Below are 60,948 nucleotides of genomic sequence, written 5' to 3'. Positions count from 1 at the left end.
AAGGAGCAGAAGGTGGGTGTAGTGGTCAGGGTTATCCTGAGAAATAAGACCAAAAGAATCTGTGTGTATGTATGTTCACCCCCTGTCCCACTGTACAAACACGCGTGCCAGCTAGCAGAGCCAGAGTTTCCGTTCAAGTCCAAAGGCAGGAAAACACCAATGTCCCAGCTAACGGTTGTCAGCAGAGGGCCTCTATCTCTGACTCACGGGAGAGTCAGTCCTTTAGTTCTATGCAGGCTGTCAGCTGACTGGATGAAGCCCGCCCCATTAGAGAGAGCCATCGGCTTTACATGGCTGATGGGTTTAAATGGTAACCATCACAATGGTTTGGATGAGAACCCCTTCCATGGGGGCCTGTGGTTGAGAAGGAAAAAGCCCGGGGACGAAGACCCAGGACTGCATCAATCATCCATTCATTCTTCTTGGTGGTTGAAAGTGAATGTTAGCAGTGATTCTGCCTGTTGTGTTCACTAAGATGCCCACATAGCTGGCGCACAGTAGGTGTTCAATCAGTGCATGACTGCAGCTCAAAGTGACCCTGACGTTTCATTTCTTCTCTGCCTGCTCCCCATACTTGGTGATGCTTCCCCCACAGGCAACAGAAAAACTTCAGCCACCCTCCACGGATCACATAGCCGAGAGCCAGCCGCCCCCTGCACTCCCTCAGCTGTCAAAGTCTCTGGGAAAGAGCTTTCTCCCTGCTGTCCCTTCAGCCTCTAAGATGAAACCCAGCCTCAGTTTTCACGCAGGTATGCGATCGAAAAAGGACAAGAGCAAGTTGGGTTTTTTCTGCATCTCCGCCCCTCCTCTCAGACGTTTGGAAGGTGTTATCATTGTCTGCTCCTTGGCGTGAGTGAGTTTCAGGTTTTCTTAGGCAGCAGGTCAGCCACAGTCACCGGCTCTTTGAAAAGGTGTGTGCCCAGTTTTGCTGCTGGCCTGCCTGAAGTCCCAGGAGTCTGAGGCAAGGACTCAGTTGTGCACATTTGGCTGATTGCCTTAACTCGGTCTGCACCCCGGGCCCCCGTGGGTTCTCTCAGTGCCGGTTTGAGTCCCACCTTCCACGGTGGTTGTTGCTACAAAAATAATAAGTACTCATCATGAAAACTTTGGAATATAGATGACATCATAAACAAAGGAGAAAGCACTCATAAACCCCACCGCCCAGGAAGGGCCTCTGTAAGATGCCGTCCTCATGGGGTACACAGGGGCATGAACGCATGTCCCCTATTACGGGATGTGGGGATTGTGTTCGGTTTATCGCAGTGTGGGGACAGATTGGTGGATGACATCCCTCCTCAGAGGGGCCACCAACTGTCATTGACCTACCATCAGAGGAGCACGGAAGTCGAGGTCAAGGGTTTAGAAAAGAACACGGCAGCCAGATCCGATGGAACCACAACTTGGCATCAATGGCCTGGATTCTGTCTTTAAGGAATTTTTCATTTAATCTTCCTAGTAAGTTGCTTTTGTTATATTTGCAAAATTCTCAGTCCCATATAGACTGAGAAGCAGATAAGGAAGCTAGTCCTCACCGTGGTTGACGGAGAGCACTGGCCTGTATCGCTGCATAACAAGAGCTCACACTTACTGAGCACAGCCTATGTTCTAGGCACTGTATGGAGTCAGCCTGTTTGTCCTCACTGTGATTTCACCAGGAGAGGAACAGTTATCCCCGTGACACTGATGAGGAATCCGAGGTGCAGAGAGGTGGCAGAGATACTGGGGTTCCGATCTGGTGGCTCATTTAGTTAGGGTCCCAGTCCGGTGGGCCCTGCATCCACACCTTGGTGGATATCACATCTGGGGGTGCGGAGACGAGCCGCAGCCCAGGCGCATCTGAGGGAGGAAGGAGCTGCTGAGTCCCACAGGCCAGTGGACGCCAGGGAGGAGCAGGCGTGTCGCTCCATTTACCATCCTCAACATCCCTGCGTACGAATCGGCGCCCATTTCACAGGATGATAAGCACGGAGCCGAGAGGAGGGAGCTCCCAGGTCACACGCTCACCTATGGGGCCCCCCACCTGCTCGGACTCCCACCCTGGGTCAAGCGTGAGGCAGGTCTTTCCTAACCAACCTAAAACGCTTCTGAAAAGATGTCCAATTCCTCTATGTGAGGAACTCTTTCCACCCTGATTAAGAGCAACTGAATTAACATCTAGAGCAGCTTAGAATTTTGATTACTGAAGCAGAAATTGCAGATGGGCAGTTCTTGGGCCAACTCCAGACCAGAGCTGGGAGGACCCTGGCTGACCAGCGAGCACATGGTGAGATAATGTGAAGAATCAGATTGCTTGTTAAAACGCAGAAGCTGGGCTTTCCTTACAAGAGGGAGATCTGGAGTCAAGGGCTCCCTCGCGCCTTCAGCAAGGGGGCCGCGGTGTGTGTCCCCAGCCAAGGGACTGCAGATTGAGCTTTTTTTTTTTGTTCATGTATCTGCAGGCTCTGTGGGCACAGGGAGGACAGTTGGTCTCAATCACTGCTTTGTGCCCGATAATTACAACAGTTTCTCAATAAATAGCAGCAACATGGACAGATGAATGAATGAGTGAGTGGGGGTACCCGTGAGCAGAGACCTGGGGAAGTGGGCACCTGACTCGATCCTAGGAGAGATCCCTTATCCCCCCACCGTACCTTCCTTGCTTCTTTCCTGTTTGATGATGACGTCCGTTCAGTGAACCCAGAGAATCCTCTCACAGCCAAGTCAAGGTCAGCTAAGAGCAAGGAGGGAACAGGAAAAAGAAGGCAGAGTGTGGTTGAGAAGAATAGGGAGGAGCCGCAAGCTAGAGGGGAAAATTCCAGAAAGTCTGGTGCTCAGGAGCTCATGGAAAACACAAGCCCTGCCAGAGCTGTGGGAGAAAACCAGAAGTCTGGAGCTCAGGAGCTCATGGAAAACACAAGCCCTCCCAGAGCTGTGGGAGAAAACCAGAAGTCTGGAGCTCAGGAGCTCATGGAAAACACAAGCCCTCCCAGAGCTGTGGGAGAAAACCGTGAGGTAACTTCAGCGAACAGCCAGCGCATATGAGTCTGAATACAGCGCGCCAGACGCCCTTGTTTAGTTTATTCCCAGGATTCACCGGGTGGCCCTGAAAATAATGGCCTTCTCTCCCCTCCGGCTCACTGTTTAGATGGGAACACACTGCACGTGCCGGAGGCCAGCGTCACGTCTCCCAGCGCCACCTGGCAGGGCAGCCCAGGCCCGAGCAGGGCGCCCCTCCTGCCCCGGGACATCCGAGGTCAGTGCTCTCATCTGTCAGAGCGTGGGTACCTCAGACATGGCCGCTCATCACACCCCCTCTCACTGGTGGGGCTGTGGCATCACTGCGCCTGAACTTCAGCTGTGACCTAACCTGGCAACACACACAGCACTAAGCCGTGAGGGCTGGGACGCTAAGACATTTATACCCAAGACGTGAGCGCTCGCCTCATCCCCTCGCCTGAGGAGGTGGAGGCCATAGCGCACGTGTGCCTCAGGCGTAACCGATGCCACAGGCAGCGGACCCTCACCTGAAGAGGGTGTGACAGCACGCACGTGTCCCTCGCACGAGACAGCTCGCCGCTCACCCCACCCTGAGGAGGCTGAGACGAGCGCGCGCACGCACCTGAGCTGCTTCGCCTGAGGCTGAGACGAGCGCGCGCACGCACGTCAGCTTCTTCGCCTGAGGAGGCTGAGACGAGCGCGCGCACGCACCTCAGCTTCGCCTGAGGAGGCTGAGACGAGCGCGCGCACGCACCTCAGCTTCGCCTGAGGAGGCTGAGACGAGCGCGCGCACGCACGTCAGCTTCTTCGCCTGAGGAGGCTGAGACGAGCGCGCGCACGCACCTGAGCTGCTTCGCCTGAGGCTGAGACGAGCGCGCGCACGCACCTCAGCTTCTTCGCCTGAGGAGGCTGAGACGAGCGCGCGCACGCACCTCAGCTTCGCCTGAGGAGGCTGAGACGAGCGCGCGCACGCACGTCAGCTTCTTCGCCTGAGGAGGCTGAGACGAGCGCGCGCACGCACGTCAGCTTCTTCGCCGGAGGAGGCTGTGCGCGCGCGCCGTGTGCCTCAGGGGTGATCGGTCTCCGTGTCTACCTCAGTCCTGGCCCACACTATACGCCCCCTGGCCAGTGGCGCGGTGACGTCGGTACACGAGCACCTCCAACGTGGCAGTTCCCTGACCTCCCTCAGCTGAACTGGCGTGACAGCACGCACGTGTGCCTCACGTGACCGGTAACACGCACCTTCAACGCGGGAGGCCGTGAAAGCAGCGCCCCTGTCTCCTAGGCGTGACCAGCCGCCTGGTCTCCTGGCTCGAGGAGGCTGTGGCAGTGCGCACGTGCGCCCAAGGTGTGAGTGGCCACACACCGCCCGTCGCCAGGAGAGCAGCGGCAGTGCGCGTGAGCACCTCCGCCGTGACGGTTCAGACGCGCCCCCTCAGCTGAGCTGGTGTGACGCCCCGCACCCACCCGTCACACACGACGGATGTGACAGGCCCCTTCGCCTGTGAAGGCTGTGACGACAGTGAGTGTCCACAGAGGTGGCCACGTGCTAAACGTCCTCTCACCCGAGGAGGCTGTGACAGAGTACAGTTGTAGCTCAGATGTGGCTGGTGGCACCGGGCCCATCACTTAAGGAGGCCGTGACAGCGTGTATGTGTCCCTCAGAAGTGACCAGGCACCACGGGTCTCATTTCAGAAGGGCTTCGTGGGAACCTCGGGTGTGACTGATAGCGAAACTTTCTTCGCCCGAGGAAGCTCAGAGCATCGCGCGTGACTCAGGCACGGCCAGTCGCCGGCTGCCCTCAGCCCCTCACCTGAGCAGGCTGTAACGGGATTTCCCGAGCAGCTCACCTTGATGAATCACGGTGTGTCTCCTGTTTAAGGAGGCTGTGAACAGCATGCACGTTTACCTCAGACAGATGAATATAAAAGGTCATTTCACCTGAGGAGGCTATGACGGCATGCCCACCTTTCCTCAGACCTGACCGATATAAAGGGCTTTTCACCTGAGGAGGCTGTGAGGACAGCGCAGATAATCCTCAAGTGTGCCCGGTCACATGCCTCCCCGCTTGAGGAGGCTGTGAACAGCATGCACGTTTACCCCAGAATTGACGGATTTAAAAATGCTGAGACTGTTACGGCACGGCCCATAATTCTCAGGCATGACTGGTCACTGTGACTGTCCTCACACGAGGAGGCCGTTACGGCGTTGCACGCGCAGTTAGCATGTGATGAGTCGCCAGTGTCTCCTCACTTAAGGGGGTCGTGGCAGCATGCACGCTTTCCCTCAGACCTGACTGATACAGAAAGCTTTTCACCTCAGGAGGCTGTGAGAGCGAGCAGCGCACGTATCTCAGATGTGCCCAGGCACCACGCGTCTCCTCACCTGAGGAGCCTGACAGTATGGACATCTAGGTCACACAAGAGCCACACCAGAGTTCCCCTCAGCAGAGGAGGCTATTAATGAGTGGGGCTGTTCCTCAGACAGGACCAGTCACCCCATGTCCTCCTCACCTGAGGAGGGTGAGAGAACACACTCATTAACCTGACAAGCGACTCATGTACAAATGTTCCTCACCTGCTAAGGCTGTGGCAGCATTGCATGTAGCTCCCGTGTGACACGACTGAGCAACGTCACTTCACATCATGAAATTACGAGTCTAGTATAATGTTGCATGTTCTGTGTGTCACCCATAAAACACAAGGCGCACACCCGTCCCTGCGCTGGTGGCGCTCCACTTCTTCCGCCCCTCCTTCCTGTATTGCTTTCCCTTTTTATCTTGAGCAAGAACAGCCATGGGTCGGGTATCTGATCAATCCCAGTGATGGCTAAAGTCACATTAGCACTCACATCCATGTCATCCTTGGCCAGCTGGTGAGGCTGTGTGACCTGAATCCTTTCTGGGAACAGGAAACTCCCTCTGACATCCTGGCACTGTTTCCTCACCACTGACCCAACACACACCGCATTGTCTGTAAGGATGTGTATAAATCAGCATTCAGCTTAAAGGCCACCAGGAGCTGCTGGGCCTATGCAGGATGTTCTTCCTTATGGCTAACCCTGGTCCCGCTCACTGTACCTTTATGTTAATGATTCAGAAAAGATTAACAACCTCTCATTTTATGCCCTTTTTTTTAAGTGTTCTGGGGGAAATGGTGTCAAAGGTATTTACTGGCCACAAACCTGGAGCCAAAAGCTCCCAGACCAGAGCAGGCTGAGTAACAGCCAGTTGTTCACAGTGGATTTAAACGCTTCTTTAAATGTGAGGGATGGGAAATAGTTCCCAAGGACTCCCTTGTCCTAACGGCGTGAGTTCACCATAGTGGAGAATTTGGCTGAAGAGGCTCTAGGGACAGGCCTGGGTTATGGGAGGAGCAGAGGCCAGGACAGACTCGGAAACAAGGCCCCAGGTCCGGGAGGTGAGGTCCACAGGGCCCAGAGGTTGTCAGGGGTGTGGGCAGGGCTGGCGGGGGAGAGGAGTCCACACGGGTCTCGAGCTGAGTCTGGCAAGAGGCCGGGGCCGGGGCGGGGGCCGGCTAGCCGCCCGAGCTGGGCTCCGACTCTGCTCCACGGTCTTCCCACTCCCGACCTTCGTTTCGGGGCCGGCATGTTTACGTGTTTTGGAGCACGTTGTTTCTGCCTGGAGTTTCAAATATAAGATGACCACAGTCTCTTGACAATATTGAGAGGTAGAATCTTGCTTGTTACTGCCATTCCTATTCCTTTTCATTTAGAATCAGAACAAAATTGTATTTCAAGTAAAAAAAATAATGAAGTCTTCCCCCCTTCCCCCACCCAGGGTCTACGGACAGCAGAGGCCGACATCATAGCCCACTGCCTCCCAGCCAACCCTGCAAGCGCCAGGGCGGCAGCGCCAAGAGGCCAAGAAGACCAAAGTAAAGATGGCGGCAGGCAGAGCAGGTGGAGAGAATGTCTTGGGTCCCGGGGTAACTCTGCCCCGAAGCTGGACTTGAGAGCCGGGGACTCTGCCAGGGACGCTTCAGGGGCAGCCTGCCCCATGTACACTTCCTGCAGCCCTGGGCCTAGGTCTGATGGCTGCCTCACCAACCACCTTCAGAAGAGGGCTGTCTAGGGAGCATCAGATCCCTTCCCAGAGACCTCAAGCCTTTTGGGGCCATTCCCACTCATGGCTGCTCTTCCCTGGGTCACCCCACTCTGTGGCTCCTGCTCTGGGAGCACCTTCTGTAGGGGCTGGGACACTAGGGTCTCATCCCCAGGTCAGTGACTTCTTACCTGAATAGCTCCTGGCAAGAGGCAGGAAAGAATGTGTCTCCAACACCCATGTACTAGCTGAGGTTCCCCAGAGAAAGAGAACCAAAGGGGAGTGTGCATGTCTATCTGTGAGGGTGTAAGTGTGCGGGTATGGGAGTCTACACAAAACAGGGAGGGAAAGAGAGAGAGAGATTTACTGGAAGAAACTGGCTCATGTGGTCGTGGAAGCCCGCAAGTCTGCAAGGTGGCTGGAGACCCGGGGTTTGGGGGGGGGGGATAGTCGATGCTTCAGCCTGGAGTGTGAAGGGCATCTGGAGCTGAGTTCCCTCTTCAGAGGTTCCCTCCTGGAACCTCAGTGTTTTTAATCTGTCTGCCTTCAACTGACTGGACAAGGCCCACCCACATTATGAAGGCTCATCTGCTTTACTCAAAGTCTGCTTACCAATTTAAAAGTGAATCTCATCTAAAAAATACCTCCCTTGCGATACTGAGATTGGCATTTGACCAGACATCTGGATTCCGTGGGCCAGGCCGGTTTGACGCACAATTAACCGTCTTGCCCCACAGGCCCTGGCCAGCCTCCAGAGTGATGCTGGTCCCTGCAGTCATGGGCTCCCAGGGACACAGGAATGCGCCCCCACTCCCACGGCCTGCCCATCTCCCACCATGCTCTCTGGTGCCTCTCGACACCCCAACAATGCAGAGAGGAAAGCACTGCTAACTCTTGGGGAACAAGACAGAATTGTCAGGGTGCATGAAACCAGCCACGTAAACTGGAAATCCAAAAGCTGAGGTTCCATTTGCTTTAGGATTGCATAAGCATCAATCATTCTTCTCATCAAGACAGGAGGAAAAAAAAAAAAAGACGGAACAGCACCCGGTGTGAGCTGGATCACTCCTTCCAGGGACCCCCTGTTTGGAGTCCTGGGGGTTGACCACGCCCCCTGGTGGCAGGAGTCGGTGTGGGTCGGGCATGTGGGGCCTGGAGGTGGAGGTGATGTCATGGTCTCAGGGCCCCAGTGGGAGGCGGGCCATCTTTGCCCTTGTGTGTGCCTGGCATGTGCTGGGCACCCCCCAAGTGTTGTGCAAATGGCACACAGCGTGCCGTGGCCTGCCGCCTCCCCGTAACGCCTGCCATCAAGGAAGACGTGCTAGGGGCTTCCTCAAAGCCATGCTTTCCTGTCTGGAGGGGTGTTGGAGTGTGTGGAGGTGGGGAAGTGGGTCCCCTTTATCCTCAGGGGCCCTGCTACCTGCAGACCTGCTGTGTGGGCCCTGGAAACGTCTCGCTTCCCTCGCCTGTGGGGGGAGTGCTGGGGCCACAGTGGGGAGGGACGCCTTCTGCTTTCCTGTCCTGGCCCCAGATTTCCTGGGAAGGGCAAACACTGCTGACTGACCCTTTCATCTGCTCTCTTTCTCCCATGATATTAGAGCCCAACTGCTAACTGGCCACAGCTCCCAACATACTCTGTTTCCCAGCCTCCTTTGCTGGAATATATGGTTCCGTGACTAACTTCTGACCAATGGGATAAAAGCAGAAGTGGCTGCTTCCACAGCTCTTTATCATAAAGGACAATGGGTTTGTCCCTCTTGCCTCTTTTCTTCTTCACTTACTCAATCGTGCTGCCCGGAGATAGAATATGATGGGTGGAACTCTAGCAACCATCTTGGGGGCATGAGGGCCAAGGCCACACCCTACAGAGGATGGGGGAGGAAGCCAGAAGGAGCCTGAGTCCTTGGGGAGCAGCGCTATCCCCCAGTGTTGTTCCAGACTTAACCTGAGAGAGAAAGAAACACTGTGGTTGGTGCCTCTCGTTCCAAGTGACACACGAGGGGAAGCTCAGGCAGCTGGCAAGTCGTGACTAGAGGAGATCCTGGTGCTTTTGTGGAGCGACAGTGGGGTTTAGGGATGGGAGCGTGGTGGTAGAGGCCTGGGGTTTGGGTACCGCCCCTAATTTGTCCCTGGGGTGGTATGAGAGGACAGCAGAAACTTCCTGTCTTTCAACACCCTGTCTTGTTGGCCAAGAAAGAGAGCTGGTGGATCTCGGGGGCGGGGTGGGGGGGTGGGGTGGTCTTCACCGTGAGGCTGTGGAGTGGCCCATGCATTAGAAGCTGCAACTGTGTCTCTCCTAAATTACCAACACATGCAAACCTGGGCTCACCATACACGCATTTTGGAACTGTTAATCCTCTTGACCAAACTTGAGGCATCAAGCTGCCCTTCAACGGCCCCACGCGGAGCCACCGCCTCCCTCAGCCAGTGCATGGGGGGGTGCCTGGGTGGGCATCCTGCTTGGTGTGGCCACCCTGCTCTGCACCGGGGGCTGTGGCCCAGGCTGCAGCTCCAGAGTCCCTGGTATTGCTCTTGGAGTTTCAGGGTTTTTTCACCTGTACATCAGGGATGTGGTTGAGACTAAGCCCTGCAAGGTAGCAGAGCTGCGCTCCGTGCTTGCCTTACACATAGGACCAAGTCAGGGAGGCTCAACATTACACTTGAGAACCTCTCACGTCATTACACGGCGCCACACTGATTTTGTTGGAAAGGCTGGCCCTTTGAGAGAATGCAGCAAGCGTGACTCGGGAAGGTGGCAGGGGGGATGCACTGTTCCAGCAACTTGAAGACAACCAGCAGGGAGGGGCTGGCGCTTGGACCGAGGTTGTGGGAGGACTCTGAATTGCCCCCACCTGCCTGTGGCTTGGACCCTGTCCTGGGACCTCTCCAGCGTGCAGGCATCGCGTACGAGGTACAGACTGAAAGTGCAAACGAGATGGTCACACTGGGAACATCCTATGATTATTACAGTGGTTGTTCTGAGGCTTCGTTGCAGGAGGGGAGGGACGGACAGGAAGAAGCGCCGTTCCGCAAACAGGAGTGGATTAGTGGGGTTTCCTGGGGAGGAGAGGCAGGAAGTCTGTGTGGGCGACCCCAGCTCAGGGAGCAAGCTCCTCAGCCCGGAGGCGAGCAGGCAGGGGGAGGCCTCTTGCTAAGAGCATCTTGTTGGTGACAGAGGCCACCAGGTGGCAGGAGGTTTGACATCTCACAGGCTCCTTCCAGAGAACAGGCCATCCTAGTTCCACAAGGAGGCGTGTCCTTTCTGATATCGCAGAGATCATCCGAGCTCAGCCAGTGGCCTTCTTCCCAGGGGTCTCCGACCTTCTTTTCTGTATGCCCGGGGTGGCCCTGAGCATGTGGATTTGGGGACCTGGGTTTTGCTCTTGTAGCTTCTCAAGCCAGACCAGTGTCCCCTCTTCCTTCCCTTTGTGGGTCCCTGCTGCCCCCGGAATGAAATGTCACCTCCGTGGCATCTGACCTCTCCTGGTCACTCCAGTGGCCAGGAGGGGTAAGGCAGAAGGCGGCAGAGAGGGTTGCCAGGATTAAGGTGTAGAGGGAGGTGCACGGACCGGGCTGGGCGGACCCCTGGGGTGACAGCACCCACTTACAACACTTCCAACGCTCACATCTCCAGCCTGCTCCCCTTTCCCTGAGTCCTGGGTGCAAACACGCAGCCGCCACTCTGCACACAGAAAGCCAAGTTCACAAAGTTTGTTCCCCAAACTGCTCTCCTCTGCAAGCAGCGGCGCCATCGCCCGCTCAAATGCCAACCTGGAAATCAGGCATCCCCGCGACCCCTTTCTCCCCTTCTCCTGCCATCAGCCCACCCTCTCCGTTCTGTCCACCTGCTCTTAAATCTCTCTCGGTCGTCCTCCTCCTCCCACCATCATCCACTCGGGACCACCGCAGGGCTTTCTAGCTGCTCTCCCAGCAGAAACGCTGCCAGGGGCCAGCACTGGGCACACACCATCTCTCCCTTCACATGTAACCACCATAGCAGGCAGGGGCCATGATGTCAAGCCTCATGCAGACAAGGAAGCAAGCTCAGAGAGACTGGGAGACCGGCCATGGGCACACCACTGCTTTGTCATCGCCTCAGCGTCCAGCGGGTTCCGACCATACCTGCATTGCTCCACCAGCCACAAGACATCTGAAACAGAAACAGGGCGGTGAGATGGGGGTGGGGCTGAGGGTGCAGGAGCTCAGATCATTCAGGGAGGTTCGTGTGTCCGTTCTCCTGAATTTCCTTGTTACCTGCAAAGACGGTGAGTTGAATCTGCAATTCTAATACCTCTATCCTCCCCGCCTCTACCCTCTTGATGTTCATAAGAATTCAGCATCCAGAAGTAATCAGAATCTCCCAGCTGCTCTAACAGGGGCAGTTGACATTTTCTGGACCAATCCACAGTTACTTCTATCTTCTTTCTGTTGCAACACAGGTTATGAAAGCAGAAATAGTCATGGTATGGACGATATGATTAAAACATGGACACTATGGCAAGCCCAAGGATGAACACTAAATCCTCTGCACAGGAGTCCTGAAGGTGGGTCTCAGCCAACGATGTTGCTGTAGGGAAAGATGATCAGCTGGGGTCAAGCAGCTTGAAGAAGCTCGAGGACCAGAAGACAGGGAGATGAAAGTCTCAATGGACTGGAGCCAGGCATCTCCAGGCCGGAGCTGGTCTGCTCACAGATCCCTCATAGTGGGTGCCCTTCCAGCCAAGAAGGTCACTGGGGTGCAGTAGAGCTCCACCTCTGGAGCCCCAAACGTGGCTCCCCATTCCAGCTCTGCCACTTCGGCAGCTTCTGTCCTCGGCGAGTTTGTCGACTTCCCTGAGCCTCTGCTACCCTATGTGTGAATGAGCAGGTAAATATGTGAAGGTGACTGCTGCTCAGTTCAGTTCAGCTCAGTTCAGTTGCTCAGTTCAGTCACTCAGTCGTGTCTGACTCTTTGCGACCCCATGAATCGCAGCACGCCAGGCCTCCCTGTCCATCACCAACTCCCGGAGTTCACTCAGACTAACGTCCATCGAGTCCGTGATGCCATCCAGCCATCTCATCCTCTGTCGTCCCCTTCTCCTCCTGCCCCCAATCCCTCCCAGCATCAGAGTCTTTTCCAATGAGTCAACTCTTCTCATGAGGTGGCCAAAGTACTGGAGTTTCAGCTTCAGCATCATTCCTTCCAAAGAAATCCCAGGGCCGATCTCCTTCAGAATGGACTGGTTGGATCTCCTGGCAGTCCAAAGGACTCTCAAGAGTCTTCTCCAACACCACAGTTCAGAAGCATCAATTTTCCTGTGCTCAGCCTTCTTCACAGTCCAACTCTCACATCCATACATGACCACTGGAAAAACCATAGCCTTGACTAGACGGACCTTAGTTGGCAAAGTAATGTCTCTGCTTTTTAATATGCTGTCTAGGTTGGTCATAACTTTTCTTCCAAGGAATAAGCGTCTTATAATTTCATGGCTGCAGTCACCATCTGCAGTGATTTTGGAGCCCCCCAAAATAAAGTCTGACACTGTTTCCACTGTTTCCCCATCTATTTCCCATGAAGTGATGGGACCAGATGCCATGATCTTCGTTTTCTGAATGTTGAGCTTTAAGCCAACTTTTTCACTCTCCTCTTTCACTTTCATCAGGAGGCTCTCTAGCTCCTCTTCACTTTCTGCCTGCTCAGTCCTGTCTGACTCCGCAGCCCCGTGGACTGCAGCCGGCCAGGCTCCTCTGTCCGTGGGATTCTCCAGGCAGGAATACTGGAGTGGGCTGCCATGCCCTCCTCCAGGGGATCTTCCTGACCCAGGATGGCACCTGGGTCTCCTGCACTGCAGGCAGATTCTTTACCAGCTGAGCCAAGAGGGAAGCCCAGATGAGGAGGTAACATGTAGCTATTTCAGAGAAGGTGAGTAAAAGTGTGGGCTGCTAATGTAAGAACTGGTTTTTCTTGTAACTGAGGTGAACCTATGGAGGATAAAATCACCCTGGTTACAGGGCACGCTTCTGTGGGACTCAGCGCATTCACTGCGTTGTGCAGCCAGCTCTTCTATCTGGTTTCAACACCTTCCAGTTCCCCAGAAGGGGGCCTGCTCCCATTCTGAATTTGCTCCTCCTCACAACCCATTAGGAAGGAAGGTCCTAATCTCAGCTCCAGGTCCAGTCAGCCGAGACCCTCGCCCTGCTCCTAAGCCTGAGTCCCTCACACCCACCCAGCAACCATGCTGCTCTGCTCACCATCCCAAGAAGCCTTTATCAGTGTGAGATTCTGGTTCCTGGGCCCTGAACATCTACTCAGTTCAAACAGACCTTTACCAACACCCCCTGGGACCAAGCCTGGCTAATTCGTGGGGAAATTCTCTACAATTCACAACAGCTTTATCCTGGCAAAGGCTCTGAGAAGTCTGCCTGTAATTAAACATTTAAAACTGTATCCCATTCCTCTCTGACCAGAGACCCTTTAATCTTATCAAAGGGGCACCCAGGCCCTCCCTGCAGGCCCCCATTTCAGGGGATACATTGGGAATCGCTGGCCTTGTGGAAAAACATCAGTTGAGTGCCTCCAAATGCAGGTCCTCTGGATAAACGATTTCATCTCCCTCATGCATCACTTCTTCATAACTAGCAAGATCTTGGCTGCAGGGAAATTACATTTTAAAAGTGTTTTTAATGGAGGTATAATTTATATGTAAGACAAGATGCCTCCTTTCAAGTGTTGAGTTTTGGGAGCGTTAACAAGTGCATTTGGTCAGGTAACCACCTCCAACACTGGATACAGAACAATTCTAACGCCCCCGGCACTTCCTCATGGCCCCTCGCAGCTGCCCCTCTTCTGACCCCAGACTCCACACAGTGCCTGTCGCTTTAACCTTGCCTTTTCAGAGTGTCATCTTAATGGACTCACACCGTAGGCTTCTTTTGCTCAGCACGAAGTACCTGAGGTCGTGCGTGTGTCTGCAGACGTGTTGGTCCTTTTATTGCTGATGTGCATTCCAGCGTGAGGAACTGAGCCCCAGTTTGTCTGTTCACCTGCCCATCAAAGGTATGGGGGTCGTTCCCAGTTTGGGGCAATGATGAGTAAAGCCACAAAAAGACACTCGCATACAGTTTTTGGACAAATATAAGCCTTCATTTTTCTTAGGTAAATACCTAGGAGTGGGGTTTGCTGGGTTGTATGGTAGATTCGTGTTTAAAACCGCCAAACTGGTTTTCAAAGCCGTCGAGCCATTTTGCATTCCCACCAGCAACGCAGGGGAGTTCCAGCTGCTCTGCATCCTGGCCAGCATGCAGTATTGTAACGTTTAAAAATTAGCTTTAATCACTGTAATAGATACATAACAGGAAGTAGCATTTTAAGTCAGCTTACTCTGTAATTTTTGATAAATTCTGGTATGGGCTAAATTTTGTCCCTCTCACCCACTCCAGTACTCTTGCCTGGAAAATCCCATGGGCGGAGGAGCCTGGTGGGCTGCAGTCCATGGGGTCTCGAAGAGTCGGACATGACTGAGCAACTTCACTTTCACTTTTCACTTTCATGCATTGGAGAAGGAAATGGCAACCCACTCCAGTGTTCTTGCCTGGAGAATCCCAGGGACGGGGGAGCCTGGTGGGCTGCCGTCTATGGGGTCGCACAGAGTCGGACACGACTGAAGCAACTTGGCAGCAGCAGCAGCAACAAAGATACCTAAAAGTCCTAACTAACCCCTCGTATCTAGAAGAAGTCTAGTTAAAATTAAGTCATTAGGGTGGCACTAATTCAATGTGACTGTCCTTATTAAAAGGGGAAATTTAAATGCAGAGACTGACACACACAGAGGGAAGTTAATGTGAAGAGACACAGAGAAGACAGCGTCTATAAGGCAAGGAACTCACCCTGTCGACATCTTGATCTCCGACTTCCAGCTTTCAGGCCAAGAGAGATTAAATCTCTGTTTTCTGTGGTGCTTTGTTCTGGCAACCACAGGAAGCTAACACAGATGAGACAGAGGTAACATCTCTAAGTTTTGAACCCTGTTGATAAAATGACCCGTCACCTCCTGACTGACTGCAGGAATGCAACAGAACCAGGTTCTCTGCATCTCCCCGAGTGCTCCCCGCTTGCCTGGCTGGTGCCTGCCTCCTGGAGGAAACCTTCTTCCAGAGAGTAGGATGAAGGGAAATGGAGGGTGTGCAGAGACCCCTGCTTTGAGAGATGAGCTGAGAAGAGGCTAGCTGCAGGAGTAGAAGTCTCAGTCTGGTTTTTGTTTTTCAAACAGGGCAGGCCTGGGCTTTCCTGGTGGCTCAGTGGTAAAGAATCCTCCTGCCAAAGCAGGAGACACCGGTTCCACCTCCGATCTGGGAAGATCCCACATGCCGCCGAGCCACTAAGCCGGTAAGCCACCACTCAGGGGCTTATAGCCCGTGCTCTAGAGTCCAGGGGCCGCAACTACTGAGCCCACCGTGCTGCACCCACTGAAGTCCTCTCCCCTAGAGCCAGGGCTCCACAGCTCAAGAAGCCACCGCAGTGACAAGCCCACGCACGGCATTGAAGAGTTAGCGCCCCCCTCGACCGCGGCCAGGGAAACCCTCACAGCAAGACGATCCGGCACAGCCAAAAATAAACAAACAAATAATATGTAAATAAGAGACCTTCCTGTCTCCTTCACTCCCCCGCCTCCAGGGCCCAGCAGCAGGACCCCCCGGCCGCGTGACTGGATGAGACATGGCTTCATCAGAAGGCAACTCATTCACCGGAGGAACCATGAACTGACCGCAGGGTCTTGGGGACAAACAGTGGAAACGGTTGCACGAAACAGCAATGCACTTACTGCCCCGTGGTACACTAAACATGGTTAGAGGCAATATGTCATGTGCATTTTTACCTCAAAAGAAAACAAAACAGTAAGAACCACGAGGGGAGGCACCTCGCTCAGCACCATACATCTGAGTCTTGTTAGCTCCCTGCAGGACGAAGTCGCGGCCCTACTGATGTACTTGGAGACAATCACAGACAGAGGTTCAGTCCCTTGCTCAAGGCCACACAGGGCCTGGCATAAGCATGCTCTGCAGGCAGTCGCTGCTCGCGAGCCGGCCCCGGAGACAGCAGGTGCGGGCCCGGTGTACCCGAGCGGCTGCAGCTGCGCGCGGGCCTCCAGCGCCCGGCCGCACAGGATTGGCTGCTGGGAAGGGGGCGGGGCTCCCGGCGGCCGGGGGCGGGGTCGCTCCGAGCCGTAAATACTGCGCCACATGGCAGGGGCTGGGGAGGCCCGGGGGCGGTGGGGAAGGCGCAGGCGCATTGCGTGGGGGTGCGACTCGGCCTCCCCGGCCCCTCCGCGGCCGTGACTTCTCGCGAGAGGAGGGGCAGGGGGCGGGGCCGGTGGAGGGGCGGCCTCGAGAGGCGCCGGCGGTCGCGAGGCGTTGGAGGCGCGAGCTGCGGCGCGAGGTGAGGTGATGCGAGGGGACGTGCGGGGCGCGCGAGGTGAGGCGCGCGGCGAGATGAGGGGTGCAGGGTGCGGTGAGGCGAGGGGCGCGGGGCCGGGGCGGCGCCGGCCAACCGGGGCGGGTCCTGCCCCCTCGGCCGCCGGGGCAGGTCCGGCGCAGCCCCGGGCCGAGCCCCCGCGCCGGCGCTGTGTGACCTTGGCCGGGCTCGCAGCGTCTCTGAGCCCCCGTCCTGCGGGCGTGAGGGAGACCTGCACCGGGCGCTGGAGCTCGCGGCCGGGCCGCTCCCGCCGTCGGGGCTGGTCCCCGCCCGTTTTGGCCGCCGGGCATCGAGCCTGCAGGGGGCCGGCGGCGGCGGCGGCCGGGGGGTCTTGGCTTCCCCCTCGGGCTGGTCGGGAGCGTGGAGCGGGAGCAGGCGCTCGGGGCTCCGGCGCGGGGCCGGGCGGCCCGGGCGCACGCGTCCCCCCACCGGCCTCTTGCAGAGGGGCCCCGCCCGGTGCCCCGGGCCGCCCGAGGCCGCGGGCATTCCCCCGTGCCGCTGACCGCCGGCCTGAACTGCAGCCCTGGCCGAGGCGGGCGCGCCCTGGAAGAGCACCACTCAGATGAGCCTTTGCTCCAGAAGCAGCGCGAGGAAGCCATGTATTAGTCGCGAACAGTAGGACTTATATCTTCCACTTGGGCTCGCAGCCACCAAGACATCTCCGGCGAGCCTTTGGCTGGAGCCGAGGTTCCGTCTGGCGCGGAGCACAACAAGCCATAGTGTTCCTGTGATTATTGGATTATTTATTTTATGATTCGACGCCGGAGAGACTCGGGAGACCCAGGATGAATGAGAAAGTGGATTGGGGGAGAGTCGATGCAAGCGCCTCTCTAAGGAGACTGTCCCCTAATGTGTGGGTCCAGGCAGGGGGCAGCTGAGAAACAGCTCAGTTTGTCCTCACCTGCCCCCAAACCAGGACACAGTCTAGCCCTTCTCTGTGAACATCTGGTGTTGGGAATGTGAGACAGGGCTGGTGTCAGGGTGAAAAAGGAGATACTAGGAAGATTTTCTTAAAACTGAAGTATAATTGATGTAGCATTGTGTGAGTTTAAGATGTGCAGAGTGTTGATTTGATACACTTGTATACTGCAACACTGCCACCTCAGTGTCAGCTGACACCTAGGAAATCGTTGCCTGAAGGTAGCACTGCTGAGAATTTAGAGAGTGCCTGCATGGAAATGCATGGGTGTTTCACTTTCGTGCCAGATGGTCTATAAGACTTTGGGCTGGTGTTTTCAAGCCAGCAGTGCTGTTCGCTGTCACTCAATGTGCACCTACTTCATCATCTGAGCAAACAGTGAGCCTCTCCTCCTTTGTAAGCTGCCAAGTAGGGCTAGAAGCTGGTAATATGGTTAGCCTGACTATAATACCCTGTGATTAGTGTTGTCATCTAGGTGTTTACAAAGTGCGAAGAAAGAGGGAGCAGCTAAACTCGTTGTTAGGTGTTGCAGAAGTTTTCCATAGTGGAGGTGACATGAGTTGGGCCTTGAGAGATGAGTGAAGTTTGGGGAGAACATTCCAGGGTGTGTGGAAATGAGGAAGTGAATGGAATGTTTGAGGGGAGGGAGCAGTGCGTCCCTGTGTTGATTGGAGGATGGGGTTTGAGGATTGAAATGCAAGCTAAGGCCAGGAAGAGGTTTCTGATCGAAGGGTCTTGAGTGCTTTGCCAGGGAGCTTGGACTTTATCCTCTTGGTGAGGGGTAGTCAAGGTTTGGGGTGGAATGTGAAAGGTGTGTTTTAGAGAGTAATCCTTGTGAGAACAGAGGAATGGGTCCAGGGTATCAGGAGATGGAGACTGAATTGGGGACAGTTATAGGGGGCGTGGGTCAGAACAGTGGCTGAGAAGGAAGGGCGTCGGCTTGAAAGAAGCAGGAGAGTCCGCAGTGCTACTGCACTCTGGGGGATGTGGTGAGAGGGAAAGGAAAAAGGCGGAAGGAACCAGGATGTCTCACGTGGGTGCTGAGGAGGGCTGGTACCTGAGCCAGGGAATGCTGGAGCAAATGTAGAGAAGGGAGGGGCTAAAATGCATTTGATTTTTAGAAACTTACAGTATTTGTGGGCCATCCTGGGTGAGAAGTACTCTTGGAGAGAAAGAATGTGCCCTGGGAGGGAATCCTGGGGAATGCCAGCAGGAAAGGGGTCGATGGCAGAAGAGGAGCACGTTGGATGGTTGACAGAGGAAATGTAGCTTCCGGTCATCACTGCATAGTCACTAAGGCTAGTGAGTGGCTCTCATCCAGAAAGGTCTCAGGTTGAAGTGCCATTCCTGGATAAGAGAAACAGGATATTGATAATACTGAAACAAATGCTGCTAGTTTGTACTTTTTTTTAACTAACATCTTCAGTTTCCATTTTTAGATTGTTTCTCTTTTTCTTCAGAGAGGAGTGGCTCTTTTCACAGTACTTAGTGGGTCTGTGGCTGCAGCCAGGCTCATTGTTCACCAGTCATTTGCCAGCAGATGTGCTTAATGATAACTGACTCAGTAACTCAGCACTTCCTGTACTTAACCAAGGTGGTGGTTTCTGTCGCTGCTTAGAGACCTGAGTTTCAGAGAGGAATAGGAAACACGGTGCAGTTGAATGGGGGAGAAGGGGTGGACTGCTGCACAGAACACAAGAGAATGAAGTAGATGCAGCCTGCGTGGCTCCCAGAATACTGTCCATTGGTACTTCTCCTTCCAGGCAGGAGAGTGGAAGAATCTCGGGGGAAAGTGCGTAGCCTGAGAAAGGATCTAAAAATAATGACGATAAGGTCCACAGTAAGGAGGCCCAGTCGGATCACTCACTGACGAAGCTCATAGTTAATAATAATAACTCCCTTCTAGAGTCCAAAGCTTCTGGGTTCTTTTAATCCCCTTCCCCTTAAATAGGACTGGATAACCAGGGACAAGTGACGAAACCTCTGATTGGGAAGATAGAGAGCGTTAACATGCTCTCTTTTTATGTATCTTATTGGAGTATAGTTGCCTTACAGTGATGTGTTTCTGCTGTACAGCAAAGGGAGTCAGCCACACTTGTACATATATCCCCTCTTTCCTTGGATTTCCTTTCCATTTAGGAAAAGGTCACCACAGAGGATTGAGGATTTTTTTGTTTTAAAGGAGCATTCAGAAATCCAAAAAGATGACTCGTGTATAAATACAGTGGAAGAAATAAAAAACTCAGTAGGTGAAGAAGAAGTTGACAGCTCAGGAAATAGAACAACAACAAAGAGATGGAAAATGAAAGAAAAAGAAAATTAAATGATCAGATTAGGCAGTTTACATAATGAGAGTTTCAGCAAGAAATAAAATGGGATAAAATCATCCACAAAATTATAAGGTAAATCCTAAAACCAAAACTTCCTCCTTTGAAGGGGCCCCCTGAGCGACCAGCACCACAGACGAAAATGCAGGTATCTGCCACTCACCTCGTCTGTTCAGTTCCCAGTTTGGATATTCAGAGTGTGGGGAGCAAGTTTGTGTAGAGTAATACTGAATTTCTGGTAGTGACTAGTGAGAGTTTGGAAGCAAGGAGTTTATTGAATGTGCATCCAAAGGTAATGTGTTTCAGAATTTCCATGGTGAGAGTTCACATGGAGAGAGAACCATGCACGCTCTCTCCAAGGCACACTGCTGTGAACTTTCAGAACTCTGGACTAAGAAGATTGTGTTAGCTTCTAGAGAAAGAACAAAGGCCACCAACGGGTTATCACAGCATGGAGCAGAATGGCTTGGGAACCATCTACAGGAGCATTGGAAGCTAGGAGGCAAGAGAGCATTGCTTTCAAAATTCTGAAGGAAAATGTTTTACCTTGAATTCTAAAATCAGGCAAAGAAGGGTAGAATAAAGATATTTTCACACTTGCTCCAAAAAAATGTCTCTCATGACTGGCAAGCGTACTTTCCCAGAATAAGGTGGGGAATCTGGAAAGTCAGAACTAGAAGAGACAGAATTATCCTCAGAGGAAAGGTGAAAAGACTCTGCTGGGTAGGTGGAGAAGCTGGGATGCCAGCCAAACCAGGCACTGGGTAGGGAGGGCAGGTATCTCATGACTTGAGCCTCGATGTTTCCTCAAAGGGGTTTTTCGGGGAAGATGAAAGACGGAGTCCCTGGTGCTCTGAAGCATCTGGAGAGGAGATTTCGACAGTTGGCAGAGTTGGGGCTGTAGCAGTGATGAGTACATAGAAAACAAAGCAGACGAAAGCAGGAGAGGATTAACAAGTTCCAGGGAAAATAAGCCGTTGTGCAGGAAAGAAAAATAATTATGGTGTACTGCAAGGCTTTGCTGTGAATAGCCTTTGCGCAACGGTAATAATTTATGTAAACATTGAATATCGCGCTCATTAAAATGATGATATGCCTGTCTGGGGGAGGCGTGGAGATGAGCGTGGCATGGTTGTTTGAAGGGCTGATGGGGGAAAGAAAGACCACATTTCTGCCTGCCGCTTGCCACTATTTGGGGAAATCAGTGGATGATACCCCAGCTGAACTATTCGGTTATCGCCCAGGGCAATTACTTAGAGGCAGGTGGCAACACCGAAAGAGACCGCTAAGAATGAGGGAGGGGCTTCCTTGACAGTCCAGTGATTAAGACTCTGTGCTTCCGTTGCAGGGGTACGGGTTTGATCCCTGGCCGAGGAACCGTGATAGCACATGCCGCATGGCCAAAAACAAATAAGAATGGGGCAGAAAGAGGGAGACGGGCAACAGGAAAGAGGGACTGGGGGCTGTGTGTATAGTGAACTCTGGCGATGATGTCATCCCTTAACATACATACATAACATTGATCAAAATAAAGACAAAGCGGTAAGCTTCCTGCTCTAATGAAAGAAGAGGCCAGGCGCTTGGTGTTCTGTGTGCAGCTGGATCACTCACCAGGCTCTTTCTTATGGGGAGAGTTTACTTCTTCTTATTTCCTCTCCATTATTGTTACTGTCCTCAGTGTCCTGTCTCTTGGCTGCGGTCACATATCAGAGACTTGGTGCTTTCTTTAGCTTTTTTCTTTTAACTTGTTAAGGAATTTTATTCATGGGGTTCTTGTGGCAAGAATACTGGAGTGGTTTGCCATTCCCTCCTCCAGTGGGTCACGTTTTGGCAGAACTCTTCGCTATCACCTGTCCATCTTGGGTGGACTTGCACAGCATGGCTTGTTGCTTCACTGAGTTATGCAAGCCCCTTCGCCATGACGAGGCTGTGATCCGTGAATCTGAGCAAACTCCGGGAGATAGTGAAGGACAGGCAAGCCTGGCATGCTGCAGTCAACAGTCAGATAGCACTTAGCGACTGAAAACAACAAAGGGAATTTAGAATACATCCAGAAGTAGAAATGATAGTATTATTAGCTCTTCTTTACTTATCACTGAGTTTCAGAAATTATGAAATCAGGGTCAGTCATGTTTATCTATTTTTGTTAGCATAAGAACTCTTTATTGAGCACCTATTGTATTCCTAGCACTGTTCATAGCCTTGAGGCTACAACTGTGACAAACTTTGAAGGGTCAAGTAGCTCCCTTCTAAAGTTTAAATTCTAGTACAGATAGACAGTAAGCAAAATACTAGTGACTATTTAACATTCAGTTCAGTTCAGTCCCTCAGTCGTGTCTGACTCCTTGTGACCCCATGAACCGCAGCACGCCAGGCCTCCCTGTCCATCACCAACTCCAGGAGTCCACCCAGACCCATGTCCATCGAGTCGGTGGTGCCATCCAACCATCTCATCCTCTGTCATCCCCTTCTCCTCCTGCCCTCAATCTTTCCCAGCATCAGGGTCTTCAAATGAGACAGCTCTTCCCATCAGGTGGCCAAAGGATTGGAGTTTCAGCTTCAACATCAGTCCTTCCAATGAACGCCCACGACTGATCTCCTTCAGAATGGACTGGTTGGATCTCCTTGCAGTCCAAGGGACTCTCAAGAGTCTTCTGCAACACCACAGGTCAAAAGCATCAATTCTTCTGTGCTCAGCCTTCTTCACAGTCCAACTCTCACATCCATACATGACCACTGGAAAAAACAGCCTAGACTAGACAGACCTTTGTTGGCAAAGTAATGTCTCTGCTTTTTAATATGCTGTCTAGGTTGGTCATAACTTTCCTTCCAAGGAGTAAGCGTCTTTTAGTTTCATGGCTGCAGTCACCATCTGCAGTGATTTTGGAGCCCAGAAAAATAAAGTCAGCCACTGTTTCCACAGTTTCCCCATCTATTTGCCATGAAGTGATGGGACCAGATGCCATGATCTTAGTTTTCTGAATGTTGAACTTTAAGCCAACTTTTTCACTCTCCTCTTTCACTTTCATCAAGAGGCTCTTTAGTTCTTCTTCACTTTCTGCCATAAGGGTAGTGTCATCTGCATATCTGAGGTTATTGATATTTCTCCCAGCAGTCTTGATTCCAGCTTGTGCTTCCTCCAGCCCAGCGTTTCTCATGATGTACTCTGCACATAAGTTAAATAAGCAGGGTGACAATATACAGCCTTGACGTACTCCTTTTCCTATTTGGAACCAGTCTGTTAACAGTTCCATGTCCAGTTCTAACTGTTGCCTCCTGACCTGCATACAGGTTTCTCAAGAGGCAGGTCAGGTGGTCTGGTATGCCGATCTCTTTCAGAATTTTCCACAGTTAATTGTGATCCACACAGTTAAAGGCTTTGGCATAGTCAATAAAGCAGAAATAGATGTTTTCTGGAACTCTCTTGCTTTTTCCATGATCCAGCAGATGTTGGCAATTTGATCTCTGGTTCCTCTGCCTTTTCTAAAACCAGCTTGAACACCTGGAAGTTCACGGTTCACATATTGCTGAAGCCTGGCTTGGAGAATTTTGAGCATTACTTTACTAGCATGTGAGATGAGTGCAATTGTGTGGTAGTTTGAGCATTCTTTGGGATTGCCTTTCTTTGGGATTGGAATGAAAACTGACCTTTTCCAGTCCTGTGGCCACTGCTGAGTTTTCCAAATTTGCTGGCATATTGAGTGCCGCACTTTCACAGCATCGTCTTTCAAGATTTGAAACAGCTCACCTGGAATTCCATCACCTCCACTAGCTTTGTTCATAGTGATGCTTTCTAAGGCCCACTTGACTTCACATTCCAGGATGCCTGGCTCTAGGTGAGTGATCACATCATCATGATTATCTGGGTTGTGAAGATCTTTTTTGTACAGTTGTTCTGTGTATTCTTGCTACCTCTTCTTAATATCATATTCTTCTGTTAGGTCTATACCATTTCTGTCCTTTATTGAGCCCATCTTTGCATGAAATGTTACCTTGGTATCTCTAGTTTTCTTGAAGAGATCTCTAGTTTTTCCCCATTCTATTGTTTTCCTCTGTTTCTTTGCATTGATCGCTGAGAAAGGCTTTCTTATCTCTCCTTGCTATTCTTTGGAACTCTGCATTCAGATGGGTATATCTTTCCTTTTCCCCTTTGCTTTTTGCTTCCCTTCTTTTCACAGCTATTTGTAAGGCCTCCTCAGACAGCCATTTTGCTTTTTTGGATTTCTTTTTCTTGGGGATGGTCTTGATCCCTGTCTCCTGTACAGTGTCACGAACCTCATTCCGTAGTTCATCAGACACTCTATCTATCAGATCTAGGCCCTTAAATCTATTTCTCACTTGCACTGTATAGTCATAAGGGATTTGATTTAGGTTATACCTGAATGGCCTAGTGGTTTTCTCTACTGTCTTCAATTTCAGTCTGGTTTTGGCAATAAGGAATTCATGATCCGAGCCACAGTCAGCCCCTGGTCTTGTTTTTGCTGACTGTATAGAGCTTCTCCATCTTTGGCTGCAAAGAATATAATCAGTCTGATTTCGGTGTTGACCATCTGGTGATGTCCATGTGTAGAGTCTTCTCTTGTGTTGTTGGAAGAGGGTGTTTGCTACGACCAGTGCGTTCTCTTGGCAGAACTCTATTATCCGTTGCCCTGCTTCATTCGGTACTCCAAGGCCAAATTTGCCTGTTACTCCAGGTGTTTCTTGACTTCCTACTTTTGCATTCCAGTCCCCTATAATGAAAAGGACATCTCTTTTGGGTATTAGTTCTAGAAGGTCTTGTAGGTCTTCATAGAACTGTTCAGCTTCTTCAGCGTTACTGGTCGGGGCATAGACTTGGATTACCGTGATATGGTTTGCCTTGGAAATGAACAGAGATCATATTTAATATTCAGTTCAGTTCAGTTCAGTCACTCAGTCGTGTCCGACTCTTTGCAGCCCCATGAATTGCAGCACGCCAGGCCTCTCTGTCCATCACCAACTCCCAGAGTTCACTCAAACTCATGTCCATTGAGTCGGTGATGCCATCCAGCCATCTCATCCTCTGCATCCCCTTCTCCTCCTGCCTCTAATCCCTCCCAGCATCAGGGTCTTTGACAATGAGTCAACTCTTTGCATGAATAGATATTAAGAAGATATTAAGAAGAGGTGGCAAGAATACACAGAACAACTGTACAAAAAAGATCTTCACGACCCAGAGTGGCCAAAGTATTGGAGTTTCAGCTTCAACATCAGTCCTTCCAATGAACGCCCACGACTGATCTCCTTTAGGATGGACTGATTGGATCTCCTTGCAGTCCAAGGGACTCTCAAGAGTCTGCTCCAACACCACAGTTCAAAAGCATCAATTCTTCGGCCCTCAGCTTTCTTCACAGTCCAACTCTCACAACCATACATGACCCCTGGAAAACCATAGCCTTGACCAGACGGATCTTTGTTGGCAAAGTAATGTCTCTGCTTTTTAATATGCCATCTAGGTTGGTCATAACTTTCCTTCCAAGGAGTAAGCGTCTTTTGATTTCATATTAGGCGATGACAGATGACACAGAGAAGAAGCAGGTATGCAGGACGGGCTGGCAGGGTGGGGAGTGATCAGGGAAGCCCTTGCTGGTGAGGTGCGTGCCGAGGTGAGCCACAGGATTCCCGGGTGTGAGCCGTCCAGGCAGTGGGAGCCTGGTTGGTGCCGGTGGTGGACAGCAAGGAGGCCATTGTGGCTTGAGTAGGGCCATTGACGGGGAGTAAAAGGCATGTGAGTGGGAGCCCAGTCCTGTAGGGCTTGTCGTGGGCCATCGTAAGGACTGGAAACGGAAAGACATTGGGCCCCAGTGATTGAGAGTTTGAGCGGAGCCATGACGTGACCTGCCTTTTGGCAGAATAACCATGGCTACATTATATGAACATGAGAGCAGAGGCGGGGAGACCAGGTCAGAGGCTGTTGCAGTAACGCAGGTGAGAACTGGCTGAGAAAGGTTAGGGTCTGCGTATATTAAGAAGGTAAAGCCCTTAATCAGGCTTTTCAGCTAATCGTAGTAAAATTTATTATCTATTTTCCCTTGAAATAATTTCTTTGAATTGACTTAGCTCTGGGAAATGAGTTATTCTTTGGATTCCAGAGTCAAATACCTTGCAACAAGTATTTGAGTCCTGTGAGGAATACAGAAGAAATAGTAGACATGATGCCCATCTCCCGAAAACCTGAAATCTAATTTGGGAATATGGGGCCAGAGAGCCTACCTTAATGTCCTGGCTACTTGTGAGGCTCTCCCTGGGCTCAAACACCAGGTGTGAAGACACCATGTCAACAGGCGGCCATCTGTGCTGTAGCCAGCTCTCTGGGAAGTTTATTTCAAAGGCCAAGTTTGGCTCAGTGTTGGTTCAGGTCTTCTGGGATGAATATCCACCTATGGCTCTCATCAGTGTGACCATTTATTACTTCTCTTTATTTGGATACACTGTCAGATTCAGTTCTCAGGGTTAACTGAATACAAGTGAAGTAATTTTACAAGCAAGTAAACCCCCAGTGCTGGTGGCATGAAGTGAAAATATACCTTTCAGTAGGGTTTAATCCAGCACCAGAGCATCAGTTGCAGGGCTGGGCGATAGAGGGTGCAGAGGGCAAATGTCGATTTCACTAACACACTTTCCCGATTTCTGTCGACTGCCGTGATGAGAGCCACGGAGTTATTCGCCTTATGTAGTGTCTGCAAAGCCGGATAAGAAGTAGATAGTTTCCTGTCTCTTTGCCAGTAGCATAAATAAATGAAATTTGAAACATTCTTGGACTTCTTAATGAAGGTCATGTCATTTGATTTAAGGCCCAGAAGTTGGTTATTTGGACAAGGAGAAGCGAATTCTTTCAGAAATAAAGGTGATAAAAATTTGAGTGCCTAGAAAAACCAACCAATTCCACATTAAATATTTCCTGAGAGGCTGGTAGAGTGTAATAGTTGCGAATGTAGGCTCTGAAATCAGTTGTCAAATGTCAGCTCTGAGCAGTGGTAGCTGTTCACACTTGGGCAACTTGCCTGGCTATTTTGCCCTAACTCTACCAAAATTGTTGTGAGGATTAAATAACTTAAGATATGCAGACCTTATATCAGCACTTTGGAAAGCATATTAGCTACTGTTGTTTTTATTATAAAATTAATTAAAATAATACATTCTGATTTGACTGCTAATAACTGGATATTGATAGATAGCATGACTAATAATAAAAATGTTATATTTGAGAGCCATATGAAACAGAAAGATAAATAGGGCCAGTGGTCTAGTCTAAAGAACATGCTTTACTATTTTACAAAACATTTAGCTGATATTTTCTCATTTTCATCCTCTCAGTAGCTCTGGTTAGCAGAAAGACCTTGATTATTCTTGTTTTATAGGTAAAGAAGTAAAACTCAGAGTTAAAGAAATGTCCCAGGCCGCTCAGCAGAGACTGGACTGGGCCTCAGAATTCTTGTCCTTTTCTTCCCAATCTCTAACGTGTGTGTGGTACTTCAGTGCTGGTGTTTGTATCCTGTATGGTAGAAGTAAGTGGCAGCTGGTTAGTCACATAGAGTTTATGCTGAAAATTTTAACTCTTGGAGATTGAATTAATAAGACTGCTCACATTTTTTCCCCTTGCAGTCAAATGCATTGAGGTATAATTTACATGCAATAGAACGCACGCATTTCAAGTGTGAACTTCGTGACAGATACGCCTGTGCAACCACGCTTACAGACAAGGGCGTAGGCCGCTTCCCTCACCCACATTTGGTGTCCCATGGCGGTTGGCGATTTCTGTTGCTGATTTTGCCTCTTATAAACTTGGTAGTGAAATCGTGTGGCTTGTGCTCTTTCGAGTCTGAGCCCTTTCGTTCAGTGTAGTACCTGCGGGATCCGTCTGGGTGGTTGCGTGTATGGATGTGTGAGTCGGTGGCTCACTCTTTGATCGTTGAGTGGTTTTTCTGCTAAACGAGCACACCAGTTTGTTGATTCATTCACCCGTTGGTGGACCTCGGGGTGGTTTTCAGTTTGTAGTAATTTTGAATAAAGTCACAGTGAACATTCTTGTACAGAGCTTTGTGTGGACAGTAATTTCATTCATGGATAGTGTCTTTGGTGTTCTCGAAAAGGCATCGCCATGTGCCAGGTCATTTAAAGGTCTAGGAGCTTTAACCGGGTTGCACTTCACGTTCAGGTCTACTGTCCGTTTTGAGGTGACTTTTGTGAGGGGTGTAAGGTCTGTGTCTGGATTCTTTTTTAACGTGTGGACGTCCAGGTGCTCCAGCACCGTCTGTTGCAGGCTGCCTTTCCATTGTTCTGCCTTCGCTCCTTTGCTGACAGTGAGTCGCCTGTATGGGGCCTGTCTCTGGGTCCCGCCTGTCCCGCTGGCCTAGTTCTCTGCTCTTTGCCGACACTACCCCTTTCTGATTACTGCAGCTTTGTGGCGAGTCCTGAAGTCTCACAGCGTCAGTCTCCCAGCTCTGTTCTTCCCCTTCAGTATTTTGTTGGCTACTTGGGGTCTTTTGCCTCCACGCATAAACTTTACGAAGAGTTTGTTGATGTCCACAAAGAACTTGCTGGGATTTTGATTCGGATTAATCTGTTGATGGAGCTGGGAAGAACTGACACCGTGACAATATTGAGTCTTCCTATCCTTAGCAGTTTGCACATGGAATATCTCTTCATTTATGTAGTTCTGCTGATGATTTCATTCATCAGAATTTTTCAGTTTTCCTCATAGAGATCTTGTACATATTAAATTTATATGTAAGTATTTTATTTTGGGAAGGTGCTAATAAATGGAATTGTGTTTTTAATTTCAAATTCCACTTGTTCATTGCTGATATATAGGAAAATGGTTAACTTTTGTATATTAACCTTGTGCCCCACAAACTTGCTCTAATCACTTGAGCCCGTAAGATTTTTAATGGAAAAATGATCATCTAAGAGTCATATATCGTATTTTGATGGTCAGTTTGATTCATCTTTAAACAGAACCCCTAAGCTTTATTCTAGAACATCTGCTGTCATGGATCTTATAGAACCCTCCAGGAAGTGAAAAATCTGCTTGATATTTTTAAATACAATCTTTTGACTTTTTGAATGTCTCAGCATTAAAAAAAAAACAAAACTGGTCTGTATGCAAAAAAAGCTGATATCAATTTTTTTCATAATAACCAAAAAAGAGAACTAACTCCAAAGTTCGTCAGTTGGTAAATGGATAAACAGATAGTGGTTTATCCAAATAGCAGGTACTGTTCGGCTGTGACACAAGTAACATCCTAGACAAGTCTCAAAAGCATCTTGTTAAGGGAAGGAAGCCAAGTACAAGCCCTTGCTTCCTGTGTAATTCCATTTCTGTGACATTCTGGAACAGGCAGGGCTACAGGGCAGGTGACAGATCGGCAGCTGCCTGGGGCTGGATGCTGGGGAGGGTGTGGGAACTTTGGGGGATGATGGGAACGTTCTGTGTCTTCAGCACAGTGTTCATTTGCCCAGACTAAACAGACTGTGCAGTTTAAAAGAGTGCGTTTTATTGTGTATAAAGCATACCTCAGTAAACTTCACTTGGGGAAAAAAGCAGAGGTGCTAATGTGATTTAATCAGGAAAGAACAGTCTTTTAAACAAATAGGGTGCTGAAACAGCAGGATATCTGTAGGGGAAAAAAAGAATCTCAGCTTCTCCCTATGGAATACTTGTATTGGGTACTCTATACTGGCTGAGATTCTCTGCATTTAACATTCCTTTCCACAACAGATCCATTAATTTCCGTTTATTACCACTCACTGTTAATTCTCACTGGTTTGATCATTTGTATCTGTAATGTGTAGTAAATACAAAAACACACACAGACCCGCAAACCCCAGTCCAAATGACAAACATTCGTGTATTAGTGAGGGCTCTCCAGAGAAACAGAACCCCAGTAAGGGCTGTGTGTGTGTGTCTGTGTGTGTATTTATCCCAAGGAGTTCCCTCCGTGAAACTCGGCATGGAGGCTGAGAAGTTCGGATCCAGGGAGCCGCTGGTGGGTCCCGTCCGAGTCTGAAGACCTGAGAACCAGGAGCCCAGTGGCGTGGGTCCCAGTGCTCGGCCGGGTCTGAAGGCGGGAAACCAGCGCTCCAGCTCACAGACAGCCGGGTGGAGACGGGGAATTCTCTGCCCTTGCCCGTTCGTTCTACTCAGGCTTGCAACAAGGTGGGCGAGGCTCACCTAGGCTGGCGAGGACCCTCTGCTTTCCTCAGCCCACCGATTCGAGCTCGAACCCCATCCAGACGCACCCTCGCAGACTCGCAGCGTGTGGGACCGGCTGCCCGCGCAGCCAGAGCCCAGTCAGGCTGGCGTGTGAAGCCAGCACACCCCGCTGGCCCCTGCTGCTCTGCTCTGCCGTCGAATTGTGGGAACCGCCCTCACACGCGGCCGCCTGTGGGTCTGGCTGCGCGGCCCTCGCTTTCAGTGTGTCGGGGTGACACGCTCCTGAGCGTGAGGGAGGCCGGCCTCAGCTCGGTCACAGACCTCCCCGTCTTCCTGGACTCACAGCGGCTCCTTCAGACAAGCCGCCGTAGGTGGGCAGCCAGCTTGCCGGGGGTGCTTGCCTCCAGGGGTGGCCACGTCTGCTCTGGCGTCATACCCTGCCTTGTGTGAGCAGAAATGCCCCACAGCCCCCCTTGGGCCCAGAAACTCTCTGCCTAGCCACAGTGTTCTGCTTTAGTAGAAAGGCAGCCCTCCAGAGATGAAGCCTGTGGCTCAGCCCTGCTGTGGCTTCTGTTGCTGGAGGCAAAAGCTCGGCACTCACAGGGAGCATCTCCTCTGTGAAGGCACTTCTTGCTCTGCTGCTTCAAAACGGGTGGGGCTTTTTGCTGACTGCTCTTTGAAATCCTGGGAGATTTATGTTCAGAAATAATGCCCTTATTTTATGAATCAGAAATTACTTTATGAGGTCACTTGTTCCCTGGCATGTTTCTGAAGCAGTCTCTGGTTCTCAGTGGGCTTCCCCAGCAGCTCAGCAAATCCTCCTGTAATGCAGGAGGTACAGGAGGTGCGGGTTTGATCCCTGGGTCAGGAAGATGCCCTGGAGGAGGGCATGGCAACCTGCTCCAGTATTCTTGCCAGGAGAGTCCCCTGGGCAGAAGAGCCTGGCAGACTACAGTCCACGGGGTCACAGAGTCGGACGCGACCGAAGTGTCTGAGCACGCACGTCGGTTCTCAGCCTGGTTTTCCCCGTCATTCTGCTCTCTCACCCAGAGGACAGGGATGCGTTACCCGGGTTATCTGGCTTGAGCCGCCCAGGCTGCTGGGCCAGAAGTTCCCAGATGTCCCGCTGCCTTCTGAGGAGCCAGGCTTGCTGCCGGCAGCGCCGTGTGAGCCCCTGCCCTGTTCATGCCTTTGCTCTCTCGTCGCGGCTCCGAGACGCTGTGTTCTCGGGCTCCGAGCGTGTGTGAAGGCAGCTGCGGTCCTTCCTCCTGGAGCCCTGCTCTCACAGGCCATTCCGTGCGCGCAGCCCGTCGGGTTTCCCCGACTCCTGCTCTCGTGGCTTGTTTGAGGTTAGAGATGACAGCACAGAGGACTGCCCTTGTTCCTTGATGTTAAAAATGGACCGTGGCCTCGGGGTCATGGATCAGCGCTGCCTCTCTTGGTGTGTAGGCACGCGTCCCCGTGGCGTAGAAGGGCTGGAAGGGGCCGTGACGTGGCAGGACACCGGGGCGAGACAAGGCTCCTGGACCAGTCTCCCCAGTGAGTGACCAGACGCAGCGTTTCTGCTGTCCCAAGGGGAAGACCTGTCCTGTTTTTGTGCAATAACCCCCAATTATAAATTTTTAAAACTTTGGTGTTTTCTTCATAAGCAGATTGCAGGTAGAGTCACCTGTGGAGCTTCTACACAGGCTGTACAGTAACTTGTGGCTCCCGCGGCAGGCTCCGAGGTTAGCCTCTGACAGTTCTCGACCATACTTAGGCCTTGCTTTAGTTTGTACCCACTGTCCGACATTTGCCTTATTCATGCAGCATTACCTCTTGGAAACCCCTCCCAAGTCGATCGTTACAGCTCTAATTCACTTTTCTTCCTCCAGTGTTTTCTTTGCGGTAAAATATGCATAGCATGAAAGTACCACCTTGGCCACATTTCAGGGCGCAGCTCAGTGGCGTGAGCACGCTCACCTTGGCCACGTTTCAGGGCGCAGTCAGTGGCATGAGCACGCTCCCGCTCCCGTGCAGCCGTCACCACCATCCGTCCTGAGAACTCATGTCCTCACCCAGACTCAGACTCTGTACCCACTGAGCACTGACTCGCCACCCCTCCCCAGCCCCTGGCACGGGCTCTTCTGCTTTCTGTCTCTATGAATCTGAGCCCTTTAGGAACCTCATGCTAGTGGAAATAACAGTATTTGTCTTTTTTGTGACTGCGATCGTGTCTTTTCCTGGCGACTATTAATAGAGAGTCAGAGTTTGTAAGAGACGCTGTAGACACTGGCATTTATTAATGTACATATACTACTTCTTGGTTGAAAAATAAGGCATTTAGGTCGTCATGCCAGGTGGCTCTTTGCACCGTAAACATGCGGCCGACCTGTGGCCACAGGATGTGACCGTGGCTCCGCATCGCCTCTGCTCTGTTCGTCGGCCTTAGTATTAAACGTGAAAACTGGTCTCTTAGATCACCTGACATCTTAAGTTACTCTTTCCCTTTGCTGCTTTCTCAGCCTGTAGCAAACTTTTTTTTTTTTAAATATGGTTTCATCTTCATCTTTATGAACTGTTCATCCTGGTGCGTCCTTGGGAAGGGAAGGTCTTGAAATCTTCAGTGACATGGGCACTTGTGATCTAGTTTAAAGTTAGGTTGTAAAAGTGTGTGATTATAACCATCGCCATTAAAAGGGTGTTAAAAGCTGTTGCAGCGTGGCTGCTGCTTGTTTCACTCACACCCACTCGAAGGGAGCCAGCTAAAGTTGCAGCAACGGTTGTGCAAGAGACAGCAGGATGTCTCACCAGCAGTCTTGCTTCAGGACTTTTGTGGTGTGCCCAGTACCTGTGTAATGTGTAATAATTACATGTCGCTGTTCAGTCGCCAAGTTGTGTCCAACTCTTTGCGACCCCATGGGCTGAAGCTCGCCAGGCCCCCCCGTCCTTCGCTATTTCCCAGAGCGCACTCAAACTCCTGTCCATCGAGTCGGTGACGCCACCCAACCATCTCATCCTGTGTCACCCCTCCTCCTCCTGCCCTCAGTCTTTCCCAGCAGCAGGGTCTTTCCCAGTGAGTCAGTTCTTTGCTTCAGGTGGCCAAAGTATTGGAGCTTCAGCTTCAGCATCAGTGCTTCTGATGAATATTCAGGGTTGATTTCCTTTAGGATGGACTGGTTGGATCTCCCTGCTGTCTAAGGGACTCTCCGAGAGTCTTTTCCAGCACCGCAGTCTGCCAACGTCTTTACCGTGAGTATGTATCACTTTTCCATTAAAAAGAAAAATTAAGGGTAAACAAAAGCTGCAAAGGTGCATAGAGATTGTACTCAAATTTCTGCCTAATGAAAATGTGTTGGATGCCAGGTGCATAGTCTACTAGAGATGTAGACTCGGAGGTGTACACCGGGCGCTGTCCCAGAGAGTGCTCAGCCGGGACTCTCCTCTGGACTTACCAAGATGAGCTCCATCCCTCTGCGCCCCGACGTCCGGCTTAGCAGGCAGCCCGTTCTGGGTCCGGGCCCACGTATGGTTATTGGGCGCTCCTTCCGTGGGCTTGACTCAGTTTCAGGTTTTCTCTTCTGGAGTTGCCCCTTCTGCCATGCGACAGCCCCTCACAGCGCTGAAGCCCCAGCACTCACGTGTCTTCCCTCCTGAGCAGCCCTGCTCCTGGTGGCCCCAGTGTCCGCCAGTGCTGTGGGGTGAAGGCTGAGCCCCGGCCGGAGCCTGCCCGGGTCACGTGCTCCCTCAGCCTCCCACAGGGCCCGGCTCACGTGTGTGTTTGGATGGTGTGGACGCAGCAGAAGGGGCTTGGGGTGGGGCAAAGGGGTCACATCACATGGGGAAGCTGACGCCTGCCCACCAGGCCCCCCACAAAGCTCAGCTCACCGAGGGTGAAGAGGCAGAGAAGCAGCCCCTCCTGTCCAGGCTGCAGGCTGGGAGAGGGCCTCAATCGCTCACTTGGCCTCTGTTGTCTTCCAGCTTCCCCAGAGCGCGGCGTCCCACCTCTGCTGGAAGCTGAAGTGAGAGGGCCCAGGGAAAGGCCCCTGCATCCATGGACACGATGACCAAGAGCCGGCTCTTCCGCCTGTGGCTGGTCTTGGGGTCCGCCTTCATGGTCCTCCTGATCATCGTGTACTGGGACAACATGGGCCCCGCCCACTTCAGCCTGCACACGGCCCTCTCCAGGCCGCACGCGCTAAAGCCCTTCCCCAGCCCCGATTCAGCGCCCGGGGACGTCTTCACCTCCAGCCTTGAGACTTGGGAGAGCTTCGTCAGGGAGAAGCAGGGCCCCCTTTTGGGTAAAAGGGTGGAGCAGCCCTCCCTGCCGGCCTCCAGCAAGCCTGTGCTCGGCAACCTGGAGGAGAGCGTGAGGGGCTACGACTGGTCCAGCCACGCTGCCCAGCAGAGTCCGGACCCGGACGGGCGGCAGGCCGAGCGGAGGAGCGTGCTGAGGGAGTTCTGCGCCAACACCAGCTTCGTGTTCCCCACCAAGGAGCGCTCCTTCGACGACATCCCCAACTACGAGCTGAACCACCTCATCGTGGACGACCGGCACGGGGTCATCTACTGCTACGTGCCCAAGGTGGCCTGCACCAACTGGAAGCGGGTGATGATCGTCCTGAGCCAGAGCCTCTCGGGCCAGGGCGCGCCCTACCGCGACCCCCTGGACATCCCCCGGGAGTACGTGCACAACTCCAGCACCCACCTGACCTTCAACAAGTTCTGGCGCCGCTACGGGAAGTTCTCCAGGCACCTCATGAAGATCAAGCTGAAGAAGTACACCAAGTTCCTGTTCGTGCGCGACCCCTTCGTCCGCCTCATCTCGGCTTTCCGCAGCAAGTTCGAGCTGGAGAACGAGGAGTTCTACCAGAAGTTCGCCGTGCCCATGCTGAGGAGGTACTCCAACCACACCAGCCTGCCCGCCTCCGTCAGCGAGGCCTTCAGCGCCGGCCTCAAGGTGTCCTTCGCCGACTTCATCCAGTACCTGCTGGACCCGCACACTGAGAAGCTGGCGCCCTTCAACGAGCACTGGCGGCAGGCGCACCGCCTCTGCCACCCCTGCCAGATCGACTACGACTTCGTGGGGAAGCTGGAGACCCTGGACCAGGACGCCGCCCAGCTGCTGCGGCTGCTCAAGGTGGACTCGCTGCTGCGGTTCCCCCCGAGCTACCGGAACAGGACTGCCAGCAGCTGGGAGGAAGGCTGGTTTGCCAAAATCCCCCTGGCCTGGAGGCAGCAGCTCTACAAGCTGTACGAGGCAGATTTTGTTCTCTTCGGCTACCCCAAGCCCGAAAACCTGCTCAGAGACTGAAGGCGCCGCCCCAAGCCCGAAAACCTGCTCAGAGGCTGAAGGCGCCGGGGGAGACCCCGAGCTCCAAGCGGACGAGTGCTCGTGTCGTTCTCTCACCCTGGACGGAGGGCCTGTGGCGCCGCGGCCGTCTCCCAGGGGATGGAGCGCTGGCCTGCCGCGCCTGTGTTTTTACGGCTTTGTCTTTCTCCCGGTGTGATGGGCCGCAGGGTTCCACGGTACTCTGGTGACAAGCCCGCGGGAAACACCTGGAACTGATCACACCCACACTCCAGTCTGTAAAATGCCCTATGGTTTTGCAGTCTAGACTTGCTGTTTACTCCTTCCCTGCATTCTTTGAGTACTGTGTGAATATTGTTTTTTAAGATTAATATATTTCAGATATTTAATATGGAAAATGGAGAAGGCAGTGGTGGAGTAAAAGGTGACACCTGCCCCTGCCGCCTGCTCTGTGGTTCTTCCGGCGGGGCAGCACACTCACGAGGGGCCCCGAGCAGCGCCGTGGCCCGCGCTTGGGCTTCAGGGCCTCGATTTCAGGAAGGGAGGGTTCCTGGTTGTCAGCAGGAAGGAGGGCCTTGGGTTTAAGATCAGGCCTTCCCGTGTGTGTGCAAGGGCAGCGTATCCTCCAGAAGTGAAAGCTGTTTTAGTCGCCCAGTCCAACTCCTTGTGAGCTCACGGACTGTAGCCTGCCAGGCTCCTCTGTCGGGATTTTCCAGGCAGGAACACTGGAGTGGGTTGCCATTCCCTTCTCCACGGGAGCTTCCCTCCCCAGGGATCAAACCTGGGTCTCCTGCTTGGCAGGTGGGTTCTCTACCACTGAGCCGGTGGGGAAGCTCTCTGATTCGGTGGTCCATGTGAAAAGGGAAGGCTGGGGCGTTTTCTTTGGGGAATTATTTCATCATGCGTCGTCCGGAGGTGGTGCTGCTAATGAAGAAGACTGCTGGTTTGCACTTGCCCCTGCCTTTGCCTTGAGTACGTTAGATGAGAACCAGATGTCACCCCTCGGGCCTGCCCGGGACGATCCCACCTGGCTGTCCTGCTCACCACCCGGAGGGCGTTTGCTCGCGGTGATGGCGCCGTCACGCCGGCGGACCAGGGTCTGCTGGGCGACTGGTTGGTGATGGGCAAGCACAGCCTGTCTTCCAGCGTCTGCACTCGACAGATCTTGAGTGTGTGAGCCTGCAGTCCTGGTGGGAGGCTGGCAGGACCGCGAGTGCGCGCGCTGTGCCTGCAGAGTATAGCTTAGGTCTCCGGGCCTTCAGCACGCCCCTGCTGCGGTGGGGACTGGGCACACTTCAGCCCGGCACAGGCTTGAGTGGGATGGCACTGACCTCTGAAGGGAAGCAAGCTCCCTCGGAGGGGCAGGGGCACAGTGCCAGCCCGATGGTCAGCAGTGGTGCCCGGAGCAAAGGGATCTACAGGCGGGGAACATGGAGGGTTGGCTTCAGCCGCTTCAAAAACGGGGAGAGTGAAGTTCACAGCCCGGCCCACGCACCTCCACCCTCGCCAGGACGGCCTCTGCGTGGCCCCACGGCCCCTGTACCGCCCCTCACACTCCCTCTCCCTCCTCGCCGGGAGCGGGCGCAGTGGAGACGGCAGGGAGGGGAAGGCGCACTCCCCCCAGACCCAGGGCACAGCAGTGTTCACTGGGCCTGTCAGAGAAGGGAGAACGGTGAAGGGAAGTCCAGCGAGAGGCTGGAGGATGGGGAGGTGGGACTTCAGAGCGCCCCTCCGCGCAGCCCCCACCCCGCCCACCTGGCCCCCGAGGTCACAGGCCGCCCGCTGCTTCATGCCCCTTCCTCCAGCTCTGAGGCCGAACAGCGCCCTGGACACCAGAAGGGAAGAGCTGCGGGCTAGCAGAGACACGGGCTGAGCCGTGATTCAGGGATGGATTTTTCCACCCCAGCCGCTGGAGGACAGCAGCAGCAGGCAGCAGATGGCTGGGCGGAGAGTTTGAGAAAGAAGTGTGTGAAGCGAGGGATCCAAGACTCCTCCCGAGATCCACCCTGTTTACAGCTCGATGAGTGTCCTTAAGGAACAAGCAAGCGCTTCTGTGGGCTCAGTTCAAACGTCTGAGCTGCTTCCCAGGAAAATTCTAGCAGAAACTCTGGCTTGACGAAACGGCTCTTACTTCAAAGCCCTCTACAGAAACTGGGGGCTCAAAACCAGTCCAGATGCAACAGCTTTGCCCTCTCAGTTGGTTTCCTCCCAGAGCATCTTGCTTCCAGGAGGTTTCCAGAATATTTTGGTTTCAAAACTTTGGGGCACAAATTCGAAAAGTGGCTTTGAAGTATCAGGTTTCAAAGTCGGTCAGCTTTGGAAGTGGTCTGGGTTTCTAAAAGGTTTGGTTGAAAAATGTCTGGGTTCTAAATTCTTCCAGAAATGTTTGCCAGAGCACGGAGTTCCCACAGTACTTTGGGAGAAGGGCCGGGGTGTGGCATGGGGGTTGTCGTGGGGCGTTGTGGGGGGAGGACCAGCCTGAGCAGGGCCGTCCTGGCCTGGGCAAGGTCTGCTACGCAGCCCGCAGTCGGGCAGGGGAAGGACCTGGGCACACCCGGTCTGCCTCAGGCAGACATGTCTTCAGAAATCCCCTCCTGTGTGTCATTTCTCCTCCAGCCGGCCCCTCCGGGCACTCTGCTAATGGGTACCGGTCTCTTTGCTGGAGGGCCCCTTTCATTCCTGACCTCGGGTGGTCTGTGGGTGTCATACTCCAAGCAGAAAGTTGCTGTGAGGCTAGACTTTCCAAGGGAGGAGGTCTAATTTGGGAAAAGGCATATCGGTGGAAGCGCCAGGGCTTCCTGGAAGGTTCTTATAAAGTTACGGGCTGGACCAGAATCCATAGTCATAGGGATTATTGGCCCCACTTTGCAGATGGGGAAATTGAGACCCAGCAAGGTTGTGATGCCCTGTTCCAGCCCCCACCATTCCTCAGGAACCCAGGTGTTCTGACCCTAACTCCCCGCTGAGCCCCACCGTTCAGCAGAGCGCTTAGGAGCATCGCCTGCCACCAGATGCCTGGCCGGCCCTCCCCGACCTTGGAGGCTTCGGGGTCAGGCCCAGCCTTTGGGAAAAGCTTCCCTGAGAGGAGACACTGGCTGGAAGGAAGCAGACAGGCAGGGCCTTGGGATGGCTTGGCCCTCAGGCTGCTGACGATGGAACAGTGGGGAGTTGGCAGGAAGGACACAGCCGATAGCCTGCCGCGGTCCCGGGGTGGAGTGATGTGGGCGACAGTGTTGGCGGGGAGGCCCAGTGCAGGGGGGAGGAGAGGAAAAGGCCAGCAGAGCTGCCCCGCCCTGGGTGTCAGCGCCCGTCTGCAGAGCCAGGAGAGTCTTGCCTTAAATGTGTTAATTAACTTTGGGGCCTCTTCCCGTCCAGTGGAGCTCACACCACGTGGGCAGCAGCCAGGGAGGGCTGGGCGCCCCGCGCTCGGGGCTGCTTCCTCATCAGCCAAGGCTGCGGGGCGCCCAGGCCGCCTGCTCTCAGCGGCCGTGAGCTCTGCCCAGAGCCAGTTCTGATGCCCCATGAGCGCAATTCGGAGGGCACAGTCAGAAGGGCGCTGTTCTAACACAGAGGTATTTGACCAAGAACTTCCTGGTGGCTCACATGATAAAGAATCTGCCTGCAATGCAGGGGACCCAGGTTCCAGCCCTGGGTCAGGAAGATCCCTTGGAGAAGGGAATGGCTACCCACTCCCAGTATTCTTGCCTGGAGAATCCCATGGATATAGGAGCTGGGGTTCTGGTCCATGGAGTTGCAAGGAGTCAGACATGTCTGCGTGACCAACACTCTCACTCTCAACCAGGCACAGAGGCTGCACGCCAGCCCCCTAAGGCCTCCTGGGAAGGGGGCGCCCTGCCACAGCTGCTGAGAAGCCAGCCAGCCCTGCCCTCTCCCAGCTGGAACTTCTGGCCTGGCTTATGGCCCCACCTGGAGAGGTGGTTACCTGACGAGGCCTGGAGACGTGCGCAGGAGCCAGGTGGAGGCGAGGTGCAAGCCTCGAGTCAGCCTGCTCGTGTGGCCCGGAGACGGGTTTTCTGAGCTCCTTGAGGCTGCGGCCATGGTGTTCAGAGAGGGGTCAGGGTGGCCCCACGGGTACCCCGCCGCAGCCCCGCACGCTGCCTCCCCAGGGCTCCTAGGACCCGGCCGGGCGCCCTCTGCCTTTGCTCTGTGCTGGCCTCCAGGGGCGCTGTCCGGATGAGCTGGGCCTGAATGGCAGCGGGGGGCGGCCCGCAGGGAGGCCAGGGACGCTGATTCGGCGCTCTTGGACAGGGGCACTCGTGGGTGTCCCCACCGCCCCAGGCCCTTGTGAACCTACTCCCACCACGCACAGGGCTGCCAGCGCTCCATCTCAGCCGGCGGAGGCCAGGCCCAGGCTCCAGCACCCACCGGGCAAGACAGAGCCTCCTCACAGCCTCCCCTTGGCCGCTCCTGACCCCTCCTGCCCTGGCCGCGGGCCTGCTCCACAGCCCTCCCTCCCTTGTCTCTCCTCCACCAACAGCCTGTGTCCCCGAGTGGACCCTCTGTGTGCCTGCAGGGAGCCGCGTGGGGAGCGCAGAGCCTGTTTTGCTGGACTCTCCTTGGAGGCTGTTCCCCCACCTCCCGAATTTGGCTTGTCAAGTAAATAAACACTTCTAACATCTGTGCAGGTGAAGGAATTGGCTCCAGAAAACGTGTGAGTGGGAGGAGATCTTGGGGTCATCCCGAACCCACGGCAGGCTCCCTAGCAGATCGGGTCAGCTCTGCCTTGCTCACCTGCCATCACAGGAGGCTCACTACCTCACTGCCCCTGGTGGGTGGATAACCTCTTCCTAACTGAGTCCAGCCTGCCTCTCTCTAGCTCGGAAGCCACACAAACCTGTGGCCTCTTCCTCATTAGATGGGTTAGATCTCAGAAGACGGCTGCTGTGCTCGTCTCCCCAGGTTACGGAGAGGCTCGTGTGAAAGCTGGCGAGGGTAGAGGTCGGGACTCCCTGGCTGTCCAGCGGCTAAGGCTCTATCCTCCCAGCGCAGGGGCCCAGTTCCACCCCCGGCCAGGGAGCTGGATCCCGCATGCGGCAACTAAGACTCAGTGCAGCCAAATACATAATTTTTTTTTTTCCAGAGTGGTGGTCAGAGCCTGGCCCCAGCCTGTCACTACTTTGGGGGAATCAGAGATCCTAGTGCTCAGCTTCTGCCTCTGCTTCCTGAGGACACTTTGAGACAGGCACGTGAAAGATGCTGTAGGCTTTCTGAGGGGCTTCGGGAAACTCCAAACCTTTCAGCTGGTGAAGACGCCAGGATGTGCTCTGCTCAGCAGCGTGGTCACGTCGTGAATGGAAACACGTTCTGTCCTGGCCGAACACCTCGGGTGTTGCGTAAGAACTGGCTGTCACAGCATCCCCTTTTCTCAGCCTTTCTCCAAGCCCTGTGCCCTCGGAGGGTATGAAGGCAGTAGCTGGCACGCAGCCTGGTGCGTACGTGTGTGTGTGTGTGTGTGTGTGTGTGTGTGTGTGTGTGCGTGCATGCGTGAACTCCTGCCAGAGAGAGGGAGGGTGGTCGGGACCAGCCGGAGTGCAGGAAAGTGCAGCAGCTGCCGCCTGTACTGGTTGTGATCAAGGGAGCAGGGGGAGGCACGCAGAGCCTTTCCTCAGGCACGAGGATGGGGCTGGTGGCCGTCCACCAGCGAGTGTGGAGCTTCAGCAGGCACCCCAGGGAACCCTGTGGCTCTAACGACTTCTGGGAGGGGCCTCTATCGGGCGAGGTTGTGTCCACCTCCCCCTGGTGTGGTCAGACTCTTCCCCCTAGCTGGCATCAGCTGCCAAGAGAGTGAGTGACCGAGTGGATACAGGAGGCCACTGCCGAAACCTGCCGCAGGGACGGGCTCTGAGAGCTGCCCTGGCCTTCAAGGTGGCCTCATCTCCTCCTGGAAGCCCCCTGGTTTCTTCCCCTATTCTGTGATAGCCAGGACCTCGCCTTCCCCGAATCTGCCCACGCTTGACCTCCACTCCTCTCCCAACTTCAGCTGCCACCTGTGGCTTGTCTGCCCCCGTGATGGACAGTCCTGAACTCACCCGGGCCGCGTTCCCTTGGGGCTCTCTCTCTTCCTTTCCGTCTGCGAGGAGGGTCCCTCCCTGCTCTGGTCCCTCCTGGGGAGTCGCAAGAGATGTGTGGCTGTCTCCCCAGCTACTCCTGAGGAGTGAATGAAGCAGACAGTTCTCTCTCTTGTTTTTTCACCAGAGTCAGGGCAGCGGGAGGGGGCTGGACAGGAGGGGCTGTGGGGGTCAGCTGTGTGGCTCCTGCTCACGAGGGCGGCATGGCCGCGATCACAGGCCCTACTGACCCATCGGGTAAAAGGAGGCACCTCTTCCTCGGCTGCTGACTGTGATTAAGTTTTGTTAAAAAAAAAAAAAAAAAGTTTCGTGTTCATGAAAAGCAGCACAAGAATAGAGTTCAGAGTGCTGAGTTTTTCAGATAAAACCAAGATTTTGTGGCTATTCCTCCTCTATCGGCCACTCTCCTCCAGGTGCCCTGGGGGTAAAGAACCCACCTGCCAGCGCAGGAGAGGCAAGAGACACAGGTCTGATCCCTGGGTCGGGAAGAGCCCCTGGGGGAGGAGACGGCAGCCCACTCCAGTACTCTTGCCTGGAGAATTCCATGGACAGAGGAGCCTGGCGGGCTGCAGTCCATGGGGTTGCGAAGGAGTCAGACAGGACTGAGTGACTGAGCGCAACTCAGCTGTTCCGGGAGGGATGTACTTGGCCATCGTTTATCAAGGTTAGGGTCACCCGCCAGGGGCTGTCTCACTGAACCTTTCCAACAACCCTTTGAACCACAGGGTAATTTAAAGTTTTCTTATAACTTCCCTAAAAACTAAACTAAAAGAAGTGAAATTAATTTTAGCAGTATATTTGACTCAATATATCCAAAATGTTATTTCAATTTGTGAATCATAAAAATTATTGTAGGCTATTTTATAGCCTGAGTGTCTAAATTATTTTTTTATACTAAGACTTCCACATCCAGTGTGTATTTTATACTCACAGCATATACCAGTTCAGGCCAGCCACGTTTCAAGTGCTCAGCTCAGTTCAGTCGCTCAGTCGTGTCCGATTCTGCGACCCCATGGACTGCAGCACGCCAGGCCTCCCTGTCCATCAGCAACTCCCGGAGTTGACCCAAACTCATGTCCGTTGAGTCGGTGATGCCCTTAAGTGCTCAGGCAGCCACAAGTGGCCAGAGGCCGCCATAATAGACCGTGTAGGTTTGAGGAGTGGGCTCCGTAGCTGTCTCAGTTTCACAGATAAGGAAAGTGAAGAGAGGGAGGGATTTGACCAAGATCGAAGTCCTCCAGGCCGCGGCCCAGCAGCTGCGCCGGGATTTTGGCTCCATTCAGGCAGGAACCTTCCCAGGGGCCAAGCGCCAGCCGGCCCTGCAGCTCTGGAGCGACCCCAGGGCCTTCCCTCCCTTCCCCCTCTGCCATGGGCACAAGCGAGGTCCCCTCAGGGGAGGTGTGTGTGCTCGGTTGCTTCAGTCGTGCCCGACGCTGTGTGTGCGAGCCCGACTCTGTGTGCGAGCCCGTGGCTCCTCTGTTCATGAGATTCTCTGGGCAAGAGTACTGGAGGGGATAGGCATTTCCTTCTCCAGGGGGTCTTCCTGACCCAGGAAGTGAACCCGCGTCTTGGCAGGTGGGTTCTTTACCGCGAGCGCCACGTGGGACCTCTGGGGAGGGGTCCAGCAGGCGAGATGACCGGGCCCCTGGGTCGGCTCCGGGCTGGGTTTGCCTGTGTCCCCATGACTCCCGCCAGGGGGCAGCCTCGGGTCAGGAATACCGCCTGCCGGGCAGGGCCTTTGCTGGGAAATCCAAGGGCCTTTCCAAGGGGCTCGGGCAGTTCCCGGGCCTGGTGAAACTTTCCGCAGGGGCGGGCTGGCAGGAGAGGGGTGCCCTCTCATTCAGCTCCATTACTTGCTCTCTGTGGAGGTCACTCCCCACCTCGGGCCCCTGTTGAGGGATCCTGGAGACGTGTGGTTTGGCCTCCCCGGGTCCTGAAGCCCCATGGGCGTGGCCACAGGACCACCAGTTCCCGAGTTGGTCCTTGGGCCTCCTCTGTTGGGGGTGACCTGGAGTACAGGCACGTGCACGCGCTCCGGATGGGGCTCAGCCCCCGCACACACTTGTCCAGTTGTGGGGGCCCCGACAGAAGTGGGTCTGTGTGTCTTTTGTCCGTCTTCTCACTGACTTTTTTTAATGTGGAGTTTCGAGAGTTCATACAAATCCTGGAAATGAGTCCTTTGTCAGCTGTGAGGTTTGCAAATATTTGCTCCTACTCCGCAAGTGTGTGTCTTTTTGTCCTTTAAGAGGGTCTTTTACAGAGCAGGAGGTTTTTGTAAACTTTTGATGAGATTCAAGTTGCTCACTTTGTTTTTTAATGGACTATGGCTTTGGTGTTAGATGTAAGAACTCGCCCACCAAGTCCTGGGTCCCAAAGCTCTCCTATGCCATCTTCTGTAAGTTTTCTATTATACACTTAAATCCATGATTAATTTGAGTTGATTTTTAAAAATAAATTGTGATGCTTAGATTGAAGTTTACATTTAAAAAAAAATTATCTCTTTTAGGCTGTGCTGGGTGGGCTTTCTCAGGTACAGTGAGCAGGGCCTTCTCTTGCACCATGCACAGGCGCTGGGCGTGAGAGCTTCAGCGGTTGGTTTGAAGGCTTAGTGGCCCTGTGACCTGTGGGGTCTTCCCGGACCAGGGCCGACCTGGCGCCCCTTGCATGGCAAGGCGGATCCTCGGCCGCTGGACCACCAGCGATGCCATGAGGTCTGCTGTTTCTGCCTGTGGCTTGTCAGTTGCTCCAGTGCTGTTTACTGAAAAGGCAGTCTTGCCTGCGCTGAATTGCTTTTGCACTTTCGTCGAGAATCAGCTGGCCGTGCTCCCGCAGCGCTCTCCCGGGCTCTCTGTTGCCCCCTCCACCTGCGTGCCTGCCCTCCACCCACGCCTGGCACTGCCGATCTGTCGCCGTCCAGGAAGGCTTGAAAAGGCAGAGTGAGTCTGCTCCTTTCGGTCTTCTTCAGAATTGTTTTAGCTGAGTTCCTTTGTCTTTCCACATAAATTTTAGTGTACATTTTTCTGTTTCTACAAAAAATATTGCTGGGATCTTTGCAGGAATTGCATTAATCTGTATAGCAATTTCGGGAGAAATGACATCTTTACTATCTTGAGCCTTATATTCCATGAGAAAAATGTGTCTCCCCACTGTTAAGTCTTTTGTTTCTTTCTTTGGTATTTTGTAGTTTGCAGCGTAAAAGTCCTATACGTATTTTGTTAGATTTGCATCTGTGTGAGTGTGCTAAGTCACTTCAGTCGTGTCCGACTCTTTGCAACCCCATGGACTGTAGCCTGCCAGGCTCCTCTATCCGTGGGATTCTCCAGGCCAGCATACTGAGGTGGGTTGCCATGCCCTCCCCATGGTTTCGACCCAGGGATCAAACCCACAGCTCTTGCGTCTCCCGCACTGGCAGGCGGACTCTTCACCACTAGCGCCACCTGGGAAGCTCTAGACTGGCGGCTTGAGCTTTTATTTTTAGTGATTATAAATGGTATTGTATTTTTCACACAATAAAATAATACAACAAACACAGATACTATAATACCACAAAATGATACACGTTTGTTCCTTTAAAAAAACAGGTTTGTTGACGAGGTAAAATTAACATCACACAAAATGTACCCTTTGGACATGATTTCTAGTAAATTTACAGGGTCATACAACCATAACCACGAGCCAGTTGTAGAACGTTTCCATCACGCCAAAACTCCCCCAAGCCTGTTTAGCCCGCTCCACGTCCACTGGCGTCCCAGGAAATCACTGACCTGATTTCTGTCTCCGTCGTCTACCTTCTCTAAGCGTTTGTCTGGACGGAATCATGCAGTGTTGGGAGTCGTGTGTGTCTGGCTTCACTCAGGCTGTTTCCGTGTTGGGAGTCCTGTGTGTCTGGCTTCGCTCAGCCTGTTTCCGTGTTGGGAGTCCTGTGTGTCTGGCTTCATCAGCCTGTTTCCGTGTTGGGAGTCCTGTGTGTCTGGCTTCACTCAGGCTGTTTCCGTGTTGGGAGTCCTGTGTGTCTGGCTTCACTCAGGCTGTTTCCGTGTTGGGAGTCCTGTGTGTCTGGCTTCGCTCAGCCTGTTTCCGTGTTGGGAGTCCTGTGTGTCTGGCTTCGCTCAGCCTGTTTCCGTGTTGGGAGTCCTGTGTGTCTGGCTTCGCTCAGCCTGTTTCCGTGTTGGGAGTCCTGTGTGTCTGGCTTCATCAGCCTGTTTCCGTGTTGGGAGCCCTGTGTGTCTGGCTTCATCAGCCTGTTTCCGTGTTGGGAGCCCTGTGTGTCTGGCTTCATCAGCCTGTTTCCGTGTTGGGAGCCCTGTGTGTCTGGCTTCATCAGCCTGTTTCTGAGAGTCACGCAGCTGTCGCAGGCGTCAGTGCTTAACTTTTCAGCTGCTGAAGAGCGTCGTGTCGTCTGGATGGACTCCGTCCTGTTCGGCCATTCCTCAGCTGATGGGCGTTTGCGTTGTTTCCGGTCGGGGAGTGCCGTGGAGATAATGCTCTGCACATTCACATATTGACACATCTGTGTGTGGACGTATGTTTTCATTTCTCTGGAATAGATTCCTGAGGGTGGAAATTCTCGGTCACCTGGAAGTTCACCCTTTTAAAGAAGCTGCAGGCTGCTTTCCACGGTGGCTGTACCATTTTGCATGTCAGCAGCGGTGCAGGAGGGTTTCGGGTTCCCCAGTCTTCACCACGCTTGCTACTGTCTTTCTGATGCCGGCCATCCAGGTGCTGGTGGCTCAGTCCCTAAGTCACGTCTTGACTCTTGTGACTCCGTAACTGTAGCCCACCAGGCTCCTCTGTCCGTGGGATTTCCCAGGCAGGAAGACTGGAGTGGGATGCCGTTTCCTTCTCCAAGGGATCTTCCCGACCCGGGGGTCGACCCACGCTCCCAACACAGGGGCCTGGGTTTGATCTCCGGTCAGGGAACTGGAACCAGCTAAGACTCGTTGCAGCCAAATAAACAAAAACACTTCTTACATGAAATACAGTCCATTTCTGCATATTGATTTTAGATCCTGCTGCCTTGCTAAACTCATGTGTTGGTTCTAATGGCTTTGGGGGGAGATTCCTTAGGATTAACGTAATACTCACAGGACTGTGTCATCTGTGAGTAGCGATAGTTTTACTTCTTTCTTTGCAACCAGGGTGGCTTTCATTTATCTCTTTTGTTTTATCTTTCTTTATTTTTGCTTTTTCCACTGGCTGGAGCCTTCAGTATAACGTTGAATAACAGTGGCAAGAGCGGATGTCCTTTTTTTCCCCAGCGTTAGAGAGGAAAGTGTAGCCCTTCACCATGAGGTGTGGTATTGTCATACTTCTCATAGATTCCTTTGTCAGTTTGAGGAAATTCCCTCCATTTCTAGTCTGCTGTGAGTCTTATCACGAGTGGGTATTAGACTCCGTCAGATGCTTCCCTGCATCTAATGAGGTTATCCCGTGGGCTTCCTCTTCTCTTTTGTCAGCTGGGAGTATCACATGAATTGATTTGAGAATGTTAGACTACCTTTGCATTCCTGGAATAAATCCCACTTGGTTGTGATGTATGATCCTTTTTACATGGCACTGTATTCAGTTTGTAATATTTTGTTAAGGGTTTTTGCTTCCGTGTTCATAAGGATATTGGTCTGTAGTTTTCTTGTGATGTCTTTCTCTTGGTGTCGGGGAATGTCCTCATAGAACGAGTTGGAAAATGTTTCCTCTTTCATTTTGTGAGAGATTTGGTATTATTTTTTCTTCAAATGTTTGGTAGAATTATCAGTAAGGCCATCTGGGATGGACTTTTATTTGTGGGAAGAATTTAAGTTACTAATTCAATTTCCTTGCTACAGGTCTTTTCCAACTTTCAATTTATTCCTAAGCCAATTTTTAATTTTTGAGTCTTTATGGGAATTTATTCATTGCATCTAAGTTGTTTATTTTGCTAACATGAAGTTGTGCATAATATTCTCTTGTAAGCCTTTATTTCTGTAGGGTAAGTGTTCTCCCCTCTTGTGTTCCTGAATTTGGTAATTTATACCGTCTGTCCTTTTTTTTTTTTTGGTCAGTCTAGCTAAAGATTTATTTTTTTAAATTTCTTTACCACACTGCTTGGAAGATTCCCTGGAGAAGGGATAGGTTACCCACTCCAGTATTCATGGGCTTCCCTGGTGGCTCAGACAGACAGTAAAGAATCCACCTACAATGCGGGAAACCTAAGTTCGATCCCTGGGTTCGGAAGATCCTCTGGAGGAGGGCATGGCCACTCACTCCAGTATTCTTGCCTGGAGAACCCCGTGGACAGAGGAGCCTGGTGGGCTGCAGTGCACAGGGCTGCAAAGAGCTGGGAGCGACTGAGTGACTAAGCGCAGCTCGGCTCAGCCTGTAGGACCTTGGTTTCCCCAGCCAGGAATCGGACCCCAGCCCCCTGCATGGAAAGCACGCAGTCTTAGCCGCTAGACAGCCAGCGAAGTCACAGCGTTCTTTAAAAAGACGCCTTGTGGCTCCGCTGACCCTCTCCTTTTCCGCTGCCATTGCTTTCTGTGCCGGCCTTTGTTACTGCCTGCCTTGCGCTTGCTTTCGGTCTAATTTTCTCCTTCTAGCTTTCAAGGTGGAGACTTACCGATCTGAGACTTTTGATCTAGGTGTTCGGCATAGTTTGCTTCTGAGCACTGCTTTCGTTGCAGAGCTCGTTTTCATTTTCACTTGGGCTTTCCAGGTGGCTCAGTGGTGAAGAACCCACCTGCCAACGCAGGAGACTCAGGAGCCGTGGGTTCAGTCCCTGGGTCGGAAAGATCCCCTGGAGGAGGGCATGGCAACCCACTCCAGTACTCTTGCCTGGGAAATCTCGTGGACAGGGGAGCCTGGCGCGCTGCAGTCCATACGGGTGCAAAGAGCCGGACGTGACTGAAGCGACTCAGCACGCGTGCATTTTTATTCAGTTTAGAACATTCCCCGTTTTCTCCAGTGATTTCTTCTGTGACTCGTGTTTTCTTGAAACATGTCGTTTCTTTTCCAGATATCTGAGGGTTTCCCGGGTGATTTTCTGCTGTTGGTTCCTGACTTAATTCCACTGCGGCTGGGACACGCTCTGTGCAGCTTCAGTCCTCTTACGCGTCTTGAGGCGTGAGCTGTGGCCGAGCACGCACTCTGTGCCGAGGTGGCCCCAGGCGCGTTCGGGGGCAGTGTGTCTCTGCCCTGCCGGGTGGGGTGTCTGTGCCGAGGTGGCCCCAGGCGCGCTCGGGGGCAGTGTGTCTCTGCCCTGCCGGGCGGGGTGTCTGTGCCGAGGTGGCCCCAGGCGCGCTCGGGAGGAGTGTGTCTCTGCCCTGCCGGGCGGGGTGTCTGTGCGTGTTGGGTCTAGCTGGTTGCAGTGTTGTTCACGTCTTCTCTGTCTCTCCTGACTTTCTGACGAGCTGTTCTGTCAGTTATCCAGCATAGGGTATCTCCACCTGCGTTGTTTAATTTTTTCCTTCCAGTTCTGTCGGCTTTTGCTTCCTGTATTTTGAGACTCTTACATTAGAGGCGCATGCTCTTATAAGTGCTGTATCACTGGGAAGTGTCTCTAGGCGCTCGGCTTATCTTAGTGTCTGTCTTGTCTCGTGCTAATACAGCCGCCTGAGCTGTTCTGTGGCCGGATGCTGGCATGTGTATCTTTTTCTGTCCATTTTCTTTCACCTATTTGTGTCTTTGAATCTAAGGTTTAGACAGTACAGAGTTGAATCTTGATTTAAAAAACGTTTTGTCATGCAAAATTGTTGTAATACAGTCTGAAAGCATTGGCCTTTTGATTGGGGTGTTTAGACTCAAATTCACATTTAATGTAATTATTCACACAATTCACAGAAATATTCACAAAAGAGAAGCAGGTTTGATCCCGGAGGAGGGCGTGGCAACCCCTTCCAGTGGTTTTGCCTGGAGAATGACGTGGACATTCTCCTCCATGGACAGAGGAGCCCGGCAGTCTGCAGTCCATGAGGCTGCGCAGAGTCAGGCGTGATTGAAGTGAGCCAGCACGCATGCACGCACACGCCATTTTCATTTCTCTGGTTTTGTGGGGCTTTTTTTGTCTGCAACTTGTAGCATGCAGAATCTTAGGGCTCAAACCAGGGATGAAACCTTGGGTCCCCTGCATTGGAAGACCAGAACCTTAACTTCTGGGTCACCAGGGAAGTCCCCTTGTTGATTTTTTACAACTGTATTTCTAATGCTTTTCTTAGCGTCTGCCTTGAGGTTTACATATGCGTCTTATCAGCATCTCCTTCTGAATAATACTGACTTAATTCCAAAACATTCGTAACTCCACCTCCCTCCACGTTTTTGTGCTATTATCGTCATACGTGTTATATCTGTGTCTGTCATAAATACAGTGGTAAAATTATTCCCTATATGAAACTATACAGTGTCATCCTTGTTTAGTTACACAATCATATCTTTTAAAAAAGTCAAGAAATCAAAGCATGTTTACCGGGCCTTTTATCTGCCGCCCATGTCTACCATCCCGGTGCTCCTCATTTTCTCTGCAGCTTTGAGTTACTGTCTCTTGCCGTTTCCTCTCGACCGGGAGGACTTCTGGTCTTTATTGTGAGGCAGGTCTGGCTGCAGTGCTTCTGCTTGGACTTTTTAAACCTGGAAATGTTTTCGGTTCGCCTTCATCCGTGATAGTTTTGCTGGATGTGGGATTTGGGGCTGACTTCGCTTTCTTTTGCTGCTCTGAGCCTGTCCTCCCGCTGGCCAGGCCTGTCCTCCTCCCTGATAAGAAGGGAGCCATCCTTCTCTTGTTGTCCTATGAATACGAGGCTTCTTTTTCTCTTGCTGTTCTCACATCTTTTTTGAAGATTTTTTAGAAACAATTAGACATTGGATTTTATTTTGTTTTTTGACTGTGCCCCACAGCAGGGGGCGGTCTCGGTTCCCCCACCAGGGGTTCAACCCGTGCCCCCTGCAACAGAAGGTGGAGTCTTAACCACTGGCCCCCAGGGAAGTCTCTGGCTTCAAGTTTTCCCTCTGGGTTTGATTTAACCTTGTGGTGTCCGTGGAGTGGTGGGTGCAGTCAGTAGACCCATTCTGGTGTCCATCGTTCAAGACCCAGATCCATCAGACAACCCCAGGTAGCCCGTCCTGGGCTGACCCAGGGGAGGGAGAGGGGTCCAGAAGGAAGACCCTCCAGGTGCCTTCAGCTTCTGAGGGGGATCTTCTTCGCCTCAAGACCATGGTGCACAGGGGAAGGCCAAGTGTCCAAAGAGAAGCTGGCGTGTGTTTGCAAAGGGGGCCGAGTGAAACAGTGTCCTTTCCTGCTCTATGGTGAGGGGTTAAGGAAGGTGACAACTTTTAGGGAAGATCTGTGCCCGGGGACGGAACTGGCTGAAGGGCATGTAGGCAGAGTGGGCGGCGGAGCAGAGGCTTGGAGGCCGGGGGCCGTCTGAGCCGCGCGCGCTCCGGTCAGCCTGGGAGCAGAACTGGTGGGGCGGCTGGCGGCAGCCTCATGTGCTCACGGCCGCGTCAGGGCAGCGCCGTCATCTCGCTGACACTGCCTGCCAAGGTGGCGAACCCCGCTCACCATCTGAACGCCTCGGGCCCTGACTCAGAGCCCCATCCCAAGGCCGACCCTGACTCCCCAGCACGCTTCTTCCCCCGCTTCCCCAGGTGCCAGAGCCGGTGCCTGCTCAGCCCCCCAGGGCGGCTGAGAGCCCGGAGCGTGGGAAAGCCCTCGCCAGTGTGCCGGCCTGGCCCCTGCACGCTCACCACACTCTGACACCCAGACAATGCCAGCCTCTGAGCAGAGCCCTGGGTGGGCTGTAACCATGGCAAGGGCCCTGCCAGGCAGCGGAGCCAAGTGCCCGTCCAGGGTCAGCCGGGCCTGCGGCCCTGGTTGCCGCTTTGTCCCGTGGGCTGGAACTGGTCCCAGGCGAGCGGGCTCTGAAAGGCCGGCTGTCGGGGAGGGCAGTACTCACTGCGCAGGAACGAGGCTCGGGGCTGCAGGGAGGGCTGGGGCTGGAGGGAGGGTGGCGGGCTGTCTCCAGGGTCCAGCAGGGTCCAGGCAAAGCACAGCCGGGTCAGGGTGCGGCTGGAGGCGCCTCCCGAAGGGGCCGCGGGAGCATGCCACCTCCGTCACACACACCCACTCCGTACGCCCCTCCCCCACAAGGCCCAGGCCTGGCACTCCCGGAAGGAGGCTGCCCCCTTCTCCAGGTGCCAGGAGGTTCCAGGCAGCTGGCCAGAGTACACAGGGTCCCCTCCAGCCAGCCCCTGGGCTCCCTGGGGGCCTGGATGGGCCACAGCCACTGGCCCTGCCCACTTCCCACTACCTGCCTGCCCACCCCGATCCCCTCCCAGACCCGCAGGAATCAGACCTGTCAGTGTGGGCCTGCCAGGGCCAGCTGTGGGGGTCAGAGCGCCGCCCCCAAAACGGTGTTTACCAAACCCATGTTTGCAAGCACAAAACCTCACTTGAAAAAAAGAAAAGAATAAGGAGGGCCTCCCTGGTTGTCCAGTGGCTGTCCAGTGCAGCAGCGTGAGTTTGCTCGCTGGTCCAGGGAGACCCCGCGGGCCGCAGGGCAGCTAAGCCCGTGCGCCATGGCCGAGTCCGCAGTAGTGGACTGCAGAACCCCGGGCGCAGAGAGCCGCTGCTCCACGGCCAGAGTAGCCACTGCTGCCCCCTCTCCACAGCTGGAGAGGGCCTGCCCGCAGCAGGGAGACCCGGCACGGCCGGAAATAAGTGTAAAACATACTTTTAAAAGGAGGAAAAGCAGTGAAAATACCACCAAGTATACACACACACACACACACACACACACACACACGTTTTTCCAACATCCACACAAATATCCAGAAAGCTCTGGAATCATTGCCTGGGTTCAGATCCCAGCTCTGCCAAGGCCGTGCTGTGTGACCCCAGGCAAACGTCTTCCCGCTCTGTGTCTGAGATCCCTCATCTAAACATCGACAATGGGCCCGACCTCAGAGGGCTCTTGCGAAGATAAGTGAGGTCACCGCTAAGTGTTTAGAAAAGAGAGCTTCTCTGCTGAGCCCCTGGGGGCCCCAGGTCCCAGCTGTCACAGCGCTCACATTTTTCACCACTGAGCCCTCTTGGCAAGTCCTATCCCCCCAAAGCTGGGCTGCCTTTAACCCCTGAAATCATCACCAAGACCCCAAGTGGGAAGGGACAGTGAGCAGAGAGGAGAGTAGGGGACATGGCGCAGACTCTGGAGGAGAGCTGCCCCTCCCCCAGGGAACAGGACCTGACTTTCAGAGGCGCCCCCCCCACCTAAGCTGGGAGAGGGACCCCGCCCTCCTGGAGGGGCCCCAGCGGAGGGGGAAGCTGATGCCTCTTGCCCACCCCAGTTCCTCCGCTCCCAGCTCTTCTCCCCTCTGCTTGGCAGAACCTTCTCAGCCCGCCACCCAGGGATCCCGGGCTGCCCTTCTCCTTCTGGGGAGGAGGACATGAGCCCAGGCCTCTAGAGGACCAGGTGGCCTGGGGAGGGGACGCTCCTCCCATGTCGCCTCCCTACCCATGGGACCAAAGCGGGCTGGGGGTAAGATGGGGCTTCAGCACAGTGAGGCCAGCAGGAGCGCCGTCTGCACATCAGAGGCGCTGCCCCCTAACAAAGCCACAGCCCGACCCGGTGAGGAGGCTCAGCCCACTCTGTGCAGGACCTTGCCCTCCACAGGCCTCCCAGGTGGACTGGTCAGCCCCCAGGCCCGCTGGAGTGGACCACGCCAGCACGGCAGCACCACTGCCTCGCGCAGGAGAGCCTGTCGGGGGAAGACGGGGCTGGCGGCTCAGTGCCAACGGGAGGAGCCCCACCTCCCTGAGTCAGCGGGTGTCCATGGGGCATCCCACAGGGAAGGGCCCCTGCTCCTGGGGCTGCGGCAGGGGCTTCTCTTGGCTGGGGCCCTCACCTTCGGGGCTGGGGTCACTGCCTCGGTGCTGAAAAGACAGCTCCGGCCGACAGGTGGGGAGGGGGTAATCAGGAGGGACAAGCCCCCTACTGAAGGTGGCGCTGCGCGGTGACTGAGGGCTCAGGGGCTCCAGCCAGGGTGGGGAGGGGAGCTGGGGCAAATAACACCTGCCCCCCGCCCCCTTCTCCAAGGCCAAGTGTCCAACTGGAAAGTGAGCGTCAGAGAAGCTGTAATTGGCTCGAGTCCATCATTCAGTGGGGGCTTCCCTGGAATCCCACGGACAGAGGCGCTGTCGGGCTACAGTCCAGGGGGTCGTAAAGAGTCGGGCATGACAGTGACTAACTCGTGCGCCCACGTCATTCAGCACAGGGCCAGGGCTGGGGTTCCGCAGTAACGCAGACAGGAAGGGCCCGGCCGCACCTGGTTCTCCCCGGCTCAGCAGCTGGCCTCAGGCCCAGGCTGTTATTCTGCGGGAGCTCAAACCCTGGGCCCAGCAACTCCCTGTGCGGGCCCTGGAAGTGGGTCCCGGCAACCTGCCGCTGGGGTTGAGGCAGACCTGCGTCTGGTGCCTCTGCTGGCCAGTCTGTTCCTCGGGAGGTGGAGAGGCTTTCAGAACACGGGGTCGGGGGCAGGAAGGCACCCAGTAACCCTGTCCCACTGGGGCTGGACAGGCAACAGTGGATTTCAGAGCAGAGGTCCTGAACTGGTCAGCCCAGGGCAGCTTGCAGGTTGATGCCTCGTTCAGTGTACGTAGTGGTCAGTATTTGTTAGTAAAAGCAGATATTATTGGACAGCAACTTAACTTGGGGTTTTTAAAGTCAGAGCAGCTGCCCACTCTGGCCCACATTCTCCTGTGCCTAGCTTGAAGGGGTGAGCATAGTAGGGGACCGTCTCGGCTCTGGCTGGCCAGGCAGGGAGAGACAGCTGGCAAACCTGGGAGCAGCTAGATCCGCGAACCAAACTCCGCTCCTTAGGAGCAAGTGCAGCAGTGATAGAGTAAACTCGGCCAGGGAGCCTCGCAGTCCCAGCACGGAGGCAGGGAGCAGACGAGGGGCCGGAACAACGAGAAGGGGTCGGCTGGCTGAGCGCAGGGGGAGGGCTTGCAGGGAGGGGCCGGTGCAAAGGCCCTGGGGCAGAGGCGGCGCCTGGCGGTGGGGAGAGCAGCCGGAAGTGCGAGGCCCTCGGTGCAGAGGGGCGGGGTTGGGCGTGTTCTCAAGCCCCGAGTGTGGGCCCACCTTAAACAGGATGAGGTGGCGGTGGAGGCCTCTGCTGTCCCCTGGTCCCTGTTGGGAGGGTCATCTCTGACTTGTTCAAATCTCTGAGTGGTCTTCCCCAAGTCAGTCATTCACTTATCCGTTCAGCTATGTCCAGAGCTACAGGTGCTCTGGAGCAGCTGGGGCTGGGAGAGGAAGAGGCTGGAGTAAGACCTGGCCCCCGGCCTCCAGAAGAGGCAGTGTGAGGAGGACAGGAGGTGGAGGGAGCAGAAGTCAGGGAGGGCTTCCGGGGGGAGGTGTCACTGAGCCGAGGGGACAGTGTCAGCTCTGACCACGGGCTGTGGCGCTGGGCTGGGGCGCAGTTGTAGGCAGGCGGGTACCTCCTGCCCTGTGTGCTGAGAGCAGAGAGGGTCATGGAAGGGTCACCACACGGCACACAGCTCCTGCAGCAGGACTCTCTGAGCCCGTAGCCCCCTGCACCCCACTTCATAGCTGGGGCTCAAGACACAGTGGGCCTGGGGCCCCTGAGGTCTGACTTGCCCCCGCAGAAGCGCTGATTCAAAGCGGCCTCAGCTCAGGACCAACTTCGAGGGATGCTGTGTGTGTGTGTGTGTGTGAATTCTGTCAGGTGGGTTTTTTGGCTCCATCTCTCATCTGCTGAGCAACCCTAGGAAACTCACTTAACCTCTCTGAGCCTGCTTCCCGCCTGTAAAAGGAGTGTTCTCTCTCGCCAAGTTCTTGGGCGATGGTGCAGACCTGGCCCTCGAGTAGAGCCCAGCAGAATCCAAAGTCAGTATGTCTGCCTCTGAGCCCAGGATGTCCCCAGACTCAGCAGCCCCTGAAACCCGTGTGTTCCCGCCCTCCCACCTTGCATCACTCTTGCGGAGGCAGTTTCACCAGGAGGGGAGCCTTTTGCTCACAAGGAGACCAGGCCCAGAGAGGGCGAGCAGGCATCTTGAGTCGAAGCAGGGGGCCCGTGCGGTGAGCAGGGAGCCCCGCCGCTGGGCTCGGACCCCCACCCGCACCCTGGCCCCTTCCCACCACCCCAGTCCTCCCCAGGGCCTGAGCGGCTACACGTCCACCGGCCCGCCAGCCCCCAACCCCTCCTGGTGGACACAAAAGGCCGGGCCTCCCGCAGGAGGGGGCGGGAAGGGGCTCCTGGGCCAGCTGGGCCATGGACACAGGGAAGTGAGCGGAGACAGGAAGGAAGCGGCTCTGCTGGAGGCTGGGGCCGCCATTGTCCCACCTGGGGGCGGGGGCGCAGCGTCTGCCCTCTGTCCCGGTGCCCAGGGGCTCCTCCGCTCCGGAGGGCCCCAGCCGGGGTGGTCACTGGGCCCTGCCCTCTCTGAGCCCCTCCCTGCTACCCTCCTCCCCTCCCAGCCTCAGGTTCCCCGTAACCTTGGAGCAGGAGACGCCAGGGCAGATCCTGCCAGGGATTCCTCTCCTGGGCTTCTGCTGAGTCAGCTCCCGAGCCCAGCACTCCCCGTGAGCTGAGGGCTCACCCGGCCCGCAGAGGGCCAGAAGCTCCTGCGTCTGCGATCGCCGACCTGCCTTTGCCGTAAATCACTCGCGTGTGCAGGGTGGATGCCTCCATTCTAAACTGTGCCGCCGCTGCTTTGATTGAGATGGACAGAGGGGTGGATGGGTGAGCTCCGAAACCAGGGCCAGGGGACCCCCAGCCGTGTGCACTCTCCCCAGACGTGGCCCCCTGGGCTCCCCCGTTCCCCCCACACACCCAGAGGGCACTTCTGTCCAGGTGGGACCCCTTCCCTCCACCCTTCGAGAAGCAGGGTGAGGAGACAGTGTTGGGACTTCCCAAGGGGGCAGAGCTGGAGGGTGTGAGTTCTGGTGTCCTGGCTGAGGACCAGCTGGGACCTTCCTGCCAGGAGCCCTTCCCTCTCCTAATCTCATGACCGCTTCCACGCCCGCCCCCTAGAGGAGGACTCCCCGCTGAAGGCAGGAGGAGAAGGGGGTGACAGAGGATGAGATGGTTGGACGGCATCATCGACTCAGTGGAAAGGAGTTTGAGCAAACTCTGGGAGTCAGTGAAGGACAGGGAGGCCTGGCGTGCTGCAGCCCACGGGGTCGCAAAGAGTCGGACACGACTGAGCGGCTGAACAGTAACGACAACCCCAAGCCTGTGTCCGTCGCAGCCCCCCAGACCCCTATGTCCTGGGGATGAGTTAAGGGTCAGCCCATCCCCAAGACACAGGTCTCAGGGACTTCTGGCCCCCGCCCCGCACCGGCCCACCCCCGTCTCGCAGCAGCCAAGCTTCTGCAGCCTGCTTAAACTTTATTGGAGGTGGAGCTGAAATAGGGGTCCCAGAACCACAGAGCCCTCTCCCTCCAGCTTCTCCAGGGTGGGCTTCACTGGATGCAAGAGGGTCAACGGCCAAGGCTCGATCCCGGGACTTCGAACACAGCTCAGTAGCCCCCGGCCCTGCAAGCATCGGGCCCCCGCCTCAGCTCCAGCCCCGCCCCCTGCTCCCCGCCCCCCCCCACCCCCTCCCCCTCCCCCCTGCACGGGCCCACAGGCCCCTCCCAGGCAGATGGGATAAAGATGCTCTGTGGGCAGAACGTTACCCCCAGCTCAGGCCTTTCCTGGCCAGCTCCACCTGGGCCAGGCGGTGGTCGCTCAGCACCTGCACCCTCGTGATGGCGGCCAGTGGCCTGTGGCGGTGGGCGAACTGCAGGACCTTGTGCTCCTGGGCGTGGACGTGGAAGTGTTCTGCGTCCGAGCTGACCTCCATCTGGGGGCGGGCAGGCCCGGGGTCCCCTCAGCACACAGGCCTGCCCCCCAGGGATTCAGAGCCCCAGCTGGGGGCCCCTTCCCCTCGCCTCAGAGCCATGGCTGGCAGCCAGGGGGCACAGCCCCCAGACCCAGCAGGGAGACTGCTGAACTGGCTCTCCCCTGTAAGCATCTGCAGCGAGCCCCCCACTCAGCCGGAGCCCCAGCGGGGACAGCAGGGGCAGGACAGACCTCCCTGCCCCACCCCACGGGCCTCCCCCTCCTGCCGCGCGGGTCCCCCCACCTCCCAGGGGCTCGCCCCAGCGCCTCACCTCAAAGGGCTCCCCGAGCACCAGCGGGAAGACGCTGGACGCCTCCTCCTGGCCCCAGCGGCCGCCCTGGAAAGCGTTGGCCACCATGGTGGCACTGGAGAACCGGGGCTTGATGTGGAAGACGATGTCGCCCGTCTCGGACAGGAAGTTGATCTCAAACCTGGGGGGCACCATGAGGTTGGCGAGGGCGGCTGGGCGGTCACCCCACAGAGGCCAAGGAGGGGACCCAGGGAGGGGAGGGCGTGGTCCCTTACTGGTCCTCTCCAGAGTCAGAGTGTCCCTGCACCAGTAGGTTCCAGCCTGGGGCCAGGCCCCCCGCGTGGAAGGCTTCAAACTGCAGACAAAATGGGTGGCAGAGGCCCTGGGTCCCGGGCCCCCTCCTTGGGGTGTCCCCCACCCAGGAGGCCCCACAGCCTGTGGCCCAGGCCCAGGCCCCGGCCCCCTGAGCAACGTGCCCACTCGGCCAGGGGGTCTCAGCCTGGGGAGGGGGAGCAAGGCTGGCGGGGCCCCCACCGGGCCCTCTTCCCTACTCCCCAAACCCAGGTCTCACCCACCTGCAGGGCCATCTCTCCGGCTTCTGTGGGGAGCAGCGCAGCCTGGGGATATAGCGGCTGGGCTGGGCGGGGGCACGGGGCCCCACCCCAGGGATGAGGTCACCGGCCTTCCCTGCCCCCTCAGCCTCTCGCCCTCCCCCGCCAGCAGGTCCTCTAGTCCAGCTCCAGGACAGGGTGGCCCCCTCCCCCCCCTTTCCTCGGGGGCCTGCGTGGCTCTCAGGCTTCACTCCACTTCCGAGGACCCCCAGGAAAGCACTTCTCCGTTCTTGGAGGCAAGGCGTGGCCCAGGCAGCCCCCCAGTCAGCCTCAGCCTCCAGGGTCTCCGGGACCCAGACTCCCCCATCTGGTCAAGAGAGGAGGCCTACCCACCCTGCCCTGGACTTCGGGGCCGTCTGCCTGCCTGGTGACTCAAGCCCCCCAGTCCAGCCCGGCCTCCCCTGGCTGCCCCGCTCCAGGGGCTCAGCCACCCTGCGGGCAGAGCGGGGATTAGGCTGGCCGCTGCGCTCAGCGAATTCCAGGGCGATGGCGGTAGACGGGGTGGGGGGCCTTTCCCACACCCCCGTGCCCCTCCTGGCCTGCTCCTGAGCCCCCTCAGCTGACCGTGGAGCAGGCCAGGCTGGGGTCCTTGGGGAGCATGTGGGGGAGACAAGCAGAATCTCCCCAGGCTTTCCGGGTGGCCAAGGGGGCGTCTTGGCCGGACTGTCCAGGGAGCCAAGCCAGAGAGAAGACAGGCTGGACACAGAGCCCCAGGGCTGCTGTGGGGGGTGGGGGCGTGCAGTGCGTGGGCAGTGCGTGTGCGAGCAAGTGTGCAGATGTGTGGTGAGTGTGGGACCAGGTGGCTGACGTGCACGCTGGACGTGGGGGTGTGGTGTGCCCGCGGGCGTGGGGGTGTGGTGTGTGAGGCTGAGTGTGTGGCTCCTGGCGCCGCTGCTCGTCCCTGCCCAGCCTCGCAGAGGCCGGGGTTTATCTGGTCCCCGAGGGCCCCAGGGGGGCAGGATTGCCAGCCCCCGCCCGGCTCTGGTCCCATCGTTCTTCCCTCTGCCCCCTGCTGGGTCCCGCCTGGCCTCCCCCTGTGCCTGTCACTTTGATACTGGGCCGTGGTGGGTATGCGCCAGCTTCACCCTCCCCTGCAGGCGGGGGGCTGGTCAGGGCCAGCGGGGCCTGCAGGGGGCAGCCCTGGGCAGCGGAGGTGAGGCCGCCCGCTGTGGCCTCCCGGCTCAGACACGGGCTTGCCCACTCCCACATCCAGGGCCCCACCCAGCTGGGCCATCCTGAGGCCTGCCTCCCCTTGGATCTGAGAGAGGGTGAACCCCCTTCCTGCCGCCGCACCTCCCTGTCCTGCCTCCAGTCCCACCACGAGGCGGGCGCTCAGGGCCTGGGCTCTGGGGACAGCATGGGCCGGGGTGGGCAGAGCATGCACTCAGGGGTCCTGAGTGGGCTTCCAGCATGCCGGGGGGCCTGGAGCTGGTGGCCTCTGGGCGCAGTCCTCCCAGCTGCACACCGCCGTCTGTGCCCCCTGCCTCTCCCCCAGGCAGGGAGGGTAGCCCAGGGTGGACACTGCGCCCTGGGCTGTTGCCTCCTGGCCTTGAGGTCAGCAGATGGCCTGGCAGCGGGCCCTCGGGACTCACTGGCCTAGAGCCCTGGCTGGGTGAGGAGCCTGAGGACCCCTGATTCAGCAGGCCTGTCCCACTCTGAGCCTCAGCCGCCCCATGTATGGAGGGCTATGCGGCCTGTGCTGTCTGCTGCCCATTGAACCTGGAGCGGGCAGGGTGGAGAGCCTGCCTGTTCACTCCAGCCTGGAGACCTCATAAAGCCCAACTGGGCCCAGGCAGGCTCTGGGCCTCCGCCCACCCCGTGACACCTGTGCCTGGCATGGGCCCACACCTGGCCGGGCCTGTGGTCTCACCCCCGCCCCCCGCTGTGGCTTTGGAACCTCTCCACGTGGGGTGGGAGCCAGGAGCGCCGAGCAGCCAGGGGCCCTGAAGGCCCCTCGGGGCTGGTGCAGCCCTGCAGGCCACCCCAACATCGTGGAGTCCAGCTTGGACCCCAGCTGTCCTCGGGTACCTGAGGCGGGGGCGCGGGGGCCGGGGGCGGTGCCCCCACCTGGAGTTGCTGGCCAGCCAGGGCTGGGTGCCGTGGCCCTGGGGCCTGGGAGCAAATAGACCTGCCCAGCCCAGTGCTGCCAGATGCTGCCCCTCCCCCTCCCGGATGTGCGGTTTTGCCCCAGGCTGTTGGTTTCCAGAACAGGCAGCAGGGTCTCCACCCAGCTCCACGGAGGATATCCACCCAGACAGCAGCCTGGGCTCAGAGGCCCGTCTCAGCCCTGGGCCCGCCATCGCCAGGTGGCGCCAGGCACGGGCCTGGTGCAGAGGTGCCCAGACGAGAGACCCTGCCCCATGGCACAGCGGCACCCGCCATCCACTTGCAGCCCTGATGGCCCAGCGGGGAAGGAATCCGCCTGCAGAGCAAGAGGCGTAAGAGACGCAGGTTCAGTCCCTGGGTCTGGAAGATCCCCTGGAGGAGGGAACGGCAGCCCACTCCAGTATTCTTCCCTGGAGAATCCCATGGACAGAGGAGCCTTGGCAGGCTACAGCCCACAGGGTCACAAACAGTCGGACACGACTGAAGACACACACCTAAGCACACACACCTTGGAGCTCAGTCTCTCTACCAGCAGCTCCACTGCCGTGGATAGATGGGCGGGCTCCAGCCATGCCACTGGGGGCAGCTGGAGGCCAGGCGCAGGGAAGGGAGGCACGAGAGCGATCCAGGGCGCTCCGCTCGTCTTGGCACGATCGCGGTCCCGCCTCGGCTGAGCCCCGCTGTGTGTTCAGTGCTTGCCATGCATTCGTCCCTCGGCCAGGTGGGGTACGTCCCGCATCACAACCAGACGCCTGCTCAGTCGCTCAGCAAGCGTCAGCTGAACCCTACTCTGTGCTGGGCCCTGAGCCATGGTTCACAA

General features: G+C 55.1%; 2 protein-coding genes and 1 long non-coding RNA gene across 12 annotated transcripts; 2 read left to right on the top strand and 1 right to left on the bottom strand.

Moving 5' to 3' along the window:
• Nucleotides 1–488: 488 nt before the first annotated feature.
• LOC132658590 (uncharacterized) lies at nucleotides 489–7,416 on the top strand. Its single transcript, XR_009598431.1, has 2 exons — nucleotides 489–749; nucleotides 6,777–7,416. It is a non-coding gene; the product is annotated as an uncharacterized LOC132658590 (long non-coding RNA).
• Nucleotides 7,417–16,391: 8,975 nt separating this feature from the next.
• On the top strand, nucleotides 16,392–35,636 carry CHST12 (carbohydrate sulfotransferase 12). 10 transcript variants are annotated; one of them, XM_042240582.1, is made up of 3 exons: nucleotides 16,392–16,455; nucleotides 33,061–33,142; nucleotides 33,872–35,636. In XM_042240582.1, the coding sequence occupies exon 3, from the start codon at nucleotides 33,945–33,947 to the stop codon at nucleotides 35,202–35,204; it is 1,260 nt and encodes a 419-aa protein (XP_042096516.1). In that variant the 5' UTR covers nucleotides 16,392–16,455; nucleotides 33,061–33,142; nucleotides 33,872–33,944; the 3' UTR covers nucleotides 35,205–35,636. The 10 variants fall into 10 exon arrangements, with proteins under 10 accessions (XP_042096516.1, XP_014959755.1, XP_060262081.1 ...); XM_015104269.3 differs by having other exon boundaries at nucleotides 33,061–33,146; XM_060406098.1 differs by having other exon boundaries at nucleotides 22,234–33,142.
• Nucleotides 35,637–56,645: 21,009 nt separating this feature from the next.
• Nucleotides 56,646–57,998, bottom strand: GRIFIN (galectin-related inter-fiber protein). Its single transcript, XM_042240584.2, has 5 exons — nucleotides 57,987–57,998; nucleotides 57,687–57,766; nucleotides 57,433–57,592; nucleotides 56,956–57,122; nucleotides 56,646–56,812 (listed from the first exon to the last, which is right to left on the bottom strand). The coding sequence occupies exons 1-5, from the start codon at nucleotides 57,996–57,998 to the stop codon at nucleotides 56,797–56,799; spliced, it is 435 nt and encodes a 144-aa protein (XP_042096518.1). The 3' UTR covers nucleotides 56,646–56,796.
• Between the last annotated feature and the right edge of the window lie 2,950 nt (nucleotides 57,999–60,948).

The sequence above is a fragment of the Ovis aries genome, chromosome 24 (assembly GCF_016772045.2).
Source record: "Ovis aries strain OAR_USU_Benz2616 breed Rambouillet chromosome 24, ARS-UI_Ramb_v3.0, whole genome shotgun sequence".
NCBI classification, from domain to species: Eukaryota; Metazoa; Chordata; class Mammalia; order Artiodactyla; family Bovidae; genus Ovis; species Ovis aries.
The sequence above is the reverse complement of the archived record's forward strand: the minus strand, read 5'-3'. Positions and strand labels throughout refer to the sequence as shown.

Bases quoted from the DNA above. Each gene is read 5' to 3' on its own strand.
- CHST12 (XM_015104270.3), top strand. From the start codon at position 33,945: ATGGACACGATGACCAAGAGCCGGCTCTTCCGCCTGTGGCTGGTCTTG.
- GRIFIN (XM_042240584.2), bottom strand. The intron at 57,593-57,686 runs GTAAGGGACCAC...GGTGCCCCCCAG, and splicing joins TCTGACTCTGGAGAGGACCA to GTTTGAGATCAACTTCCTGT. The intron at 57,123-57,432 runs GTGAGGCGCTGG...GCCCGCCCCCAG, and splicing joins TGCTCGGGGAGCCCTTTGAG to ATGGAGGTCAGCTCGGACGC.